The sequence below is a fragment of the Nicotiana tabacum genome, chromosome 14 (assembly GCF_000715075.1).
Source record: "Nicotiana tabacum cultivar K326 chromosome 14, ASM71507v2, whole genome shotgun sequence".
Taxonomy (NCBI): Eukaryota; Viridiplantae; Streptophyta; class Magnoliopsida; order Solanales; family Solanaceae; genus Nicotiana; species Nicotiana tabacum.
This window is the reverse complement of record NC_134093.1, coordinates 69,593,489-69,665,577: the sequence shown is the minus strand read 5'-3', so window position 1 is coordinate 69,665,577 and position 72,089 is coordinate 69,593,489. Positions and strand designations below refer to the sequence as shown.

At 38.4% G+C, this 72,089-nt stretch overlaps 1 protein-coding gene across 1 annotated transcript; it reads left to right on the top strand.

Annotated features, from left to right (window-relative positions):
* Window positions 1-16,542: 16,542 nt before the first annotated feature.
* On the top strand, window positions 16,543-44,167 carry LOC107805101 (ACD11 homolog protein-like). The gene is made up of 5 exons (XM_016629087.2): window positions 16,543-16,726; window positions 16,874-17,129; window positions 20,114-20,286; window positions 43,134-43,279; window positions 43,671-44,167. The coding sequence occupies exons 1-5, from the start codon at window positions 16,665-16,667 to the stop codon at window positions 43,775-43,777; spliced, it is 744 nt and encodes a 247-aa protein (XP_016484573.1). The 5' UTR covers window positions 16,543-16,664; the 3' UTR covers window positions 43,778-44,167.
* Window positions 44,168-72,089: the final 27,922 nt, after the last annotated feature.

Here is a 72,089-nt window from a genome sequence, read left to right as displayed (position 1 = left end):
CATGTCACGCGTACGTATACACAATTAATAACACTTTATTATTTTTAAGATTATTTTGTAAAAGTTGCGTGAACGCATACTTTGCCTTTAGTTTGGCAAATCATAACTATGTTACTCGGACGTGTACATAATCACAATAATTGATTGGTTAACACACGTCTAAAGCATACTAGCATAATCAGAGTATTCCATTTATCTTTTCTCATCCAAGATCTCTATTTATATGCATTTTCTTTTACTTATTGCTATGAGTCCTGAGTTAATTCGTAATTCATCTAGCTTTCTCATAATCTTTTAGCACTTGAATTATAGGATATTAAAAGAGTTTGAGTTAGTTAGCTAATTAATTGCTTTGGAATGCAAGTCTTGATTATTAAGTCAAAGTTATTTTATAAGACCAATTCTTGGCATACTTAATTTCTCATCGATTTAAGCTCAGCCTTTCATTCTTTATTAATTCAAACCTAAACTTGCTAAAAATATTTAAGAGCAACTAAATTTTAATCATCTTTTGTGATTTATAAAATTATCACTACGATTGAACTATTTAATATGTTACTGTTACTATTACTTTCAAAAGATTTAAAAGTAAAAATTAAGCAAAGAAGTAAAATTAACTAGCTAAATCATCTTAAAACTAACACAAACAGAATATTTAATATGTTATACTAGAAGGACATTCACATCACATATATACTAATTAGAGTACTTCAACCTATACTAAAGTCTGCAATTTGCAAAAAAGAAAGTCCTTAGGCGAAATTTATATGGATTTCTATATTGAAGGTAAATCAGTTTTATTATCATTATTTTTTACGATGCAAAATTGACAACTTTTTAAAGACTAATGGAAACCTCTGAATTTATATATATATTTTCTTACCCATGTTAAGAAAATATAAAGAAATGAGCAAACTGTGAATCTTCTTCTTCAAAAATACTTTATCCATTTAGCTAAATGACCATCTCAACTTCTGAACGAAAATTAAATCAAACAGTAGGTATGAGATACCTTAGAAATACATTAGCCAAACTTTAAGAATTATATTCATATTTTTTATTTAACAATCTTTACGAAAATAAGTGTAAATCATTATATACTAGAATATAAAATAATAAATACTCAGTATTGTATAATAAAATACTTCCTATAATTAATTTTTAACTTTAGCAGCAAATGAGTATTCAACTAACTTTAAGTTATTTAGCACTATCTAGGGAATCAGAATCACGTTAAAAAAGAAACTAAGGAGATAACTAAACAATAAAACTAATATTAAATAAGATAAACATCATATTAAACATTACAGACACACAAAATACATACAAATTAAAAGGTTGAAGAAACAAAGATAGAGGATATGAACCTTTGCAGAAACTTTCAAGAATATAAAAGAACACCCAGTAATTACAAGAAAACGGATGAAGACAGCAAACGTAACCTGGATCCGAAACTCGAAATCGAAACTTCGTCTCTTTCAAAGAAAAAACTTTTTCTCTTGGTCCTTCTTACTTAGTTCTCTGTGGAATATAATCAATGGCTTCCTTTCCGTATATGTGAAAAATTCCCCCTTAATATAAAGTGTAGTCCAACTATACATAGAATGTGTGTGCTTAAAAAGTGATGAGTGAAGGAGCAGGCAATAAGATGTGAGGAAGAGGGGGCTGATCGTGTGTGTGTGCGCACAACGTGTGTGTGTGAAGGGAAATGGGGATATGGGGTTGGTATGTGAGGAGTGCTTTGTGTAGGTAGTGAGAAGTTAGATTGGAAATTTGCTAATCTTTTGGTTTTATTTTCATTTTTGTTTATTTTCCTTTTTGTTTTTCTTTAAAAGATAAAATATAAAGATAAGATAATTAACTAACTAATTTTTAGACTAAAATAATATAGGCAAACTAAGTTATTACACTATAATTTAAACGACATCCAAAATATACTAAAGCTATGCTAACTTATTTACTATAATTCTAATTAAAAGAAACCATATATTTTGTTAATTTTCTTTTTCTCTTTATAAATATAAATAAAATTTATACTATAAGCATGTGAATATTTTTTTTAATTTTAGCTTTTCTCAAATAAAATTTAAAAAATAATATAAAAGTTTAAAATATCAAGATTAGACCTAGAAAAAATATTTACACTAAAATAGTATAGAATTCGGGTGTATTTAAAAATTAGTTGTTCACAGCATGCCCCTCTTTGCTTGGAAACATAAAGAGTTTTCAGGCAAAGAAAATGAACAAGGTGACTGATTTTTGACATCACTATTATTTAAAAAGGAAAAGAAGAGAAAAGAAGAATTTGTGACCCAGTCTTGGCTTAGGCAGCCTATATATCCCGGGTTATAAGGGAATCAGGTCACGTGTAGTTAAAGTGAAAGAAGAGTGATGGAGTATGCTTAGAGGGAGAGTCGAGTGAAGTTCTGTCGAAGTTCCGATCCGCGGTTCCTACTATTACATCGAAATAAAAATAAAATTACATATCTTCAAATCAAAGAGTTACAAAATTCCTATCTAAATGCCATCTGGAGTCTTGTCTTGATTCTTGAGTTTCTTCCACGGATTGACTTTAGGCTGAAACTTGATGCTCTCGATATAACCGACACGAAATATTCTCACATATTTATTTCTTGATCAGATGATGAGAAGATGGATCCTGAGATCATATATCTCTGCATGCATTATGTCAAAGCTGGTTCAATTGGTATTGAGATCAAACGTTCCACTTTCTCTGGCGAGAGCTGTAATATTATTTTTTTACATATCCAATTCGTGCTTTGCAGAAAAACCTACAAACCATAAAAAAAAAACGAACAAAAATGTTCTGCCCCAGTTTGCACTAGAAAAGTTTTGTGAGTTATTAAAAACACAAAATATTATCTTTGCTATTGCAGAATAAAGAATTGAAAAAAATGGGTATCTTCTTCTTCTTCTCTCTTTTTTTTTAATAATAGAGATGTCGTACCCTATGTTAACAACAAGGAAGACAACCATAGGATGTCGTACCCAGTGTTGACAGTAAGACGTGGCTCTTGGCACTCTAGGATACTACTAGAGAATGTCGTATCCTATGTTTGCAATAAGAAATACAACCAGAGGATGTAGTACCCTGTGTTGGCAATAAGATGAGGCTCTTGGCCCTCTGAGATGCTACTAGGGAATGTCGTACCCTATGTTTGCAATAAGAAATGCAACCAGGGGATGTAGTACCCTGTGTTGGCAATAAGATGAGGCTCTTGGCCACTCTGGGATGCTACTAGGGAATGTCGTACCCTATGTTTGCAATAAGAAATGCAACCAGGGGATGTAGTACCCTGTGTTGGCAATAAGATGAGGCTCTTGGCCCTCTGGGATGCTACTAGGGAATGTCGTACCCTATGTTGGCAATAAAATGAGGTTTGTGGCGCTTTGAGATGCTACTAGGGAATGTCGTACCCTATGTTAGCAATAAAAAATGCTGCCAGGGGATGTAGTACCCTGTGTTGGCAATAAGATGAGGCTCGTGGCACTCTAAGATGCTACTAGGGAATGTCGTACCCTATGTTGGAACTAAAATGTAACCAGGAGATGTAGTACCCTGTGTTTGGCAGTAAGATGAGGCTCATAGCGTTCTGAGATGCTACTAGAGAATGTCGTACCCTATGTTGGAAATACTAGGGAATGTCGTACCCTATGTTGGCAATAAAAATGAGGCTCGTGGCACTCTGGGATGCTACTAGGGAATGTCGTACCCTATGTTGGCAAAACGATGAGGCATGTGGCTCTCTGAGATGCTACTAGGGAATGTCGTACCCTATGTTAGCAATAAGAAATGCAACTAGGGGATGTAGTACCCTGAGGTGAAGATAGGGTATTGATTCCCTATAATAAAACTAAAAATAACATGATTACATGTATATTGGAAGGAAATCAAGTATTTGAGAACTTCTCTTAGCGATGTTCGTCTTTTCACGAACTGTTTCCTAAAATTGTTATGTTCCTGTTCTGAACAAAGAAAGATTCGTTAGTTTTAAAATGGTGGTCAGTTTGTGGCCTTGATTTCTTGGGTGACTTGACCTCGAGTCCATTACACTTGTTAGAAAAGTCGACTTTGTCGATGGTCGTACGAATCGCCGGGAGATTCTGTCTTTACTTTCTAGAGATCTTCTTTCTCAACATCAAAACCTGACTATTTTGCGCCTATCACCACTTGTGTTTATGATGCAAACAATCTTGCTCCCAAAACAACTTTTAGCTGAGTAACTTTTGTTGAACCTTGAAATATTGTTAAGTACTTCAAGCCTTTTGCTCGCCAGGAAAAATCACAGATGGCTTTATGTTTTGCCCATACAGTTTATGCCCAGCAATCTTTTCTTTATATAACGGAGAAACTATAACCAATTTTGCGGCCTTTTCTTTGCTTTGCTTTGACAAAATTAGACTGAAAGGGACTCAAGAAAGTAATGCGAAAGAAAACAAGAAAGTGAACTAACAAGTATTACAACTTAATCAAGAAGTGTCCCTTTCAGGGGAAAAGAAAAAAAAATAAGAAAGGACTTATCTGGAGGAATATGCTGACTTCAATGAACATGACATGCACTTTGGACTGGATGCCCGATCCGTTTGAACCGTCTAATTCTCGAAATCTATTATAAACTTCACTTTGAAACTGAGTTCTTTGTCTTAACCATGCTTGTGCCAGGATATATGAAGACCTAAATCGATCAATGATGCCCTTTGTGGGTTTTAACCAACTGGCCTCTTTCATCTGCCTTTCACTCAACTCACCATTGCCTTATAGTGCCCGTGAGGGTTTTAACCAATAAAACTCTCTCATTTATTTTTCTTTCTTTACAATGGCTGAGGCATCACCCGTAGTATACTGACTTAGTATTCTCGAAAGTTGATCAGAAGGTCTTCGCAGGGAAAGGTAAAAAGAACTATTCAACTGAATTACAACTTTTTGAACCATTTTGATGAACCAACCATCGAAAATAAAATAAAACCATGCTCCAGTTTCTTTGAATACTAGGAAAATGTGGATTTTTGTTTTGGTGTGACCGAACCCTAGAGTGAGGCTGCCTACGTATCCTTTCGGAATCAGGTCAGACGTAGTTCAATTAACATGAACATGTTTTGATGATTTTTTTTAATTTTTTTTTAGTTTTCTTTCCTTTTTTTTAAGTACATTGGTTCCAAAAGAGGGGAAAACAAAGAAATATAAACAAGGCTTCAAAGGGCTAACTAGGGTTGACCAGTGTTTGGGTAGCGAGAATGATAGCCTTCCTTCATCCCAACCTGAGAATGCTAAATATAAAAATGCCCCAACAGAGCCATGTCAGACATAGCATCTTTTGACCGCATCTGCGTTGACGGATATATCAACCACCTTTCCTTCTATATCTGCCAAGTGTAGAGCTCCTTTTGACAATACTTTCTTAACGAGGTAAGGACCTTGCCAATTCGGGACGAACTTTCCTTTTGCTTCTTCCTGGTACGGAAAGATACGTTTCAAAACAAGTTGTCCTACCTTGAATTGTCTTGGGTGCACTTTAATTATAAGAGCGTTCCATTCTTTGTTGGTATAACTGACTAAAATAAACTGCCGCCAAACGCTTTTCATCATCCGCCAAAACTACCAAAAACCCATACCAAATTTCGATCGCAGACCAACCAGACAGTATACCCCAATTGCTGAACACATAGACCAACTGTACGAGAGACTGAAGGCTGCCGATTATATCACTCCCATTCCCGTTGTTGCTATGGAAAACCCTTCCCAGTGGATTAACCTAAATAAGGCATGTGCCTATCACTCAGGCATGAAGGGTCATACTATTGATGAGTGTCGTACTTTGAAGGATAAGATTCAGACATTAATTGACACCAAAGTCATACAAGCAAAGGAGGCTGCACCCAATGTCCGTAACAATCCTCTCCCGGATCACAGCGGTGGAGGGGTAAACGTGATAGAGACCGATGAAGAATGTGACCCAGAGGGGATACGTCGGCAGCCCTGTGGGTTCGGTCACATCTTAATAAAATCTTCATTTTTTCCATGATCAGAAAACTGGGGCAGAATTTTGAGGAGGACCTCAAAATTCTAAAGCAAGTTCAACCAACACCGTCATACACAGAACAGTCAAAGAATTGCATTTAAGCTGGGGCAGAATTTTGAGGAGGACCCTCAAAATTCTAAAGCAAGGAGGTCGCAATTTCTCTAAAATATGCCACAGTCATTGGTTCATCTAACTTAGTCGATATTGCATACTACTATATCTCAAATAACTACATTCATCAAATGCACGCATTTCTTTCGAAAAACATTATTTCTATAAACAGCCAGATGCTACCCAAGGTGACTCAAACAGGATCTCAAGAAAGGAGCACATGCAAAGCAAAAGACAAAAGCACGAACCAACCTTCCCCTGCAAAACTCACAATATTTCTTTGGATGCAGGCACAGTAAGACAATAATATGTGCAGACACGTCAGGTCATTACCTTCAAGATAGCAGATTATCCATCCCAAGCATCTCCGGCTAAGAAACACTCTACTATCACTCATTGTTTTCCTTACATCGAGACTAAGCATTGTCTCCTATCTTTGCATGAGGCTAAGCATTGCCTCCCTAATTGCATAAGGCTAAGCAATGCCTTTCCTTGCATCGAGACTAAGCATTGTCTTCTATTTTGCATGAGGCTAAGCATTGCCTCCATAAATTGTATGAGGCTAAGCATTGCCTCCATAAATTGCATAAGGCTAAGCATTGCCTCTATAAATTGCATAAGGCTAAGCTCGGCCTTTCTTTGCATGAGACTAAGCACTGTCTCCTCTCCTTGCATAAGGCTAAGCATCTCCTTTGCCTTTCTTTGCATGAGACTAAGCATTGTCTCCTCTTTCTCATTAGGCTAAGCATTGCCTCCCTAATCGCATAAGGCTAAGCTCTGCCTGTCCTTGCATGAGACTAAGCACTGTCTCCTCTTTCTCATCAGGCTAAGCATTGCCTCCCTAATCGCATAAGGCTAAGCTCTGCCTTTCCTTACATGAGACTAAGCACTATCTCCTTTTCTTTGCATGAGACTAAGCATTGTCTCCTTTCTTTGCATAAGACTCAGTATTGTCTCCTTTCTTTGCATGAGACTAAGCATTGTCTCCTATTTGCATGAGGCTAAGCATCACCTCCTATTTGCACAAGGCTTAGCATTGCCTCCTTAACTACACGAGGCTAAGCACTTCCTTCTTTGCATGAGACTAAGCATTGTCTCCTATTTTGAATGAAGCTAAGCACCGCTTCCCTTACTCGCATGAGACTAAGAGCTATCTCCTATTTTGCATAAGGCTAAGCCCTGCCCCTCTCTTGCATACGGCTAAGCATTGCCTTTTCCTCAAGAATAAATACTATCCCCACTACGCCACCTAAGACCTAGCACTATCCTATGTTCACCTAGGGCTAAGCACTGCCCTCATCATACACAAGACTAAGCCTTGTCTTGTCTCATCTTCGCATGTGACCAAGCGTCACATCCTTGCACTTCATAGGCTGAAATATCGCCATTTTGTCCAAAGGTGTCATAGTCCGGAGGCATCATCCTCATAGCCGGAAGAAACCATTCCATGGCCTGAGGATCTCTCGAAACTGCACATCATTATACCAAGGCGTCATAGTCCAGAGGCACCATCCTCATGGCCCGAGGACTTCATTTCATGGCCTGCGAATCCCTTATCACATGATTCATAGCCCAGGACGTCATGGTCTAAGAACATCATCCCCACCATCCAAAGACAACTTTCATGGTCCAAAGGGAATTTGCATCATGTTTAAATTCTCGCAATAATCCATATATACTTGCATGTATTGTGTTTTAATTTTTGCAGGTAATCCAGGAAGTAACCGTTCTCCCAACGAGAGCAATCTTCGCTCTGGTTTCCATCCAGCAATTGTTTTAAACATAACCGACCACCATCAGTTACCGGCCTTTTACTCTATGACCATTCAGATATTTGCATCCATAACATTTCAGACTCACATTCACGATTTCGTATAAACTCATCTGATACTGTCCTACCCCAAAAGAACCCTTTCCGAAGCATACAACTCCATCGGTTCAGTTCACCGTTGGATCCAGAACTACACACGGCCTGATTCCCGTAACACCAGGGATATGTAGGCAACTCAGGAACCGGGGTTTGGCCTCCATTTTTTAAATCACCTCATTCGGTCAAAATCGATCATCATTTTCTTTACCCGACAACTCTTTCATCATTCCCGGGTAAAGAGGGGCAGTTGTTGATACATAATTTTTGCCCTCATATTTTCCAAAATACATATACACTTTCAAAATAGCATATTTGCATCAATATTTAGTTTACAAACCTATACAAGCATTTTCTATGATTTTCCACAATATTTTAGAGCTTTAAATTAATTTTCCTGCATTTAAATTATATGAATATTTAGTAATTGTCCCTTTAAATTATTTTGTGATGACTTAGTTACCTAAAATTATTATTTTACACATATAATATATGATTCAAATATTTTATTTCATTTCTTATAATTATATTAGCATTTTTGAGCTATTTATCTAATTATGCAATAATGGCATGTATTCATACATAAAGGCTCTTTATTCTATATTATTTATGTCAAAATAGCAATTTATATTTTTTATAATAAAAAGTTATTATTTTAAGCATTTCAGTGCACAAATAATATTTGCATTCATTTATTAAGTAGTTTCCATAAATTACTTTGATAAAATTCGGGGTATTTAATTAATAGCCCAATTTCTTACCTATTTTTTGGACCCAATACTACCCAGACCTTAGCCCAATTAACCCAATACCCTAACCCAATAAGCCCCAACCCAAAGCCAACAACCCTGTCGCAACCCATTTACCTAACCTGACCCAACCCCTCTTTAAAATCCTGGTTGTTGATCTCTAAGATCAACGGCCCACAATCAATTCCCCCCTTTTAATTACCCAACCCCAAACCCTAATCCCATTCTCTCTCCTCTCTTAACCCTCCGCCCCTAAATCCTCTCTACTCTCTCTTCTTCTCTGAGAAACCCTAGCCGCTATATCACTCAACTTCTCCAAATCCGATTCTAAAATGGAATCAATCACTGACTCACTTACCTTATTGGTCTCCTCTCGATACTGGTCATCTGTTTGTGGTGTTACATAGGTGCTTGCCTAAACATGGCAAGCAGTACCTTCAGAAATCGAACCAAAGTGGTTCGAATCTTTGATTTTGAGCATTATTTCGTCTACATACGCTCAACATTGTACTATGTTAGTCCGATTTCATTTGAATTTTTGTGATTTACACTTTCCCTAAAAACTAGGGTTTACCGGATTCCTCTCTTAAATCGATTTCAAATTGATTTGCATGTTGTCTTTCCTTATTTTTTGCTTAATTAACTCCATTTCCTTATGTCTTTGTTCAATGTTTTCTGCTATATAAACCCCTCCCCATTCCCCTTTGAGATGGACTTTTGAGTCACACAAATCTCACTAAAAATCGAGGCTTGTTCTATTAATTCCTTCATTATCCTGTTTTGTGCTTTGTGTTGGCCGGCTGAAAGCCAAGGCCACTAAGAGTCTACTGTTCAAATTTTCTATTGGTGCAAGCATTGCCCGGGGTTCTTTTGAAGTTCTTGGGAACTTTGACGCATCGATATTTCTGGGTTCTTGTGGATCTTTTGTTCTTTATTGTTGTCCGTTTAACTGGTAAGCTACTTGACTTTGCAATTTCATCCCTATGTTTCTTTGATTCACATGTGTTCTCACCTCTGAAATGCATAGCTTAATATATTTTCTAGATTATTTTGTGCGCGATTCTGTTAAGTCTACTGTATTCTAAGTCTCTTTAGCATCTGACTTCCTCCTAATGCTGCTAGTTTTGAGATTACTTAAGTCTAATTTGGATAATCTGATTCTCTTAAGTTTGTTTAACTAGTGTATTGGTGCCTGAACATTTCCTAAAACTTGCTTACTTGCCTTGTCCTTAATCTCTATAATGAATGCCTCACACTTCTGTTAGAACTTCCTGTGTTAATTAAAACATGTTCCCCTTCTATTGTGTCACTCAACATGAGCCCCATACCCATTAGTGATTGACTGAGATCTTAACAGTTACCTCAACTTGTCTTCCATGCCCTACTTGAATCATTTTGTTTTATGGCATAACTTAGACCTTCTTTAGTTAATTAATTTATTGTGTCAATCCTGGAATATCTGCATGTGTTGTTTGGTATGAGCTTGCTATCTTGTAGTGCTCTGAATCCTTTCAAGGTTTGTCCTGTATGTACAATATATTTCAATTTGTATTAAGACCATTTTCTATCGAGTATGACCTTGTTTCTATGCTAGTATGTCTCCCCAGCATGTCTATGGTTCATCTGATATCCTGTTCTTTCAGTGATTATTTTCTTGTCACAATGTGCATCCCCATCATGTCTAAATACTGATTAACATGACACTAGGATGTGTGTTTAGCATCATCTCTTAGGTTTTAACTTGTTTGTATTGTGCATCTGTGACTGCAAACTTGTTTCTCCCCTGACCCTTCCCACATGTGGTTTTGTCATAAGTTGTGCTCCCTATCATGTCTCAATGCAGCCCTATTTCTTGATGAGAGTTAATATGTCTATCTTATTGATGCTAAGATGTATACTTAACCTAAATTAGACTTCTTAGGTCTCAACCTATTTGTGTTAACTTTTGTCAAAATTTTACAAACCTATTCCTCCCTCTAATATGTGGCTATTATGTGCTACTTTGCTAAATATTGAAGTTCTACTGAACAAAGTCTTGTGATCTGCTTGATTAGTTATTTCGTATGCTCAGCTTGACTATGTCTGTTTTAAGTATAAGTGTATCACCTAACTTCTGTCCCTCCATCACTATCCTCCTTGCTTATTTGCTACTTATGCTATTCTGAATCCTTCATTCTTATCCGGCCGAAAGCCAAGGCTACCTAGATTCAATTGTCAGCCTCCCTAGTGTGAGCACTGCTCGGGGTCCAATTGAGACCCTTGTGAACTTTGACACACTAGGGATTGGTCCTTAGTCACTCCTTCAACCTCCAAAACTGTTCCTACTATTCCATTTCCCCTGTCATGTACTGTGTATCTGAATTTGGTTGTTTCAAGTGGCACAACACTTGGTGATGTGGTTAAGTAAATTGGTTTGGATTCTTCTATGGACCCTTGAGTCATGTATTGAACGCGACTCTCTGTTGAAGGCCTGGGTATGTTGTAGGAGATGTTGAAGGCCCAGGCAATGCTGGGTATTTATTTGAGCCTACTATGGGCATGTTCACTGTTATGTAACATTGTTACTTTACTCATTATTGGGCCTGTAATAATCTTTGTATAAATAATTGGGGTTGTTAGTAAAATGGAATGGGGTAGATTTTAATATTCATATGCGATGGGTAGATAACATGCCTATAGGACTTAATGATGTATTTGTTATATGCGTCCTTCACTTTCTATGTACACTATTAGAAATCATGCCATTAGGGAAATCACACACTCACACAACTTGTATGCTATCAAAGCATAAGTGCTTTATTTATTTCCATGTCTACTGCTATGTGTCGCTAGACAGCATGCCTATAGGAAATAAATACCAATAATTGTCCTTCGATTTGCATAAATGCACCATGTTCATTAGATATCATGCCTATAGGATTTTAATAATTTAATTCGCTATTGAACCTAGAAAACATGCCTATATGATCTAAATATAAAAAATTGGTTCCAATCGCCAATCTTTAGAAATCCTGCCTATAGGGTATTACTACTCGCTCTAAAGTGATGATATGGACTCTTCAAACACTATTTATTGCTTAGCCACGCCACTATTAGAAAGCATGAGTAATTCAGAGCATTTCCAATAATTTTTAGTGTCCCTTACTGTGTAAACCACTTAGAGATCATGCCAATAGGTTTTATTAACTTATAATCTGTAATCTCAATAAACAACTTAGCAGTATCAGATACTCTCAAACTGATAATTTAGAAATCATAGGTCTAAAATGGCGCCCTACATCTGAAACTGCTTGCATATTTGGATCAGATCATATTGAAATCATGCCTATAGAGCTTAATGACTTCAATCTTCCTCAATATTGAAACTGTCTAATGCCTAACGTATAAATCTGTTTGCGTGCATTTGTTGTCTAATTACGGAGGTTAACTTGAGCCTTTAACTGTCCTTAAGTGCAGTCCTATTTATTTTGAATTGTTGCCTAGTTTTGACATTTTCTGAGCAGCCTAAGCAAAGTCTAAAACTACCCAAAATAGAGGTCAAATGCCTCATGGATCATAGGTATGGGACGGGTAGTGCACGCATAAGGTACGACTTATAATTGAACTAGTGCGCTTTAGGTAATAACTTAAAGATAGTAATCAGGTAGCAGGAGATGATAGTTTGTGCCCGCTGAATAATACGAGTAACACCCCATCTTGAGGGAGTTACGAAGTATTATTTATGTTGCACGGGGTGATCCTTTAGGATAAAAAACTTAGGACCCCCATCTTATTCCCCTTTTATATTAGAATCAAGTGTTTGTATTTCCTCAAAGCCTTTTAATAATAAAATTTCTCAAACTTATTGCTTTCTCTATCTTTATTTATCCGACTAATTCATATAATTCAAGTTCAGTCGGGACCCACAGTTGTGGACCTCGAAGAGTGCCTAACACCTTCTCTTGGAGGTAATTTCGAGTCCTTACCCGATCTCTGGTGATGCAAACTAGTCGAACCCGAGTCATATGCAAATAGGTGCCATACGCACCTTAAACCGTTAGGTGGCGACTCTCCTCTTTTAATGCCTCCTTAAAATAGTTGTCATATGTCGAAACCTGATTTCGCGCGAGAAAATGGGGGGCGACAGTTGTTGTGTACTCATACTACGCTTTTGCACATCTTTTTGTGCATACCCAGGTATGTCTATTCGTGCCGTACGTTAGTGATCGGCTGTTAGCTTCTTTATGGAGACTTTAAGGTGTACTTGCTCGGTATCCGCAGGCCTCGGAGTCACCTTCCTTTATCTTTACTTCCTGTTGTATTTTTATTTAGACAGCGATGTAGTAGACATTTTAGTTTACTCTGTAGAGATTATAACTCAGTTCCACCGGTTTTGGGAATTGTGTTGTTGAGATTCTATTTCGGAAGACTATATGAGTTTATCGGACTTGCTTTAGTATTTTTGTCAATTATTTTTGTCAAGTTATTATTAAATGTTACGCTTACCTAGTCTTAGAGACTAGGTGCCCTCACGACATCCTAAGGAGGGAAATTGGGGTCGTGACAATACGCCCAAGTCCAAAATCACCATCCGGACCTAACGGAACCATCAAAACTCCGATCCAAGATCAAATACACAAAAGTCAAACTTGGTTCATTCCTCCAATTTAAAGCTTCTAACATGACCTTCATTCTTCCAAATCAATCTTTTATCACCTGAAAATCAAAACCGACGATTCGCACATATCATAATACATCATACGAAACCACTCAAGACTTCAAACAGCTGAATGGAATGCAAATACTCAAAACGACCGGTTGGGTTGTTACAATAATGTATAACTGAAATAATTTAATAGCTAATACAAATTTTAATTTTTTATTTCGTCCAAAATATATGTTATTTTATTATTTTGTATAAAATGTATCAATATTTGTAATATTTCTACATTATATGGAATAAGCAATTAGACCTTTCTTCTATTTTATTTTCAATATAAAGTTTTGATTTTTATATTTTTACGATGTTGATTGTTTAATATTATTTGATTTTGATTTTATTAAGATTTTAACTACATGGTATTATCTATTGTACTTTTTTCATCATAATTAAAAAATAACTTTCTCATCTCAAAATTAAATAAGTCTTATCATTCTATATTTTTTTACTTTTCCTCAAGGCGCCACTTAGCTTCATATCAAGCTTGACTACTATAATTTTGATAAACTTTCGACAACTTGTAATATATTATCTTCATATCAAGCTTGACTGCCACTTGGCTTCACTTGCAAGTTGCTTAATTCTTCAATTGTCTAAATTTACCAATAATATATTGAGTATTATTTACTTACTTTTTTTATTTATTAGTATTTTATCTATAATCTATAACTGAAATAATTTCATAGTTAATGCTAATTTTAATTTTTTATTTCATCCAAAATATATGTTCTTTTATTATTTTGTATAAAATGTATCAATTTTTTTAATATTTTTTTTTGCATTATATGGAATTAGCAATTAGACCTTTCTTCTATTTTATTTTTAAGATAAAGTTTTGATTTTTTATATTTTTACGATGTTGATTGTTTAATATTATTTGATTTTATTAAGATTTTAACTACGTGGTATTATCTATTGTACTTTTTTCGTCATAATTAAAAAATCACTTTCTCATATCAAAATTAAATAAGTCTTATCATTCTATATTTTTTTACTTTTTCTCAATGTGCCACTTGTCTTCATATCAAAGCTTTACTACCATCATTTTAATATAATTTCGACAACTTTTAATATATTATCTTCATATCAGGCTTGACTGCCATTTGGCTTCACTTGCAAGTTGCTTAATTCTTCAATTGTCTAAATTTACTAATAATATATTGAGTATTATTTACTTACTTTCTTTTATTTCGTAAATTTAGTATTTTATCTATAATTTATAACTGAAATAATTTCATAGTTAGTACTAATTTTAATTTTTTTTATTTTGTCCAAAATATACGTTCTTTTATTATTTTGTATAATATGTATCCATATTTTTAATATTATTTTCTACATTAAATTGAATAAGCAATTAGACCTTTCTTATATTTTATTTTCAATATAAAAAATTTATTTTTATATTTTTACGATGTTGCTCGTAATTATTTTATTATTATATATTTTTTATTTTGTGTGAATTAATAATGACCCCCGAGACCAATATAAATAGGGGAAGAGAGAAGAATTTTATTTTATCTTTTAATTAATTCAAATATTTTTGTCTCTCGATTCAAATTTATAAGTCTTATCCCAATTCAAATATATAAAAAAAAATGTCGAAATGATATAATCTAATAAGAATATTAAAGATTGTGCATTTTAGCTTTCAATTTCAAATACACCTTTAGCATTACAAATTGTCTATATAAATCTATAATGTAGATACATTGGATCAGTGATCGATTTCTAGGTTTCGTCATAAACCTAATTGGTTATTTCCAATTACGTAAATCACTAGTTCAAACCGTAGTCAAAGATAGGGCATTTCCCATTTTTATAGAAACTTTTGTACCAGAAACAATGGTATCTCCAATTATAGCCCTCTGGGTGTAAAATATATCTCTTCTCACCATTCCCATAGTATATGAGACAAATGTATGCATTTCGATTAGGGTCGCATTCTATGGTTACGATTCTACCATATTCATTTAGTCGAAAATCGATTTTACGGTATAGACGCTTATGGCCTCCCCCTCTATGCCTTGCGGTAATGATTCCTCTAGCATTACGACCTTTACCACAATGATGTTATCCATAGATCAAATTATTTCGTGGATTGGATTTCACTTGACTGTCTACGGTTCCATTGCGTATGCTCGGGGTAGAAGTTTTGTATAAATGTATCTGCGAGGAAGGAAGCTACAGAGCAGCAGATAAGGAAGAGATTTAGGCAACTTAATTGACTTACCAGACTCTAAAGAAAGGGTACCACTTATTTGGAAACTAGAAACTTGCTGATTTCCAAGAGAAACTCGATGCTACTTTAACACAAGGGCCGGTGTCCATCATTAAAAGTGGCATCTCTGTTTGCGCACATTGGAGAAAGTGCTCTAAAATTTTTAGCATCTTTTAAATCGTAAATAAAATATACCGAAACTTTTTAGCTTTCAGAATGCTCTTATGTGTAGGATTCAATTCCAGTAGAAAGAGCTTCTTCAATAATTTCAATTCCTGTAAAGCCTAGAAGTACTCTTTCTCTGGTGGACCCACACTCTTCCTTATTAGGCTTCAGAGTTCATCCCAGATCCATGCCTATCTACACTGATAATTCATGAATCAATCCCAATCTCTGAGTTAACAAGGACCTTTAAAGTATGAAATAACATTTTCTCTATATGACACTTGGCTTGACCTCATGTTTCACTATCATTCTTTTAATATAATTATGAAGTTATATTATGTGTTGGCAACTTTTCAATTAAAAATAGAATAAGTTTCAAATAAATAATTTTTAATATATAAAAATTATTGTTTTCGTAAAAAAAAAAAAGTTAAATATGTTTTAATTCAAATTTAAAAAGACTAACTAATTATTAACAATAAATAATGCATAATTTAATTTTGAAAAAAATTTAAACTCAAAAAGATTATTTATTAGTTAATTTAACTAACTTTGTCCTAAATGCTTATTGTGAGACTGCCACTTGGGTTAATGTTGAGGCTTTCTCCTCTCCTTTTAATAATAATGTAGACATAGATGATTGATTCCATCAATCGTAGAATAGGCAAACCTTCGCTACCTTCCAGGATCTGTGATTTCTTTAGATTTAATCTATATATTATAAGTATTGAGTGCATATACAAGATAGATAGGAGTAATAAAATAGTGAGTGTTGTTTAGAGGACTAACCGCAATCTTCGCAGAGCCAAGAAAAATGGCCCTCCAATTCTACTCCCTTTTCAAAAGAAGAGACAAGAGGCAACATTGCAGAGAAAAGTACGCATGCTTCCGTTTTATCAGTGGATACACCGAAAACAAAATCTTGAATATCTGATTCGTTCTTTCTTTCTATCTTTTTTTTTTACTTCCCATTAAGATAAATGTTTATTTTTGGAAAATGAAACCATGTTCTTAATTGTGAAGGGAGACAAAGAAAGCAGGCAGCACAAGGATTACAAGAATTCCGATGGATGAGGATGATGGTTTTGAGGATGCAGGGACAGGGACACCTTTATCTGCAATAGCTGAGGCATTTGAGGAGCTTTCATCATGCTTAAAGTCAAACGGCTACGATGATCTTAGGCTGAAGCCTTTTTGTGATGCTTGTTCCCTTGTTTCTGTCCTGTTTGGATGCCTTGGGATCGCTTTTAAATTTGCAGAGCTTGAATATGTCTCCAAAGTTAGTTCTTCTCACTTTCCTTCTTCTAAATTTTCACCCATTGTTTGTCACATTTCGAAAAGAAAAAAGAGGATGAGTTAGTATGGAACCTAGGTCGTTTCGAGAATCCCAAATAGGTTGTGGAGATGTATTATTGAGACATGCTAGAATATTGGGGCTATTATTTAGATACAAATATGACATAAAATTTGTTGGATTACAATATAGCGAAACTAGGAATAAACTGTTAAGAAATCAATTTAAAGGAATTTGCATATCTTCTATTTCCGAGGATGTTTATTTCATTTTCCCCTTAAAACATCATAAAGAAAATAAGAGGAGTCTTTTAGCAGATTGAAAACTAAATGGTATCCCTTGGACTGGCTCCACGATAGTTATCCAGTGGTAATGTTTATATGCTCATGTTTTATTCAACACCATAAATGCTTAAGACCTAGATTTTACATCACACTGTAATGAGAATTGGCATTCTACCTGAGCGGTCTGACTATAATAATTTTTAAATCAAATGTGGAATATGCCATAACTTCCCTGAGAGATTGCAAAAGAAAAGCCAAATATATTATGATATATTGCTCTGTTGCATTTATGTTTATTTTTCTGGGTCTCTTTCAGAACATAAATATTGTTAAGAACCCTACGGCATGAAAGCAAAAATGTTTGTGATGGTGAACCCGATAAATAAGAGAAAACTAGGAATACCTCCTCTCTTGTTAGCCTTTTAGAATAATTGATAACAATGTTGTCGCAGCCAGCTCATGCGCACCTTAACTGATCCGTTGTGTATATGCTTCTTCCTAGTAGCACATATATTGGGTAATTATGTTCACATACTTAGACAGATGGAAGAATTCATCTGGTGTCACCTATTTTTGGACATAAACCTTGGTTTTCAGGGTTATTACTCCACCTTTTAGACTAGAAAGAAAATTGTATGAAGCTGCTCTAAGAAAATTAGTGGTCACGAGCTACAAATAAAACCAGTAGTTTGGATTTGTTGATTTTTGTAACAACACTGGAATTTATTCGGTATGAAGAACATAGTTATTTTTGTGAGAGATTAAACATTAGAGAGGAACAGTATAGAATATCAACTTATTCTTGTGCTAGTCATAGTAATGGCCCCATGTCATGGCTATTCTGAAAGGGATATCTTTGACTGTTACGTAGTTCGAACTTTATTCTACACTGCTCGTGTCTCGAGTCTAACAGGTCAACTTAATTCTCTTCAGTTTTCAGGAAGCAATTATTGGATGATTAGTTATATTTCTAAGATGTTAACTTAAATAAAATAAAATGTTCTTTTTCCGATAAAAATATTCCAGGAAAATTGTGGAGGCATTGTGCAAAACATCTTGATGTAAGTGTACATACCGTGATATCTAATTCATATGAAAATTTTACTCTCATTTGAGATATAAAGACAAATGCGCAACTACTCCACAAGTAGGATCTATCTGCGCCTGTAGTTCTTAATGAATTTGGCAAAGATTACATTAATTTGTCAGCTGATTGGAAGTTGAGAATGGTGATTGGTTGGTAGAAACTCACAGGAGAGAAGTATGATAACGTACCCCTCAAGTGTATATCGCATTGTGACCATAGTCATCTTAATACTATTCAGAATGTACTAACAAAACAAAGTCATAACAAGCTGATCTTGCTCTTTTGATATTTTACTCCATGTAGCAGATCTAATGACATAAATTTATAGGCATTGCTACAAGTAGGGGTGGCAAACGAACGGGTTGGATATGGGTCGGGTCGAAAACGATTAATGCAAAAACGGATAAATTATCTGACCTGACTCATATTTAATACGGATAAAAAATTGGTTAACCGAAGGATAATATGGATATCAATATTATCCATGACTTCTTGAATATGATCATTTTTGGGAGAATTCTTAGTCTCCCAAACTTGAGGAACTCCAATTTGAGGCTTTATAAATACAAAAGTTAAACTCATTATTTATTTAGTTGTTATCTATTTTCTAAATGGATAATATGATTCTTATCCATATTTGACCCGTTTTCAAAAAGTTCATTATCCAACCCATTTTTAGTGGATAATACAGGTGAATAACTGTTTTCTTTTAATATTTTGCCACCACTAGCTACAAGTCTGTTGTCTTTAAAGCATTCAACTAACTTTGCTCTACGCTTCTACCCTTGACTATGCGGACTTACTTTTGCTTGTAGCTATCATCAAAAGATTCAAAATGGTTCTGCTCTGTTTTCTGGTGTTGATGCCTTTTTGCTGAAAGTATTTTCTTTTCTATCTTACTTAACAATTATTTCCCTCACTGCTCAAAGATGAATTGATTTTCAAATCCCTTCCTAGCTCCCCCTTTTCACCCAAGACCTTTGGTTTTGGCCTGATCTCGGATTACGTTCTTCTTAAGCATATTGTTTGACAGTTAACTTGTTCGCTGCCTAGTGCATGAACATTATTTTCAAAGGCTTAAAGCCATGAGTTCATAAATCAGTTGCATCCTTTTTGGTCTTTTACACAATAAGTTTATTCAAGCTTTATGCCATTGAAGAGCCATGACTAAGCTATTACTACTCTTTTCGGGTCTTCTCGTTGTAGAGGTTCAATAATATGTTAAAATGCTTCTTGTTAAAGGATATATGTGACGTTAAGAGAACCTCTAGTTTTAGAGAGCCCTAAATTACCTTAAAAGAAAACAAAATTGTTTAGTCTTGGAATAAATGGACCTGAATATAGCATAATAGATGGAGTAGAAAGGATTTATATAGTCGGACCTCAACTAATTAGGAAATGAGTCGTAGTAAATTGATTAATTTGTTGTTGGGACAGTTTCTCACCACCATTAGGCGATTACATTCCTTTTATGCAGTATGAGATTTTGTTTTCTTCTGGTAGTTTTCCTTAATTCATTCTATGTAACTTTTTCGTTCTGGTATATACCAGTATCGATCCACCATACCTTTTTGTTTAAGCATGAATGTCACTTTCAGGTACGTGATCTTGCAGAAGCATCAGAAGTATTTGGAAGTTTGAACAGTATCCTTGATTCTGATGTTAGAAGCGATACAGTTAGAACACCAGGAAGCCTTTCCCGCAATTTGCGCAGAGTTCGCCAGGGTCTAGACCTGATCAGAGCCTTGTTTCAGAATTTTCTTTCAACCTAGTACGTATTTTACCTTCTTTTTATAGAAATGATATTCCTCTTGCTTTTGCATAAATTTTGGCATAATCCAGTTGTGTGTTGTCTTTTCTTTTCCTTTCAGTTTGTTCTTATTTTATGGAATATGTCCAATTATTGTTTTTATTTACTTTTACACTAGTTTATGCACTCAATTCTTACTAGAAAAGAAGAAGAAGAAGATGGATTTACCATTGTTTCAAATTCAACAGCATACTTATGCATAACAGTAGAGCTGGATTCAGACAGATGCGGATCTAGAATTTTTACTAATCATGTCCACACCTCACATATTCCAAAGTACATGGATGACACCTCTAAACATTGTATCTTCCAATTTACATCAATGTATTCATACTCTAATACATATACTAACTTAATATTCTAGTTCATGAACTAATGTAGACAAATGTAAACAAATGTGAACAAATGAAAAACAAGTTTATTATTTTCACATTTCAACATCGCCCTTTAAACTTGTTTCATCACTCCAAGAGCCTTCCTTAGCTTTTGAAAAAGCTCAATCTTCAACGGCTTGGTGAAAATATCTGCACTTTGGTCTTGTGACTTCACGTGCTCAAGCTCCATAACTTTATTAGATATGCAATCTCTAATAAAGTGATACCTAGTATCAATATGTGTCACGATCCCAAATTTTCCACCGTAGGATGTCGTGATGCCACCTAGTCTCTAAGACTAGGTAAGCCTAACAAACATGCGAAACTGAATGAAAACAATAATCTAAAATCTCAACAACATATATATAAAGGAAAATCTCTACAGCTCAAAGTATATACAATAGCCCAAAACCCGGCGTAATACAAGTCACAAGCTCTATGACAATGCCAAATCATTCATATACAACTGTGTCTAATAAGGAAAATATAAAAAAGGGATAGAAGGGGACTCCGAGTCTTACGGACGCGGGCAGGTGTACCTTGAAGTCTCCAAATGCAAGCTCAGCGCACTAGTGTCGGAACTGATAAGATGTACCTAGATTTGCACAAAAAGATGTACAAAAGCGTAGTATGAGTATACCACAACGGTACCCAATAAGTGCAAGCCTAACCTCGGTAGAGTAGTGACGATGTCAGGTCAAGGCCCTACTGGAGATAATAAAAAATGAGACGAAAGATATAATGATATACTGATAATGAGAATGGAAATGAAACAGTAAGGAAATTTACCAGAAATTAACAACACAGAATCAAGGCAGTAATACAACACGTAAGGAAACAAGGATTTACACCTTAAGGAAACAAAATAACCAAAACAAATACAGCAAATAGAGAAATATCAACAAGGGCCACTACCGAGGTACCGCCTCGTAGTCCCAAATCATAAAAGTAACTCACAGTCTTTTCTTATATCACCGCGGGAGCCTTTACATTTAGTTTTAAAAATTATTTTTCCCGAAATAGCATACGTTTTAGCCCATCTTATCACACTGCATGGCTTCTAGTAGTTCTCCTACTAGCCACGCGTATCGAGCCCACCTTATCTCACCGCATGCGTTTCAACACCCAGACCTTATACCACCGCATGCGTATCAATATCACAACGTATCACAATTCGCACCTCAAGTGCCCAATATCACAACTTTCCAGAAAAGCCAAATAATAATAGAATTTTATAATAAGGAGCCCACGGCTCAACCATAATGTACATAAAGTCTCAACAATAACAACCGGAGAGTAACTCAATAAAATGATATTTCACAACTTACACTTTGCTTTAATAGGAACCACGGCCTTTGCAACTCAATACCAAATTCAACATCAAGCTATTCCAAGAATACAATTTCAAGTAAAGAATTCAACAGTTAAATAATGAATACGGAATAAAAAAACAAGTATTTCAACTAAACATGTAGGACAATTTGCAAATAAGGGATAAGACAAGTAGACATGTGAAATTAGACTAAATATGATGTCCATAACATGTTAAGTAACTCAATTAAAGCATGAAAGGAAACTACATAGCTAACAACCGGAAATTTCTTTAGCCCGTGTACGCACTAGTCACCTTACATACACAGCTTTCACATATCACAATTATCACAATAATACTAAATTCTAAGGAGAATTTCCCTCACACAAGGTTAGACAACTCACTTACCTCAAACCACGCTAAATCAGTCAAATAGAAGGTCATTCCCTCGATTTTTCAACTCCGAACGGCTCGAATCTAGCCAAAATAATTTCATACTATAAATATAACTATAAGAAACTAATGTAAACAATGAAATTACGATCTTTGCAATGCATTGAAAAATCGTCCCAAACGGTCAATCCGGACCCGCGTATCGAAACCCAAACAAAATTAAAAAATCTAAATACCTATTCGATATTGAGTCTAACCATACATGAATTATTCAAATTCGACCTCAATTCGCCTTTCAAAACTCAAAAAATTAGCCTAAGAAGTTTCTACCAATTTTTCCTAATTTCCAACTCAAAAGCAATAATTAAATGATGAAATTATCAATATATTCGTGTGAATTAATCAAAAACGAGTTAGAATTCCTTACCCCATAGTTCTCTCTGAAAATCCCTCCAAATTTCACCTCAAACTGAGCTCTCTAAGTCCCAAAATGAATTATGAATCAAACCCTCGAATTTTTCCCTTTTCTGCCCAGTTAAGACGCATTTGCGACCTTACTGCCGCATCTGTAGAATTTCCATCGCATGTGCGGCCATGACTTACTCCTCACTCTCCTCTTTTGTGAGCAAAGGACCGCACCTGCGTGTGCGCGCCTGCGACGAAAAGTGTCGCACATGCGACCACTGTCACCCCTGCGTTTTTCACCATCGCAGAAGCGAAGCCGGTTCTGCGGAACATTTTTCGCTCCAGCGCCCCCAACTGGGCATGCCCAGCTCCGCATCTGCAACCAAGTGCTCGCTTTTGCGAGCCCACACCTGCGTCCAATCTCTCCGCAGGTGCGAAGATAGCAGAAGCTGCCAACCTTCAGCAAAATTCAGCAAGTCCAAATTGTTCCAAATTCGATCTGAATCACACCCGGAACCTCCGGGACCCCATCTGAATATACCAACTAGTTCCAAAATACATAACGGACCTACTCGAGGCCAAAAATCACATCAAATAACATAAATCCTAGGAATCACATTCCAAATTCAAGCTTAAGAAATTATGAACTTTCGAATTCTGAAATCGGTGCCGAATCATACCAAAACTACTCCGATTGAACTCAAATTTTGCATACAAGTCATAAATGACATTACGGACCTATTCCAACTACCGTAATCAGATTCTGATCCCAATATCAATAAAGTCAACTCCCGGTCAAACTTTTCAAAATCCTCCAACTTTTGCCAAAAATTGCCGAAACGACCTACGGACCTCCAAATCAACATACGGACACGCTCCTAAGCCTAAAATTACCATACAGAGCTATCAAAACCATCAAAACTCTATTCCAGAGTCATCTTCACACAAGTCAAATTACGGTCAACTCCTACGACTTAACCTTCCAACTTAGGGACTATGTGTCCCATTTCACTCCGAACCTCAACTGAAACCAAAACCAACCACCCCAGCAAGTTACATAATCACAATATAGCATAGAGGAAGCATAATTTAGGGGAAAACTAGAATACTCAAAATGACCGGCTGGATCGTTACATGGTCCACCTCCTAAAACAAACGTTCGTACTCGAACGAGTATAGAGACATACCTGAAGTGGTGAAAAGATGAGGATAACGGCTACGCATATCATGCTCGATCTCCCAAGTCGCCTCCTCGACTGGCTGACCCCTCTACTGAACCTTCACTAAAGAAATGTTTTTCGACCTCAACTTTCAAATCTGCATGTCCAAATGGCCACCGGCTCCTTAACATAAGACAAATCCTTGTCCAACTGGACTGAGCTGAAATCTAACACATGAGACGGATTGCCGTGATACTTCCGGAGCATAGAAACATAGAATACTAGATGAGCTGCAGCTAGACTGAGTGGTAGTGCAAGTATCTAAGCCCACCTCTCCAATCCTCTCAAGAATCTCTAAGGGTCCGATATACCTAGGGCTCAGCTTGACCTTCTTCCCGAACCTCATAACACCCTTCATGGGCGAAACCCGGAGCAAGACCCGCTCCCCAACCATGAATGCAATGTCGCGAACCTTCTGATCCACATAATTATTCTATTTGGATTGGGCTGTACGAAGTCGATCTTGAATCAACTTAACCTTTTCCAAAGCATCCTCAACCAAGTCTGTACCCAATAGCCTAGCCTCACCCGGCTCGAACCAACCCACCGGAGACCGGAACCGCCTACCATACAAAGCCTCATACGGAGCCATCTGAATGCTCGACTGGTAACTGTTGTTGTAGGCAAACTCCGCAAGAGGCAAGAACTGATCCCAAGAATCTCCGAACTCCATCACACACGCACGAAGCATATCCTCCAATATTTGAATAGTGCACTCAGACTGTCCATCCGTCTGAGGGTGAAACGTTGTACTCAACTCCACCCGCATGCCTAACTCATGTTGTACGGCCCTCCAGAACCGCGCTGTAAACTGCATACCCCGGATAGAGATGATGGATATCTGCATGCTATAAAGCCTGACAATCTCATAAATGTAGACCAGAGCCAGCTGCTCTGAAGAATAAGTAGTCACCACTGGAATAAAATGAGCTGACTTGGTCAATCTATCCACAATCACCCATACAGCATCGAACTTCCTCCGAGTCCATGGGAGCCCAACAACAAAATCCATAGTGATCTGCTCTCATTTCCACTCAGGAATCTCTAGCCTCTAAAGCAATCCACCTGGCTGCTGATGCTCATACTTCACCTGCTGACAGTTTAGGCACCGAGCTACATATTCCACTATGTCCTTCTTCATCTGCCTCCACCAATAGTGCTGCCTCAAGTCCTGATACATCTTGGCAGCACCCGGATGAATGGAGTATCACAAACTGTGAGCCTCCTAGAGAATCAACTCACGCTAGCCATCTACATTGGGCACACATATCCTGCCCCGCATCCGTAATACACCGTCATCCCCAAGGATGACCTCCTTGGCATCGCCGTGCTAAACTATGTCCTTGAGGGCAAGCAGATGGGGGTCATCATACTGACGCTCTCTGATATGATCATAAAAAGAAGACCGGGAAACAACACAAGTTTGAACTCGACTCGTCTCAGAAATATCCAATCTAACAAACTGGTTGGCCAAGGTCTAAACAACCAAGGCTAATGGCCTCTCTGCTACAGGTAGATGTGCTAAGCTACACAAGCTCTCCGCCTTGCGACTCAAGGCATCGGCCACCATATTGGCCTTCCTGGTACGGTACAGAATGGTGATGTCAAAGTCCTTAAGCAACCCTAACCACCTCCGCTGCCGCAGATTAAGATTCTTCTATTTGAACAGATATTGTAGACTCCGGTGATCTGTATAGATATCACAAGGGACATCGTACAAATAGTGTTGCCAAATCTTTAAGGCATGAACAATAGCTCCTAATTCAAGGTCATGGACAGGATAGTTCTTCTCGTGCACCTTCAGCTGTCTAGACGCATAGATAATCACCCTACTATCCTGCATCAACACCGCGTCGAGACCGATAAGCGACGCATCACAGTACACAGTATAAGAACCCGAACCTGAAGGCAACACCAACACTAAGCTATAGTCAAAGTTGTCTTGAGCTTTTGAAAGCTCTCCTCACACTCCTCAGTCCACCTGAACGGAGCACCCTTCTGGGTCAATCTGGTCATAGGTGCAGCAATAGAAGAGAAACCCTCTACGAATCAACTGTAATACCCTGCCAACTCAAGAAAACTCTGGATCTCAGTAGTTGAAGACGGTCTGGTCCAACTATGCACTACTTTAATCTTCTTCGGATCTACCTTGATCCCCTCACTCGACACTACATGACCCAAAAATGCCATCGAATCAAGCCAGAATTCACACTTTAGAAATTTTGCATACAACTCCCTTTCTCTCAAGGTCTGGAGCATGGTCCTCAGGTGCTGCTCATGATCCTCTCGGCTATGGGAGTATACCAAAATGTCGTCAATAAACATAATGAGGAATGAGTTAAAAGACATCACAAGGAACTCGTAATGACCATATCGAGTTCTGAAGGCAGTCTTCGGGATATCTGGCTCCTAAATCTTCAACTGATGATAGCCTGAATGCAAGTCAATCTTTGAGAAAACTCTGACACCCTATAGCTGATCAAATAGGTCATCAATACATGGCAATGGATACATGTTCTTCACTGTAACCTTGTTCAACTGGCGATAATCAATGTACATGCGCATAGAACCATCCTTCTTCTTTACAAACAAGACCGGAGCACCCCAAGGTGATACACTGGGCCGAATGAAACCCTTATCAAGCAACTTTTGCAACAGCTCCTTTAACTCTTTCAACTCTGGTGGGGCCATACGATATGGAGGAATAGAAATAGGCTAAGTGCCCGGTAACAAATCAATACCAAAATTGATATCCCTTCGGGCAGCATACCTGGAAGATTCACGGGGAATACATCTAGATAATCCCTCACTATCGGAACTAACTCAATGGCAGGAGTATCAACACTGACATCTCTCACATATGCTAGATACGCATCACATCCCTTCTCAACCATCCGCTGAGCCTTTAGAAACGATATAACCCTGATAGGAACATAATCTAGAGTACCTCTCCACTCTAGCCGTGGTAAACCTGGCATAGCCAACGTCACCATCTTGGTCTTACTTATCAAATAGCATGATAGGACGACAACCTGTCCATGCCCAAAATAACATCAAAATCTACCATACTGAGCAATAATAGATTGGCTCTTGTCTCAAAACCACTAAGAACAACTAAACACGACTGATACACACGGTCAACAATAAGGGAATCTCCCACAGGTGTGGACAGATAGACAGGTGAACTCAAAGAATCACGGGATACACTCAAGTATGGAGCAAAGTAAGATGACACATAGGAATAAGTGAAGCGTGGATCAAATAAGACTGATGCAACTCTATGATAGACCAGAACAACACCTGTGATGTCTGAGTAGGATGCAACTGCCTTCTTCCTAGCAGGAAGAGCATAATATCTGGCATGTCCTCCCCCTCTAGGGTGACCTCTACCTGCCCGACCCCCACCTCTAGATGGCTGCGCAGGTGGAGTGGCAATAGGTGCGGTAACCACAGCCTGAGAAGCCTGAGGACCCGGTGGAATACGCGGAGCCTAAGTAGTCTTTGGAGGTGCACCCATCCTGAGTCTAAGGCAAATACCTCACCATGTGACGAGTGTCACCACACTCAAAACAAGCTCTCAGAAGACGCGACTGATGTGACTGACTCGGGCCTGATCGGCTGGACTGACCACTTAAAGCACCCCGTGCAGGAGGTGCACTAGACAATGGCGGTGCATAATAGGGAGCATATGGCCTAGGAGTGGATAGAATACCTCTGGAAGCTGTAAGTGCTGAATGAACAGGGCGACTCACAAAGCCCCTACCATGACGAGTTGCAACTGGGGCACGAGCACCACTGTATGTGCCAGAATCTTGACGCCTCTTGGCCTTACTCTCCTCTCTCTCCCGGGTTCATATACCCTCCAAACTCCTAGCGATCACTACTACCAGATAGTATGCAATGTCCATCTCCAACTCTTGAGCCATGCTAAATCTGATACCAGGGTTGAGCCCCTTGATAAATCGACGGACTCGCTCTCTACCAGTAGTAACCAAGGTTGGTGCATGTCTGGATAAATCACTAAACCGGACCGCATATTCCGATACGGTCATTGAACCCTGGCGTAACTTCTCAAAATCTACGCGCCATGCATCTATGAGACTCTAGGGAACAAACTCCCTCAAGAACATATCTGAGAACTGAGTCGAAGTGAGTGAAGCTGCCTCCGCCGGACTACCCAACTCATATGCTCGCCACCACTGATAAGCCGCTCCCTTAAGCTGGAACGTAGTGAAAGCAACCACTAGACTCTGCAATATCCATAGTACGGAGGATACAATGGCTCTCCTCAGGAAAACCCTGGGCATCTTGTGATGCCAAGCCACTGAAAGTAGGAGGGTGGTACTTCTTTTACCTCTCGAGACTGAGTTGCTCCCCCTCAGAAGCTGCTGCCCTAACCTGGTGTCACTCCCCTACCTCGGGGAGCGCGACCGACACTTAACCGAGATACCTCGGTTAAGCAAGCCTACTAGATGCCGTGTACCCAACCTTGCCATTAACAATATAAGAATCAGTGCAAGTGATAGACATGAGAAGAGTCAAGTGTTCCACAATCTTTTTCCATTACTAAAGGATATTCATTTATGATTTCCAAAATATTACAAGTTTATAAATATGATGAAAAACATGTTTGCCAAATACCAACACTTACTAGTTTAATTCCCAACATCAAACACCACCCGCAACCTGTCTACGGAGCCTCTAAGTACAATAGAAGAGAAGAATGGAAGTGTCGGCGACAAGGCCCCGGCTATACCTCAAAACATAAAGTATAACATCAAATGACATGAAACCTGGAACAGAGTAGGGCTCACCAAAATCTGTTGAATAGAGAGTAACTGCTAACGAGGATCAAAACTTCCCGCTGACGAACCACTTGCATCCATTGAAGATGCAGCGCCTCCCGGCAAAAGGGACGTTAGTACATATGGAATAGTACTAGTATGTAAAGCTATATATCCACTTTCAAAATAGAATTCCAATATAAGAAAGGGAAAACCATAGAAACAGCAAGTCACAATTAACAATATCCAAATGCCCAGTTAAAACATAACAACTTTCAAAATATGAAAATAATATATATATATATATATATATATATATATATATATATATGTGTGTGTGTGTGTGTGTGTGTGTGTGTGTGTGTGTGTGTGTGTGTGTGTGTGTGTGTGTGTGTGTGTGTGTGTGTGTGTATACCACCGTATTTTTAGCACGAAGTCTGATCACGCCCGATCGGCTAGGCCATCTCCCCACGAACAATGTGGTTTGACATGTGATACGAAACAAGGTGTTACCAAGAGTAGTACCACCATGTGCACAACATGGCATCCGATCAACACCTGACCGACTAGGTCGTCTCCCCACATATGCCGTGTGAGTCAACATTAAATCCATGGCTATGAATAATATCATCCCAATTAAGGGGAATAATCACAATCACATCAATATTTCAATCTCATCCCAAATAAGGGGAATAATCACAATCCACTCCTACACCGCCACGTATAGTTTCGGGTGTGGGCCTTACGACCCACCCTTCCTCGATTGGCTAATGATACTCCCAAAAATATTTTTGTTTTGCACACAAGGGAAACAAAAGTACAAACATATGCTATATTCACCTCATTATCTTTCAGAGCATAAATACCTTCATTAGTACTTTCAACCATTCACAACATCATTATTTCCTTGGCTCTCTTGGCCATACTTATGATTTTTCATTCATGGCACGGTGGCCGTATCTCATATTCCACACTATCGTTTCTTTACTTACAAGGATTATTATCACAAACATCAACATATTAAATATTCCGGAATTCATAACATCAAGTTCATTAGTGATGGAAACTTTAGACACAATAGGTTTCTTCCAAAAGAATGGGAAAAACTAACCAGCAGCAGAAACACACGTTAAAATCATAAATGAGCGGTACACCATTTATTTTTGAAATACTTTTTTCCAAAAGGGAAATACTCAATTTCAGCTTGTGAGTAGGTAAGAACTCGGGTCACATTGGAATTGCTTATAAAGGAGAGCATGGTAATTTACGATTGAAACACGAATTTGATTCAAGTGCTCTAGTTACAACAACCATGGCCACATTTTATACCTCACTCTTAATTCTTCCACTTCCGAACATAGTCATAGTTTATCAACAATAAGGATACTTGGAATATATATATATATATATATATATATATATATATATATATATATATATATATAGTTTATCAACAATAAGGATACTTGAAAATCGAGATTTGATATGTATATGAACAATAAGAGTCTTAGCACATTGAGTTTTCTTCCACAACTTGGCATAATAACTTGCAATAAAACATGATTGAAATCATAATATTCCGACACATTGGTCACATTTGAATACATTCCCGAAGGAGAGCACAATACGATATGAGCATTCGATACACATTTCTAGTACACATCTTTCAACACAAGCTTACTCGAAATAGTAAAATCTATAAGGAATAACTCGGAACATGGGGAACTAGGAACTTAGTCCAACCACACTTTAAACTTATGGGGACATTATGGAATCCGATTCTAAAAGAGAAGTTTAGCCAACATACCTTGTTTGAGCTTTTCTTAAGTTACTACAACGCCCCACACTTTTAGCAATAACAATCTATAAGAAGATAGCGAAAATCGGTTAATAATTAGAAGGATTCCCATGGTGTAACTCCCCTAATAATTTTGTCAACCACCTAGCATGCAAGATAGACTATGCAACCCTAGAATGGTAATCCCTTCCTCCCTCAACCAATTTCAACAAGAACTACCGAAAATGGTTTATTAACCCCACATACTACAATCTATTGGCATATGCATGGCCTAATTCCAATCCCACAATATACTTAGACCCTAAAATAACTTGCATGGGTGGTATATGACAGGAACTTACCTGGATTGATGATAATCTAGTGATTGACTTCGTTGATTCTTGAAGATTGGTGCAAGAATATGTGATTAGAATGTTAGGTTTCCTCCTTCTCTCTCTAAAATGCTCTTACCTTTCTCTAAAATCATCAGATAATTGCCCCAAAATAAGTCCCGAAGGCTATTTATTAAAATAGGGTCGGGTTATAAAACAGGGAAAATGGACCCTCCGAACTCAGGTCTGCAGACGCAGAATTGACCACAGAACAGATATGCGGTCTGCAAAATGGACCGCGAAAGTGATGCCCCAAGATTGGATGGTCTGGACAGGTCTGCGGTTCGCAGATCACTTATGCGGCCGCAGAACGGACCGCATAATCACCAACAACATTCTTCATACAAAATCTGCGATGGATGTGCGGACCGCAGAATGGACCGTAAAACGACCTTCAAAATTTAACCATTCTTCTGCCCAACTCTGCAACGGGTATGTGGCCCCCATAATGGATCTGCGGTCGCTAATCTGACCGCATAACTGGCCCTTCAGCAAAAGAATTTCCACCAGCACCTCGATGCATTCTTCAACCCTAAAAGTCCGTACCGCGGAGAGAACTACTACATCCGTACTCATTACCCAACCTCGCCACCACAAAACTAGAATCCCTTGGAAAAGGTTTACGGGGCCTTACACCTCGGGCTGAACTGGAGCGACCAGCTATACTGGTATAAACTCTAGAACCTGGTCAACCTGGACCTGCTGCTCTGGGGTACGGGCGGGAGGCGTTTGTGCTCCTCCCCAAGCCTGAGATGTGGCAGGAGCAAGTAGGATCAACCTTGCCTGAGCTAAAGTTCCGAACATGCTCATAAACTGGGCAAAAGTCTCCTGGAGTGCTGGGGCAGTAACAGGCATCTCAGGTTCCTGCTCTCCAACTGGGTCTACTGGTGGCTCCTCTGTAGCAGCATGTACAGGTGCTCTAGCAGCACCACATGGACGTCCTCTGCCTCTACCCCGACCCCGTCCTCTCGCAGTTCTAGTAGAGGGTACGGGTGTCTGGTCATCTGATCCGGCTGTACGTGTCCTCACCATATGTAAGAGAATAGAAAGACAGAGATTTAGAATACCGAGTCAACAATTTCGCACGATAAGGAATCAAAGAAAGTGAAGCTTTTTCCTAACAGTTCCATAGCCTCCCAAAGATAAGTACAGACATCTCCGTACCGATCCGCGAGACTCTACTAAACGTGCTTGTGACTCATAACACCTATGAACCTAGAGCTCTGATACCAACTTGTCACGATCCCAAATTTCTCGCCATATGATGTCGTGACGGCACCTAGTCTCTAAGACTAGGTAAGCCTATGCCTAAAAAACATCCGGAAGTGAATGAAAACAATAATAAAAAATATCAAAACTCAACAACATATATATAAAGGGAAATTTCTACAGCTCAAAGTGTATACAATAGCCCAAAACCCGACGTAATACATGTCACAAGCTCTATGACAATGCCAAATCATTCCTATACAATTTTGTCTAATAAGGAAAATATAAAAAGGGATAGAAGGGACTCTGAGGCCTACGGACGAAGGAAGGTGTACCTTGAAGTCTCCAAATGCAAACTGAGTGCACTAGTGCCGGGACTGATAAGATGTACCTGGATCTGCACAAAAAGATATGCAGAAGCATAATATGAGTACACCACAACGGTACCTAGTAAGTGCCAAGCCTAACCTCGGTAGAGTAGTGACGAGGTCAGGTCAAGGCCCTACTGGAGATAATAAGAAACGAGATGAAAGATATAATAATATACTAATAATAACAATGGAAATGAAACAATAAGGAAAGTTACCAGAATTTAATAACACAGAATCAAGGCAGTAATGCAACACGGAAGAAAACAAGGATTTACACATTAAGGAAACAAAACAACCAAAACAAATACAACAAATAGAGAAAGATCAACAAGGGCCACTACCGACGTACCGCCTCGTAGTACCAAATCATAAAAGTAACTCACAGTCTTTTCTTATATCACCGCGGGAGCCTTTACATTTTGTTTTGAAAATTATTTTTTCCGAAATAGCATCTCGCGTTTTAGCCTACCTTATCACACCGCATGGCTTTTAGTAGTTTCCCTACTAGCCACACGTATCAAGCCCACCTTATATCACCGCATGCATTTCAACACCCAGACCTTATACCACCGAATGCGTATCAATATCACAACGTATCACAATTCGCACTTCAAGTGCCCAATATCACAACTTCCCAAAAAAGCCAAACAATAACAGGATTTCACAATAAGGAGCCCACGTCTCAACCAAAATGTACACAAAGTGTCAACAATAACAACCGGAGAATAACTCAATAAAATGATATTTCACAACTTACACTTTGCCTCAATAGGAACCACGATCTTAGCAACTCAATACCAAATTCATCAGCAAGATATTCCAAGAATAGCAATTTCAAGTAAATAATTCAACAGTTAAATAATGAATACGAAATGAAGGAAACAAGTATTTCAACTAAACATGTAGGACAATTTACAAATAAGAGATAAGACAAGTAGATATGTGAAATTAGACTAAATATGATGGTTATAACATGTTAAGTAACTCAATTAAAGCATGAAAGGAAACTACATAGCTAACAACAGGAAATTTCATCATTTAGCCCACAACAACACCAAATCCTTAGGGGAATTTTCCTCACACAAGGCTAGACAAGTCACTTACCTCAAACCACGCTAAATCAATTAACTAGAAGGCCTTTTCCTCGATTTTCAAACTCTGAACAGCTCGAATCTAGCCAAATAATTTCATACAATAAATATAACTATATGAAACTAATTTAAACAATGAAATTACGATCTTTGCAAAGAATTGAAAAATCGCCCCAAAAAGTCAACCCGGGCCCGTATCTTGGAATCTGACCAAAATTATAAAATCAGAACACTCATTCGATATTGAGTCCAACTATACAAGAATTATTCAAATCCGACCTCAATTCGCCCTTCAAAACTCAAAATTTAGCCTAAGGAGTTTCTACCAATTTTTCATAATTTTCAACTCCAAAGCACTAATTAAATGATGAAATTATCAATAGATTCATATGAATTAATCAAAAAGAAGTTAGAATTCCATACCCCAAAGGTCTCTTTGAAAATCCCTCAAAATGTTGCCTCAAACTGATCTATCTAAGTCCCAAAATGAATTATGAATCAAACCCTCAAATTTTCCCCTTTTCTGCCTAGTTAAGTCGCACCTTCGACCGTACTGCCGCATCTGCGACTCCGCACCTACGGAATTTCAATCGTAGGTGAGGCCATGACTTACTCCTCACTCTTCGCTTAAAAAAGCAAAGGGACGCACCTGTGCGTGCGCACCTGCGATGAAAAGTGTGGCACCTGTGACCACTGTCGCCCCTGCATTTCTTACCATCGCAGAAGCGAAGCCGCTTCTGCGAAACATTTTTTGCTCCTGCGCCCCCAACTGGGCATACCCAGCTCTACATCAGTGACCAAGTGCTCGTGTTTTCTAGCCCGCACCTGCGGCCAATCCCTCCGCAGGCGCGAAGACACCAGAAGCTGCCAACCCTCAGAAAAATTCAGCAAGTCCAAATTGTTTCGGATTCGATCCGAATCACACCCCGGGCTGACGGGACCCTATCTGAATATACCAACTAGGTTCAAAACATATAACGGACCAACTCGAGGATAACATAAATCCTACGAATCGCAACCCAAATTCAAGCCTAAGAAATTATGAACTTCCGAATTTCGAAACTGATGCTGAATCATACCAAAACAACTCCGATTGACCTCAAATTTTGCACACAAGTATAAATGATATTATGGACCTATTCCAACTTCCAAAATTAGATTCCGACCCCGATATCAATAAAGTCAACTCCTGGTCAAACTTTTCAAAAACCTCCAACTTTTCAACTTTTGCTAAAACACGCCGAAACAACCTATGGACCTCTAAATCAATATCTGGACACACTCTTAAGACTAAAATCACTATATGGAGCTATCAGAACAATCAAAACTCTATTCCGGAGTCATCTTCATACAAGTCAAACTACGGTCAACTCCTACGACTTAACCTTCCAACTTAGGGACTATGTTTTCCATTTCACTCCGAACCTCACCCGAAACCAAAACCAACCACCCCAGAAAGTTACATAACCACAATATAGCATAAAGGAAGTATAATTTAGGGAATCGGGACTAAAATATTCAAAACGACCGGTCGGTCATTACAATATGCTTGCTCCTTTCATGAAATGCCGAATTCTTGGCTAGTTCAATAGCTTATTTGTTGTCAACAAAAATATTTGTTGCACCTTTCTGAGATAGGTGAAGTTCCTCCAACAATCTCCTTAACCAAATTTCATGACAAACACAAGAACAACCTGCTACATACTCTGCTTCACAAGTTGACAAAGTCATAATTGGTTGTTTCTTAGAATTCTATGTAAATGTGAAATTTCCAAGAAAGAAAACAAAACCAGTTTGCTCTTTCGATTATCAATATCACCAGCCCAATCATTGTCACAATATCCAACAAACTTGGAGTCTTTGGAAGATGAATAAAATATTCCATAATCAAGTGTACCTTTGATGTACCGAAGTATTCTTTTGGCTACCTTCAAATAGGAGGTAGTAGGCTCTTCCATAAAGCGACTCACAAGTCCAACACCAAAAAAATATCTGATCTTGTACATGTCAGGTATCTTAAGCTCCCAACAAGACTCTTGAAAAGTTTGGGATTCATATTTTCTCCATCTCCATGCTTGGACACTTTAACTTCACATTCAATGGGGTGCTCACGGGATTACAATTCTCCATCTCAAAATTTTTGAGAATTTCCTTTGCATATTCTTCGTGAGAAATAAAAATGACATCCTTCCTTTGTTGCACTTTGATTCCAAGATAGTAGGATATTAAGCCAATGTCCGTTATCTCAAACTCTCTTGCCATAGCTTCCTTGAATTCTTCAAACATCTTTGGATTATTTCCTGTAAAGATCAAATCATCTACATACAAGCAAATAAGTAAGATGTCACCATTTTTAGCAATCTTGGCATAAAGTGCATGTTCATGTGGACACTTTGAAAAATTATTTGCTTGAAAATATTTATCAATTCTACTATTCCAAGCCTATGGTGCTTGCTTCAAGCCATAAAGAGCTTTCTTCAATTTCAACACTTTATTTTTGTGTCCTTCAACCTTGTAGCCCAAAGGTTGATCAATGTAAACCTCTTCCTCCAAAAGACTGTTGAAGAAAGCCGAGTTCACATCCATTTGATGTATTTTTCATTGATTTTGAGCTGCCAAAAAAATAATAAAATAAATTATTTCCAAACGAGCAACCGGTGCAAATACTTCATCATAGTCGATACCGGCCTTTTGCTTCTATCCTTTGGCAACCAATCTTATTTTGTCCCTTTCCACCTTTCCTTTGAAATTTTTCTTCAACTTGTACACCCGTTTGACACCAATGGTACTTTTGCCTTTTGGAAGTGTGGCTAATTCCCAAGTATCATTCTTCTTGATTGCCTTGATTTCTTCATCCATTTGGCATTTTGGGCAGCATCTTCATAAGTTAAAGGCTGACTATCTACCAATAAATAAAAGTGAGTCAAATCATATAAATATTTTCTCACCACTTCCGTATTTTCATTCAACTCACGAAAACTTTTAGTTTTCTAAGGCACTTCACTTGAAGAGTTTGAACTTGACTAATCTTCTTCTTGAACTTATACTGGAGGTGTTGAAGGTAGTGTGATAGGCTTCCCCGCAACTTCATCATCATCATCTTCATCAAATAAAGGACTAAAAGAGTAATCTTGCTCTTTAGTTTTTTATTCCCAAGCATTACCTTCATCAAACTCAACATCTCTTCTTATGGTGATCTTGCCATTTATTGGGTTATATAATTTATAACCTTTAGAACTTTGATCATATCCAATGAAAACATACCTCTCACTTTTATCATCAAGCTTGGACCTCTTCTCAACCGGCACATGTGCATAGGCAATGATCCCAAAAACTTACAAATGAGCAACGTTTGGCTTGAAACCACTCCAAGCCTCTTGAGGTGTTTTGTCACGAATACTCTTGGTGTGACACCAATTTGACAAATACACTACACAAGAAACTGCTTCATCCCAAAACTCCTTTGGCATATTTTTGCTTTTTAACATAATCCGTGCCATGTTGAGAATAGTCCGGTTCTTTCTTTCCACGATGCTCTTTTATTGTGGGGATCTTGGAACAGTCAAAAAGTGATGAATTCTGCTATTTTTACGAATTACCTTGAATTCATTTGAAGTGAATTCTCCGTCATTATCGGACGGCAATGGCTTAACTTGATAGCCACTTTGTTTCTCTACCATGCTCTTAAATTCTTTTGAAAGTATCAAACACCTCCGATTTCACTTTCAAAAAATACACCCAAGTTTTTCTAGAAAACTAATCAATGAAAAGTAGAAAATAATTACTTTTACCAAGTGAAGATGCTTCATTGGTCCGCACACATCCATGTGAATCAACTCCAATGGGCATCGGGCTCTAGTCAAAGGCTCTTTAGGAAAGCTTTTTCTTGCTTGCTTTCCAAAGAGACATCCTTCTCAAAATTAGCGCGGATGATCAATAGTTGGCAATCCATTAACCATGCTTTCTTTTTCATCAGCCTTAGACTAACAAATTCACATGACCAAATCTCATATGCCAAACCCAAGATGAATCTTTGTCACATGAAAGCAAATACCTTGGAACATCACATTGAAGGTTCAAAATAAATATTTTATTATTAGTCGTAGGAACTTTGGCTAACAATCTCTCATTTTTATCTCTCATGAATAACTTTTTATCTTTCAAATTAATATCATAATTTTTCTCCAAAAAATTGTTCCAAACACAAAATATTACTTTTCATCTCCAGTACATATAAAACATTAAATATTAATTGGTGACTACCGTATTTCAAGCGAATTAAAATCGTATCTTTTCCTTTGATTTTAACCCGCGAAGAGTCTCCAAAAGTGATATTTTTACCATTCAATTCTTCAAGCTCCACAAATAAATTTTTCTTCCACAAATATGGCTACTTGCACCAGAGTCAAGGTACCATTAATTTCTCTCTACACTTTCTTCTCCTTTGCAAGCGAGAAGTAAAGTGCCATCTCCATCTTCATTTTTGCTCTCCACAAAATTAATTTTTTCCTCTACATTAGTTTTACATTCCCAGAAAAAATAACCAAATTTATGACAAGTATAACATTCAATAAGACTTATCACACCTTCCTTGATTTTGCCTCCATCCTCTACCTCTTCCACGGCTTCTTCTTTGATTAGAGTCTTGGCTCTTATTTTCTTTATTTGGTAGTTGGCTACTACCTTTTTTTTTTCCACCACGATCTTTTCCACGTCCACGACCTCTTTGTTGCGACCCACGCCTTTCATCTTTCTCCTTGAAAGAAAGTTTTGCTTGCAACGGTTGTTCAACCGATTTTTCTTTCGGTTTCTTCAACTTTTCTTCATTTGCTTGTAAAGAAACCGTGAGTCCTTCAATGGTAATGATTTACAATTCTTTGGACTCTTCAATAGCCACAATAATATAATTAAATTTTGAATCAAGGGATCGTAGTATTTTTGCAGCGACCCTACCATTACTCAAGTCTTCACCATATCTCTTCATTTGATTGACAACAGTCAAAACTCTTGAGATATAATCCGAAATGGATTCGGATTTCTTCATATGCAATGATTCAAACTCTCATCTTAAATTTTGGAGAAGAACTCTTTTCACTTTATCCAAACCTTTAAAGGAAGTTTGAAGAATCTCCCATGCTTGCTTTTAGGTGGTTGTATTTGCAACCTTCTCAAACATCTTATCATCCAAACATTGATGGATGAGAGTGAACGCCTTTTGATATTTCTTTTTAAAATCAGCATCATCTTCCGCTCCATCACCTCCGACATCCACCGGCTCCCAAACATCACAGGAACCAAGCAAGGCCTTCATCCGTATACACCAATTTTCATAGTTCTCTATTGTGAGAATAGGAACTTGAAACGTAGTTCCATTACTATTTATCATTTTCTCTCCAAGTTTGATTGTCTCTCAAATACACCGGCTCTCATACCACAATTTTAGAAAATTTGGGAGAGCAAGACAACACAAAAGAATATTCAAAACTCACAAAAAAGAAAGTAGAGGAAATGATGATTTCTATTCAACTTGACTTGATCCAAATGGCTAGGAATACATGACTATTTATAGAAAAAGTCCTTCATGTAACTATCCTAGAGTACATGTAAGCACACTAATCATGTCCACACCTTACATATTTCAAAGTACCTGGATAATACCTCTAGATATTGTTTCTTCCAATGTACATCAATGTGTTCATACTCCAATACATGTACTAACTTAATATTCTAATTCATGACCTAATGTAGACAAATGTAAATAAATGTGAACAAATAAAATACAAGTTTATTATTTTCACATTTCAACACTAAATGCCACGCAATATTTTAACACTTTTCTTCTAGATTTGTTTTAATTTGTGAATGAGATGAGATTAAGAAGAAATTAGAGAAAGTAGAAAGAGAAATTCCAACAATTGAGTTACTCCTAATTTTATTGTATCTTGGGGTTTTCACTTTATGTGTGAATTAACTTTGGCTTTCAAGAAGTACAACAGAGGTCTGACGAAATACTGTCACTTGTGGATTAAGTAGATGACGATCCTCGCATCGTTATGAAGATTTTTTTTATATTGTCCAAAAAGTAAATAGATATTTGCCAAGTGAGAAGTAAATAATGGCCTTGTACAAATTTGTTTATTAGAGATGTGCATAGATATTGAGAATGTTGAGTCTGATCTTTTCAGGTAGACGATGTGATTTAAATTTCTCTCTAGAGATTACATTCATTTCTCTCTAAATGTTTATGTGATTTTAATTTCTCTCTAGAGACTACATTCATTTCTCTCTAAATGTTTGTTTCATCCTGAAGCTTATCGGTCACCTTTAATCCATTTTCCTTTATATTATTCTAAGGGAATTAAAAGGCATAAGATCCCTCTCAAACTATCACCATATTTCCAATTACACATTTATTCTTCAATGGGGTCTTAATACCTCCTTGAACTATTTTAAAGTGAAATATGTACCACTTTGAAAAACTACACCCAAATTTATATTAGGTGGTGATTTGCACGCACTGTGCCACGTAATATTATTGTTTTTAATTTCTTATGTTTTTCCCTTTTTTCTTTTCCTTTTTGTCCTTTTTCCTTTTCTTCTTTTAACTTCCTTTTGCAGCAAATGGTACTTGCCGTCTCTGTCCATATATAATCAGAAATCCATACCGGTTCTTCTTTGCTTAGCACTATCTTTTTTTTTCTCTATTCTGTTCTACTTACTTTCTTTTTCTCTTTTTTTCCCTTTATTTAATTGATTTTTTTTCAAACGTTAATGGAGTACTTTCTTTTTTACATCATTGGATTTGGGGTTTAGTGAAACTCTTCGATAGCTGGAAAATAGTAAGATTTTTGTGACAAGGGAAGAGTTAGAAAATGGTATGATTTTCATGAAAAGAGAATATCTAATGACAAAAAGGAGTTAGAGAGATGGTGGCAGAATGGGTGGTCTTTCGACGATGACGATGGATAAAATTCCTGATTGAAATCTGATTATGTTTCGGCGAAAAAAATAAATGTGAGGATGGAAAACTAGAGTTTATGACTGAAAGATGGTATTATGCCTTTGTGGAGAGAAGGTGGTGGCAATTCGGAGTTTACATCAGCAAACTGAGTCAAAGAAGTCCGATTAAGTGGTGGAAGATGGGTGGAAACTTCTGATAGTGTTGGAGGAGGCGAGATGTTGAAATAGAAGAGAAAACAAGAAAAAGAAAAAGAAAAAGAAAAGAAAAAAAATAAAAAATTTAAAAATTAGGAAAATTAATATTTTAACAATTCTTTTTGCTTCTCACTCTCTTTAAGAGAGTGAAATACACTCTCTTGGCCATCTCAACACTTAACGGGGTATATATTCCAATCTATATATATATCTATAAAGGAGGGCCAAGAGGTGCTGACATGGCACATCTATTAAGCTAGAATTACCATTTACCTTTTTTCTTAGATTTTTGACTTTTCTCCTTATTTTCCTTATTCTTTTATTAAGCCACTATATCTTTTCTGGCATTTCAAAAGAACTGATCGAACAAATGTATTCTTTTGGTTATAACTTTTCAAACGCCTCGCTTTCTTTTTCCACCATTTCTAATCGGTCACAACTTTTCCGGGATTTAAATAATTACACTTTGAATGTCTTTTGTAACATATTTCACATGAACTTTTATCTTCTAAACTTCACTTCCCACCATCATTTACCCATCTTTTTTCTGTCTCCTTTTACTTCACCGTCCCAGGAATTGCCTCTTTAGATTCCTCAAGTGAAATTAATTGGTCAATGGGTTCTGTTACAAGATCACCTTTCAAGTATTTTCCCCTTTTCTTCATCTAACTAAATTCTTCTTGTGGAGCATATATCCATATGATATGATTAATGGTAACTAGCAAGATCTTCTGGAACTTTTTTTGTATTCCAAGTATGAGGGATATTTATATATTATATGATCATATGTCAGAGTAGAATTACATTGAAGAATTTATTTTTTTTATTCTCTACTGATTTTCGTTTATGAATAATTGTGTACGTTGTTACATAGTCATCTATTTTATTTTCTTAATGTTCTACAATGGTGATTCATCTCATGTTCTGACAATCTTTTTATAATAATAAATCTCAAGCGATGCAATATGTCGGTAATTCATCCAGAATAGCTTGCCAGCGAGGAGCTATCTTTAAATTTCATAATATAATGAGCAAAGCGACCATTTACGGTTACATCCTATGATAAGTGTTTACACATTTAAGAATGTATACATGTTTGAGATAAGTATTATCTATATGTCACGTCTAACTTTTACAACTCTTTATATGTTCGGTTCAAGGAGGGGAAGGCATGAGAAGTTATACTCATTGGCTAACAGAGGATTGTATCCTTTTTTCATTGATATATTTGTTTGCTAATATAAGTGTAGTAACAATCTATGAGCTTCTAAAATAGTAGTATAATATTTTAAGCATCAAGTTTACTCCTTGCTATTACCTCTTTTTGTCGCGACTAAGAAAAATGTACGCTAATAAATGACTGTTAACTGGCCATATTCTTTGAGCTTCTGTTTATTAGAGCCGCATATATGACCTTTCCATTCTTATCTTTTCACCTTTTCACGCATTTTAATACAGTTACTCATTTATGTCTTTATTTCTTCCGATATAATTATTTGTTCATTTCGTGAATAATTTGTTGTTTTGCCCTAAATCCCAATATTTGCTGAGAGAAACACTAAATTATTGAGATTTGATATGTTTTTAGTTTAGAGTTATACCTAACAATCAAATTGAGCTAACAAAACCACACACACAAATGCACTCTTAACATAATTGTGACAGAGTTGGGAATTTTGGATTGGCGCCTGCGAAGATTAGAACAGTGAGAAAATAGGCCGGAGATATACAAAAGAATGGAAAGAATAGAAAATGAAAATGCCTTAGAGAACAAAATTTATTTGATTGATCTTTTTCTTTTTCTCCTTTACCCATTAATATTTCCTTTCCTTTTTACAATTTTTTTTAGAGAAATGAAAATTACATATCAATCTTATGAAACATAAGTGTCAACAATTCATACTAAGAAGATTAACAAACGGGAGGGAGGCATCTCAAGTGTACATCCCTGTTGACCTATTCTTTACATTATATTTTTCTCTCCTTAATTTTTTTTAAAATTTTTTATTTCTTTTACTCAATTTTACATATTCTGCTGATAAATTTCACATATGGTGGTAGAAACACATGAAAAAGTTTACTTAGTACAGATTGATTTTTTAAATAAAAATTATGATATTACATGAAACTATATTTTACTTTTTTCATATACCGCGCGAAGCGCGAGCATGTATACTAGTTTAGAATAATTCAAGGGGTATTAGGAGTTAGGACCCCTTTGAAGAATAAGTGTGTAGTTGGAAATATGGTGATAGTTTGAGGGGGGATTTTATGCCTTTTCCCTTGTATTAAATAAGCTCTCTAAACCTTATGTTTTCTCTTTAGTGACGATTCCCTGAAAGAAGCTGCTTCAATGGCGTATGCAAAAGTTTGTGCACCCTATCATACATGGGCTGTCAGAACTGCTGTCTCTGCTGGTATGTGTGCTCTTCCAACAAGGGACCAACTTCTGATGAAGCTAAATGAGACCGGTAACTTTACTTTCTGCTCTCCCTCTGCCATTAGACAAGTTGTTGATTTAGCTGTGGAAATAAAGATTTGGGATCTGACATTAGGATTTGGTATACTAGTTTGTCAACAGTTAAAAGAGTGCAAGGGTAGGAAATGGTACTTTGATGACCAACATAATTGTTGTGTTGCCAAGCATGAGATGACTGAGCAATCAGAGAAATATGTAACTAATCAATAGGGAGCTCTTGTGGATTCAACTGTAACTGCTTTCTCAACTTGGACTGAATTAAGGCCATTCTCTGTTGAACTGGAAAGATTTATGGTTATGTGTTGTCAATAATTAAGGCTTTATACTAGCCAATAATGTTTCAAGTTTCCCTCATCAATTACTTGTTGTTGCTAATGTCTCAGATGATTCAGCAGAGAGAGAAATGAGAAGATACATTGATGCTTCGCTTCCAATCATCGAATACATTGACAAACTTTATATTTCAAGAAGTATAAGCTTGGATTGGTGATCTGATACTTTTACTTGGGAATAAGCAACAACAAATGTCCATCATGTCTTTCACAACAAGAAGAAAAATTATCAGTCCAAACCTTACATCTCATAGAGAAGCAACATATACTCCATATTTCTGCGATGCGAGAGTCAGCCTACATTTTCAAGCATGATAGGAGTCTCTGCAAATGAATTTATGCTTTAGTACCAAAAAATTAATCTAGTTTTAGGTTGGCAATTTGTACCAAAAGTAGTTTTAGAAAGTACATTTGGGATTAGTTTAATTGAACTTGCAGTACCAGAGAGAATTACTAGTATTCTTGTGGAACTGGAACCCCTGTGGGAGTAGGACCTTGCACCTCTTGTGTACGAGGTCAGCTGCGTTACCACTAAATTTGGTTATTCATACTTGTATTTTGGCATTTTTTTTTTGTTTGCAAAATAGGATGCATCAACTGATCTGAGAACTTCCATCATAAAAAATTCACGAGTTTCTACTGCTAGGCCACATGTTTAAACTGAATGAAATGGAAATGAAGAGTCATGCCTTTTCAAACAACAGTTCAATTATTAATTTGTCGCCTTACCATCCCATTTAACATCATATCCTAAGCATATTTCCTCAAGATGAAATGCAAATAACCCTCCAGATGTCCTACGATTTTGACCTTTTAAATGCTTCAACGACTACTGCAGTCAAGTCCAAATGGATAACGTGCTCACAAATGGGAAAGTTTCATAACTGTCCAGTATTTAATAAAATATTATAAAATCTTAGTAGCATTAATGAATTAACAAAAGTAGCAGCAAAAAATTTACATTCTAATCCATAAACGGAATCGTAGACCATGAATCACATTTGCATCAGTCCTTTCCTATTTTATAGCTAATAAAAAATATTCTCCTATTTTAAACCCAACTGCTCGAATGATTTATTTCTAATTTGTTGCAATGATTCCTTCGATACATGGAAAGATCTTTTCTACCATTAAGCCGAGCAATAATTATATTTTGCGGTACAAAATCTATAATTTTGTCTATATTATATAACTTATTTATTTATTTGTTTGTTTACCTTATACATCCTGTATATTATGAAAATTTATATATCGCACGAAATATAAGAAAATATATGTGTTATATGTATATTATAAACCATGCTTACTTATTTCCTTACATATGGTATAATTTACCATAAACCACGTATGGTACAATAAAAATCTTAGGGATATCACAATGTATAATTAACATTAACGTGTAATCTTAGAATAAATTAGGTATGTTATTTGTAATATTCTATTTATTCACTTATTCTGTGCTTCATGTATATTTATCAATATAGGTAAGTTATTTGTAATACTCTATATATTCACTTATTTCGTGCTTTGTGTATATTTATCATATATGTAGGATAAATATACCACTTATGTATTTATATGTATATTATATGTGTGTGTGGTATATAAAGAAAAACTCATTTATACATGTGGTATATCATCTCCAGTAATCACGGTGGCCGAGTAAATCATCTTCTTTGTACCAAATCCTTCAATGCACCATTTTATAAAATGGGTACAACTACACCAAGCTTCTTTCTTTGAAAGCAACAAAAGCATTCATGGTTTTAGAGGTTAAAAATGGGACTATGGTGCCAGTCGTATGCAATATAATTTACCCAACTATGAGTCGATGTAACGACATGACTGATCGTTTTGAGAATTAGCGCCCCGTTCGGTGGCTTAATGTATTATGACTAGCTTGTGTGGTCGAGTTCGGATTTCTGATGATTCGGGATCAATTTGGAAAAAGGATTCTTGTTTTAAAAATTGACCGGAGTTTGACTTTTGTGTAGACGACTCAGAAATGGCATTTTGATGATTCAATAGCTTCGTATGGTGAATTTGGACTTAGGCGTGCTTCCGGATTTGGATTTGGAGGGCCGTAAGATAATTTGAAGCATTTTGACGAAAATTGGAAAGTTAAAATTTTGGAAGGTTAAGAGGTTTGACCGGGAGTTGACTTTATCGATATGGGGCTCGAATTGCGATTCCGGTAATTAGATTAGCTCCATTATATCATTTGAGACTTGCATGCAAAATTTGACGTCATTCCGTATCGATTTGATATGTTTCGGCGCGAGTTGTAGAAGTTTAATGTTCATAAGTTCATTAAGTTCGATCTGAGGTGCGATTCGTAGTTTTGATGTGATTAGAGGCCTCAAGCAGGTCCGCATTATGTTTTGGGACTTATTTGTATGTTCGAACGGGGTCCCAAGGGGCTCGGGTGAGTTTCGGATAGGTTTGGATTATGTTGCGCTCGTTTCTGATGTTTTTACATCGTTTCTTCAAGCATAAATGGTACCACATTAAGAAAATGACCTCTAATTTCTGTTTTGATTGAAGTATTAGATCCGTATCGTAATTACGGAGCCATAACAAAAAGAATCGTCGAATTTGGACATCGTATGAGGGAGTTATGCTCATTTTTGTGTCGGAGAAGAGGGCTGGTGCTGGTGCTTCGCAGATGCGAAGTTGGCTCCGCATCTGCGACCCCGCAGGTGCGAAAAAATGGTCGGCAAATGCGGAAAATATAGCTGGAAGACTGCAGGTGCTGAGTTTTGGGCACGGAAGCGAAATTCCTTGTATATTAAAAAAAATCAGACTGCGTTTATTTAGTATTTTGAACATATCATGAGTTCTAGAGCTCCAATTGAGGTGATTTTTGTGGCGTTCTTCTTGTGTTTTCATAGGGGTCAGTATCTAATTATAATATTTTAATATAATTACAGAAGTTATTTTTGAATTAATCCATGTTTTGATTGGAGAATTGGGGATTTGTATCAAAAACTTTTCTAAAGAGAATAATTGGATTTTGAACATTGATTCGGAGTTGGAATTGGATGAAATTAGTATGGTTGGACTCGTAATCGAATAGATATTCGAATTTTATGAATTTTGTCGGGTTCCGAGGTACGGGCCCGAGATTGACTTTTGGGTTGACCTTTTTAGTTTTTGTTAAAGATTGAAACTTTATTATCGAGAATCGTTTCCTATGAGTTTTATTTATGATTTAAAGTTATTTTGGCTAGATTTGAGCCGTCCGGAGGTTGTTTCACTCGAGAAGGTCATTTTAGAGTAACTGTCTAGCTTCTTTGAGATAAGTATCTTGCCTAACCTTGTGTGGGGGAACTACCCCTTAGGATTTGAGTCGTTTGTGCTAATTATGTCATGTGAAGGCTGTGTACGTGAGGTGACAAGTACGTGCTCGGGCTTATTTGTAAAAATTTGACCGTTTAGGGCCTTAGGTTCTTATGTTCATTAGATATGAAGTTGTTTTATCATGCTAAATCCTCCACTTACTAAATTTACCCTTACATGTCATATTTGGAATTTATTTGATTCATGTTTTACCCTTGTTGCCAATTTAACCCTTTTGTGCCTTAATTAAATTTGTTGTTATCTCTTCCGTAATTGCTTAACCTTAATTGACGTTATTACTATCTCTTCCGTAATTGCTTAACCTTAATTGAAATTACTATTATCCCTTCCGTAATTGCTTAGCCTTAATTGAAGTTTGTTATTCCTTCCATTGTTGATGTATTATTATTTAGAATCATTGATTCATGTTATCTCTCTTATCGTCGAATTATACTTTTGTGGAATCATTGCTACACATTATCTCTTCCTTGTTGAGTTATCCTTGTTGAGACTATTATTCCTTGTTGTGTCCTTCTTTGTGAGCTCATTCTTCCGTCTCTTGGTGTTTTGAAGTTCCTGAGTTGATTAACTTGTCGTATTCTCATATTATTGTCGATATTGCTGTTGTATTCAGTGTTGTTGAACCGAGGGCTATGTGTAGTTGTGATATTGAAACTGTTTTGAGGAAACGTTGTGACATGTGGGCACATATTGTGAAAATCTTTTATTTTAGTTGTTATGTTTTGGCACACGTGTTGTTGTTGAGAGAATTATTATTGAGTTTGCACGAGGTTTCTACCGTGCGGTTGATAGTATGGCACAAGGTTTCTGTCGTGTGGTTGTTATTGTGGCACGAAGTTTCTGCCGTGCGTTTGTTATTGTGGCACGAGGTTTTTGTCGTGCGGTTGTTATTGTTGCACGAGGTTTCTGTCGTGCGGTTGTTATAGTTGCACGAGGTATCTGCCGTGCGGTTGTTATTGTTGTACGAGGTTTTTGCGTGCGGTTGTTATTGTTCGCACGAGGTTTCTACCGTGTCGTTGTGATTTATTTTATGATTTGAGACTACGAGGCGGTACCTCTGTCACGCCCCAACCTCGGAAAGCGCGATCGGCGCTCAACCGAGTGAACCCGGCCGAGCAAACCTATTAGATACTATCTACCCAATTAACCCATGATAAAAAAAAATGACGCGATTTCATTAATTAGACAGAAGGAAATTCATATATACAACATTAATTCGTTTCAGTAGCTATTTCGCCTTTAAGTCTTAAAATACATTGATTCTTATAGTCTGAGTGGAACAAGTGATCAAACACAATATATACTTGTTTAACATTCCCAACACCCATGTACAACCCACATAGTGTCTACAGAGCCTTTAAAGATACAAAAGAGAGTAAAGATGGTGCCGGCAACAAGGCCCCGGCTATACCTCAAAAGTGACCACAATATAAACAAAAGGTACAATACAAGACCCCGGAATGAAATGGGGCTCACCGAGTCCGCTGAGAAGAGGATGCAGCACTATCTGTGATCAACACTGTCGGCTATGTAACCACCTGCATCCATTTAAAGATGCAGCGCCCCCGGCAAAAGGGACGTTAGTACCGTCGAATAGCACTAGTATGTAAAGCTAAACACCAACTTAATAGAATGAATAATAATATAAGAGGAACAGTCAAGAATTCAATAAGGGCTTCAAATAATAGTAAAACAACAAGTTAAGGATTATATACGTTTTCAAGACAATTTCCATATTATTAGGTTGGGTGACCTTGTGGTCCGTGAATACCTCCACAATTTCCATATTATTAGGTTGGATTATATATGTTTTCAAGACAGTTCAAGACTCTTGTGGTCCGTGAATACCTCCACATGGACCCCATACAAATAGTAATGCCAAAGTTTCAATGCAAAAACCACCGCCACAAGTTCTAAGTCATGTGTTGGATAATTATTTTCATGATTTTTGAGTTGCCTAGAAGCATATGCTATAACCTTGCCGTGTTGCATTAATACACATCCAAGCCCAATTCTTGAAGCATCGCAATATACCACAAACCCTTCTGTACCCTCTGTCAGGGTCAACACCGGTGTCGTAGTCAATTTCGATTTCAACTCTTGGAAGCTCCTTTCACAAGTATCGGACCATTGGAACTTAACTGCCTTCTGAGTCAATTTAGTCAACAGAGAGGCAAGAGTAGAGAAGGCCTCCACAAACTTCCTGTAATACCCTGCTAAGCCCAAGAAACTGCGAATCTCGGTTGGCTTTGTAGGTCTGGGCCAATTCTTTATTGCTGAAATCTTTTTAGGATCAACCTTGATTCCTTCTCTAGAGACAACATGACCCAAGAATGTGACAGATTTGAGCCAAAATTCTCACTTTGAAAACTTCGCATACAATTGGTGCTGATGAAGAGTCTGCAAAACTACCCTGAGATGATCGGCATGGTCCTCCCAACCTCGTGAATACAAAAGAATATCATCAATGAACACTATCACAAAGGAGTCGAGGAAAGGGTTGAAAACCCAATTAATAAGATCCATAAAAGCTGTCGGGGCATTTGTTAGCCCAAAAGACATTATGAGAAATTCAAAGTGCCCATACCGGGTTCTAAAAGTTATTTTCGGAATAACCTACTCCCTGATCTTCAATTGGTGGTACTCGGATCGTAAATCAATTTTGGAGAAGTATCTTGCACCCTGTAACTGATCGAACAAATCACTTATTCTTGGTAGTGGGTATTTGTTTTTGATTGTGACTTTGTTGAGCAGCCGGTAGTCAATACACACCCTCAGTGATCCATCTTTCTTCCTCAAAAAGAGAATCGGTGTGCCCCATGGCGACATACTCGGTAGGATGAAACCCTTCTCTAACAAATCCTTCAATTGTTCCTTTAGTTCCTTCAATTCTGTTGGTGCCATCCTATAGGGTGGAATGGATATAGGATGCGTGTCTGGCATCACATCAATCCCAAAATCAATCTCCCTGTCTGGAAGAATACTAGGGAGCTCATCAGGAAAGACCTTCAGAAATTCATTCATAACTGGCACAGATTCGAATGTAGGTGCCTCAGCAGTGGTGTGCGTAACCCAAACCAAATGATAGATACACCCCTTGTTAATCATTTTTGTAGCCTTAAGGTAAGAAATAAACCTACCTTTTGGTATCACATTAACCCCCTTCCACTCAACAACTGGCTCATTAAGAAATTCAAACCTCACAGTTCTAGTTCGGCAGTCGAGCTTAGCAAAACATGAATAAAGCCAATCCATTCCTATAATTACATCAAAATCAACCATCCCCAATTCAATGAGATCGGTCACGGTGTCCCGACCACGCGCCATGACAACACAACCCCTATAAACTCATGCGTCCACAATAGACTCCCCAACCGGAGTAGATACAGAGAACGGCTCAGGAAGTTATTCCGATTCTATCCCAAATTCCATAGCAACATAAGGGGTAACATAGGACAAGGTGGAACCGAGATCAATAAGAGCATATATATCATGAGTTTGGATGGTCAATATACCTGTGACAACATCTGGAGAAGCCTCTGCATTCTGGCACCCTGGCGGGATGAACGACACTCCCTCTGAATATGACCCCTCAATCCGCACCTGTAACATAGTCCATGTAGCAGATCCCCAAGTGCATCCTCCCACACCCGGGGCATGGGGGCCTCCGCTGCTGCGGGAATCTCCCTCCTGATCGGCTATGATGGTAGGGTCCCCTGCTACCCTGATTGGGCCTGCCTGAAGCGACTCCCCTGCTGCTGACTGTGCCCCACTAGCGGTGCACTGGCTGAAGACTGAGCATGAGACTGGGTTGGCCCTGATGACCCTCCCCTGAAAGCTGATCTTCCCCCACCAAATGACTCCCCAGAGTTTCCCGCGGACCGGGCCTTGTTGGTACCCTCTCGCTCCCTTCTGTTCTTCAACTTACGATCATCTGTAGCTTGAGCAAATGCTAACTATCTTCCCATAATTTATGTCTGAATTCAAGGCAGTTGTAGCGGCCTCATTGATAACCAAGTGGCTAAGGCCCTGCACAAACCGGCGCACTCTAGCCTCCATAGTAGGCAATATGTGAATAGCATATTTTGGCAGGCGCGTGAACTCCATGTGATACTCCCACACACTCCTACTCCCTTTCTTAATATTCTCAAACTCTGCGGCACGGGCTGCCCTAGTCTCGGCAGGCAAGAAATGGTCTATAAAGGCATCAGCAAACTCACTCCATCTCGCTGGAGGGCTCCCCTCCTCCCGAGAGTCCTTCCCACACCTCAAACCAAGAATATGCCACCCCTTTCAGGCGGTAGGCGGCCAACTCCACTCCCTCCGTCTCAGTAGCGCGCATAACCCGGAGAGTCTTATGCATCTCATCAATGAAGTCCTGTGGGTCCTCCTCGGGATTAGCACTCGTGAACAGCAGAGAATCCAACTGCGGAAATCTGTTCACCCTAGAACTAGTAGAATCCCCTTGTAGGATAGAAGAAGTAGGTGCAACATTTGATCGCTGGGCTTGAGAAGCCACTATCTGTGTCAACATCTGAATAGCTCCCCTACGATCCCCATCAGAAATACCAGAATCGGAAGCTGGGGCTGGAGGTGGAATCGGAATATCAGGTGGACGAACCGTCGCACCTTCAGTAGGTGTAGGAACTGGTGTGGCCTGGGCCAGTGTAGTGGAATCAGGTAGTGTAGCAGTCGGGGGATTATCCTCACCCCTCAGGTGTATCATCAAATAAAGGGTCAATTGCCACTCCTAAGGCGGCGTTGGCTCCTTGGCCAGTTCTTGCTCTCTTCTTAGGTGCCATATACTGAAAGTTAAAGGAATGTACGAGTTAGAGGAGGAACAGTTGCACATTTAGTTTCATCGCACGATCCAGAATATCAAAGAAGGGTATTGTTCCTAAATGTCCAAGTATCCTCCAACTTATAGATATGGTCAACAACACACCGATAAGAAGGACTCTACCAGACATGGCTCAGAGACATCCTAGGACACTTTAAAACCTTAGGCTCTGATACCAATTTTGTCTCGCCCCAACCTCGGGAGGTGCGACCGGTGCTTAACCGATTGAACCCAGCCGAGCAAGCCGGTTATATACTATCTACCCAATTAACCCATAATCAAGAAAAGACGTTATTTCATTAATTAGACAAAAGAAAGTTCATACATACAACATTAATCCGTTCCAATAGTTATTTCGCCTTTAAGTCTCAAAATACATCGATTCTTATAGTCTTAGTGAAACAAGTGATCAAACACAACATATACTTATTTAACATTCCCAACACCCATATACAACCCACATAGTGTCTACGGAGCCTCTAAAGATATAAAAGAGAGTAAAGATGGTGCCGGCAACAAGGCCCCGACTATACCTCAAAAGTGACCACAATATAAACAAAAGGTACAATACAAGACCCCAGAATGAAATGGGGCTCACCGAGTCCGCTAGGAAGAGGATGCAGCACCATCTGTGATCAACACTGTCTGCTATGTAACCACCTGCATCCATTTAAAGATGCAGCGCCCCCGGCAAAAAGGACTTAGTACCGTCGAATAGCACTAGTATGTAAAGCTAAACACCAACTCAATAGAATGAATAATAATACAAGAGGAACAGTCAAGAATTCAATAAGGGCTTCAAATAATAGTAAAACAACAAGTTAAGGATCATATACATTTTCAAGACAATTTCCATATTATTAGGTTGGGTGACCTTTATTATCGATATTCCACAATTCACAATACCTCCGTATTCTTACACGGAGTCCGATCTCGACCCGATCGGCTAGATCATCTCATTTGATACATTACCATAATTTTGTTATAATTTCCAGCACAGTGCCACCATGTGTGTGGCATGGCGTCTGATCATGGCCCGATCGGCTAGGCCATCTCATTTGAGACATCAACCATTTTCACAATCTCATCCACAATACCACAATGTTCTTACTCGAAGTCCGATCTCGGCCCGATCGGCCAGGCCATCTCATTTGAGATATCACCCATATTCAATCGGTCATCTCAACTCATATTTCTTTTCCATACTTCCAATACAATGGCACGAGTGGCCCCACTTATGAAGTTATTCTTGGCGCTGGGCCGTATTTCATAATCCAAGTTCTTTTCCACATCCCAACATTATTATTATCAACAACAATAAGGCTTCACATTCAAGACGTTAAATTCACATATGAGCAATTTCTGGGAGTCTTAGGCACAGAGAGGCTTTTCATACAATTTGGCATAACAACCTTTATTTCAATCTTGACATGAAGTCTCAACATTTCTAACACATATTCCACATTTTTGAACACATCCTCAAATAACAAGATAACATGACAAAGCATTTAGAATAAATATTGAACTTACATCTTTCAACACAAACACATTAGGAATAGCCAATTCAATAATGATCAAGGACTTACTCCAATTACATGAACACCGTGGGATTTGATTCTAAGAAGAAGGGGGTTAAGCCAACATACCTCAATTGAGCTTCTCAAACTCTAAAATGATACAGAATTCTTAGAAACTTCAATCTATTTTAGAAATATAACAAGTTGGACCAAAATTAGGAAGATAGTCATGATTCTAGCTCATTTGAGCATATTATCAAACACTAGGTGTGCATCAATGTTTTAAGGCTCTTTTTGCGGAAGATTCTATCATTCCCCAACCCATTCTTTATCATTTTTAGTTCACAATCTTCCCACATACTAGAAGGATACATGCATGCAAGGTAAGCACTCTCATCCCCATGAATTACCTTACTAATGGCCCATTCTAGTTACATTTTGAAGTTAAGAGTTTGGGTGATAGAATCTTACCTCTTAGGAAGAAGACCTAGGTGCCTCTCTTGATAATCTTCAAGATTTTAAGTGAGAATTGAAGAGCAATGTGATGAATATCACTTCTCCCTCTAGGAACCTCTCTCTCACTCTAAAAATATTGGAAAAGATAATCAAAATGGTCCATAGGATGTGTTTTAACGAAATAGGGTCGGGTTTAAAAACCCCAAACTTGAAGCTCCAGAACAGGTTCTGCGGTCGCATATGTGACCGTATAGTGGTTATGCGGTTCACAAAATGACCGCAAAAATGGGGGGCCAAAACTAGAAGAAAACTGATATGGTCTGCGGTCACTATGCGGCCCACAGACTTGTTCTGCGATCGCATAATGCACCGCAAAACGTGTCTGTGATCGCATAGTGCACCGCAGAACCTCTCTCTGAAATATCCCAATGTGGGATATGCGACAAGAATGCGACCCGCAAAATGTTTATGCGGTCGCATAATGGCCATGAAATTGGACATCAACAATGCCCCAAAAATCTGCCCCACTCTGCGACCAGTCTACGGTTCGCAGAGTGGTTCTGCGGCCGCAGAATGGGCCGCAGAAATGCGTACTTCAGCCCAACATTTTCCTTTAACTCCCAGCGCACTGTTAAATCCAAAAATCTGAATCGCAGCGAGGAAGCTCGCCGGGAAGAATTTCTGCTATTATTAACATCTACGCCTACTTTGGCACCACGGAATCCGGATTTTAAGGAAACATTTTACGGGGCCTTACAACCTCGGGATGGCTCTGTTGTCATTTCCCATTTTTATGTGCACTTGTATTTGATTGTTGTTTTCCTTAGCATACTGCTAATTCTTTTCTCCGTTTTGCTCTATTTGCTTAGTTCTAGGTAGCTAATCTTGTTGTGCTTGTCGTTACGTCCACTTCATTGCTGTCTTGTTTACACTGCATATTTCGTGGTGATCGTTTATTATGTGACATTCCTTATCTATACTCTTAATTGTGGACTTGAATTATGGTTGAACACTTGCACAATCATACACGTAGATGAATCGCCCATATCGGTTTAAGTAGATGAGTCATGACGTTATTGATCATTACATGTACTCTTGTCCACTTGCCTTCTGTGTGAGAGTTATCCTCTTGGCATGTGAGTCGTCCATGCGGTTATGGATTAAAATGTGGGCACAAGGTTCCAAGTGATTAGGGTTCCAGAATTGAGACCCGTGAGTTGTGGTTATGAGGTTCGGTACCTCGTGGAAATGCTTGAACAAATCTGGTGTGAAAGCGGTTGTTATTATTGAGTTGTTGCTGGTTTTCTTTTATTTGGTTTCACTGACGTAGATTGTGTTCAGTTTACTCTACAACATTATTACCTGACTGTTTCCTGTTAAATATTGTTGTTATTAGTGTATCATTGCAAGTATTAGTTTGTGTTTCTTATCCTACTTAGCTTTATATTAATATTGTTTCCTCTGTTAGTTCACCTTCACACTTGTTCAGGTTGTTTAGTCCAGTAGGTGTCTTGGTTGTCCATCGTCACTACTTCACTGGGGTTAGTCTTGATACTTACTAGGTACCACTGTGGTGTACTCATACTACGCTTTCTGTACAATTTTGTGCAGATCCAGGTGCCTCCGTTGTTATTGATTATTAGTTAGTTGGTCGAGCATTGCTGTGGAGACTCAAGGTAAACTTGCCGCCGCGTTCGCAGGCCTCAAAGTCACTTTCTGATATTTTTCTTGTACTGTTTAATTCGATTCCGAACAATTGTATTTATTGATCTTTTAGCAAACTTAGTAGAGCCTATGACTTGTACTACCGGTTTTGGAAATTATAAGTTGTGTATAAAGATTTCTATTTCATATTCATCATTTGATGGTTGAATTCTTCTATTAATTTAGTAAGTGTTAGGCTTACCTAGTCTTAGAGACTAGATGCCGTCACAATATCCTACGGAGGAAAATTGGGGTCGTGACAGTCGGAGTCGAATCCCACAGAGAAAAGTATGTAGGCGATTAGGCGTGTAAGAGAATTATCACTTATTATGCTAAGCCAAACACTTAGAAAGGGTTTGAGAAAATATTTATCTCTAAATGCGAAAATATAAACTAAACTAGAAAGCAAGTAAAATGATTAATGGCTACAAGCATGGATGCAATAGAAATTACGCTCAATTAACGATCCAATGTATTTCACGATGTTACAAATATGAGTGAGTTTATGTTAGTTAGCCTCGGGTAATAATTCTATATTAGCTTCTTCTGAAGACTAACAAGACTTCCTAATTGAATTATCCCTAAAACAATTAAGAGATTAAGCATACCCAAATATCGCTACAAGTAGTTCAATCCTATCCCTAGGTAGAATATATAAAGTGAGGGTTAATGCCTTAAGTTTTTGTTAATTAATCTTTCCCAACCGCAAATTATCTTTTCCAAAATTAATTCAAAGTTAATGGGCGAGTCCTAGGGTTAGCTAATCCCTTTGGAGATATTAAAGAACAAGAATAATTAAAGAAACAATAACTCACTTCATAATAAATAAAAATCGTTCAATACATAATCACAACAAGATATTTAATCCACACTTTAAATATGAATATTCCCATAAACAATATTTAAGTATTGAAAAAAATACTACACACTTAGATATTAAATAGAAAGCAAGAAAATGAAGAAATGAACATAAATGGGTAAGAAATTCTCAACCAAAAGCTTCAAATCTTCAAGACCCAAGTGTGTGTGCAAGAACCCTAGCTTCCAAACTTGTCTTCTCTAGTCAAGAGACTCAAAAATAATTCCAAGATTGGCCAAAGATTTGCCAAAGATATGTTTCCAATAAGCTAGGTCGTGTATTTGTGGGTTCGGAATGGAGAAAATATGAATTGCCAAGTCTGTCAAGAGCTGGAACCCATTGACCGAACCTGCGGAAGGATCATCGCAGGTGAGGATCCGTAAATGCGGAATGCTGCACGCAGATGCGATGATGAAGATATTTGCATTTTCGCAGAATCGGGCCATGAAGCGCAGAAGCGCGTACACAGGAGTGGACTGCTTCTCACAGAAGCTCTTTCGCAGATGCAAATGAGCCACCGCAGATGCGATCCCAGTGAAGACTGGCTACTCCGCAGATGCGGCATGTTACTCACAGATGCGAGTCCGCAGATGCGGTAATTCTCCCGCATGTGCGAGACCACTGGGAGTGGTTTATCACTTGTATAGCCATTTTTGCTCAATTCCATTCCATTTAATCTCAACTCTCTTCAAGACTCATTGTACCTAAAAATCTAACAATACACACCATAATCAACCTTATATTATAATTAAAGGACACAAAAACTAAAGAAAATAGACTAAAATAAATGGTAAAATCACCACTCATCAACACCCCCAACTTAAAGCTTTTGTTTGTCCTCAAGCAAATCAAAACCAAAAGAATTCAATGAGGTTCTACCATTTAAAGTACAAGTAGCATCACTATCATTCACAAATCACATTCTCCAATTAAGCACCATACTTATGGTTTTGGTTGGTACTAATAATTAGCGTCAAGCATGTGAACTTCAAACAAGTAACTCCCTCATTTAAAAACAATCTCAAGAATGCAATGAAGTTTCAAAATAATCAAGTGACAATAACCAAGCCTCAAGAAGTGATTCAAAAGTACTATTTTACTACATATTCTCAATTTACTCAATTCAGAATATATCAATGTCACCAATCCATCATAATCCATGTGCCCTCACAGAAAAGAAAGTCCCAAAATTACCATATTTACAATAACAACACAAGGGACAAATGCACAAAGACACTCACTCTCAAAAAGAATTTCAAGTGTTATAAAATATCATGCCATAAGCATGCCCTTATTTTAATTTGCCGCCTATTTAAGAACATTCGGTTGGAGATCCCATAAGGATTTTTTAAGCTTGTAATTTAGGCTTAGGGAAGGGTAGGATAAGCATTTGGGATACAAGTGACTACACCCTCCTTGAACACTACTCACATTTGTCTTTTTTTTTGTACTTTGCTTATTTTTAAACCACATAGCCCTTATTGACATCTAGTTACCAACATAGAACCACCTTAAAGTACCTCTCTAATTTTTTCAAGACTCCATATACTTCTTTTTTTTATACAACTATTTTCTTTTGGAGCTTGAGTATCTTCATATAAACAACTTTGAGATATATGTTTCTATACACAATGTACATCTTCACCATTTCCCAATTAATACCAACACCCTCAACTTAAGCTTTTAGTCTCATTCTTAACATTCAAGGAGGGACGGGTTCAAAAGAAGGAATTATTTCATAAAAGGGTAAAGGTTTATAATGAGGTAGCCAGAAAATATTAAAGGCTCAAATGGGGTTAACTAGTGATAATATTTATGCAATGGTAGGCTCGAAAGGCTAAAAAGGCTTTTTCAAAGATCACAAAGAATGCCTAAGATCATCTTTCCAACCAAACGTAATTAACATTAGCATTGAAAGACCAATCGGGCAAGTTCTAAATAATAAAAGTAAACACAAGAATTATTTTTAACAAAAACTAACACACATGGCACATGAACTAATCAAGACGGATCAATTTCACTTCTTAATAAGAACAATTAGAGCAATATCATGCCAACTAGTGGGCAAAGAGTCATAAAATGAGCCAAAACGTTATTACAAAAAATATTCTTCCCCCATGCAACTTACTTTGTCAATTTATAACCAAAATTCGAAGGGGTAATCTTAATTCACACTTCACATACAAGAGACCAATTTTATTAGCACCAAACAGTCCAAAAATCTCCACATAACAAAACAAGACTAATTCCGTTAAGAAAGTTGTCACGCCATCCATCATAGGGAAAAGCCACCTGATTCAACACAAACATATTCCTCGGGAAAGAACCGTAGCATAAAAAAAATCAAGAAAATTTATTGAAAAGTATATTACTACTAAAGAGTTAAAAATAATATAAATTAGAAACTACAAAATAAAATAAAATTAACACTAAAAGGAATAAAAAATAAAATAACTAAAAACTACTAAAGAAAATAAAATAACAAAAGCAACTAATACTGAAGTAATAAAAATAACATAAGCTAAAAACTACTAAGAAAATAAATAAATAAATAAATAAATAAAGAAAAATAAAATAGAATAACAAAAGTGACTAAACCGCAATTATATCACCACTCACAAACTACGCCCGGCAAAGGCACATGATAAACAATAGTAGAACAAGCCCGGCAAGGGCACACAATATCCGTACAAAACAATAAGCCCGGAAAGGGCACAAGTTAAGCATCAATGTACAAATAAAGTATATTCCCTAAAGTCACCTCCAACTAAAAACACTACAGTGTCTTCACTGCACAATATCAAGATAAAATAAGAGTAGTTTGAGGGTCTCCATGAGGTCTGCATCAAACTAGCAGACTGCGGAAAAAGTCTAATCACTGCCGTGTAGAACTCTCGGGCACAACATCATCGGTATCATCAGAATCAGCATCAGCAGCATTTGATAATAATGAATACTCTTCACTATCGTCTTTGTCCTCGACCGGTATCTTCCTGTTCGACTGCCCCCATTTGAAGATGGCATTGATGCCTCTCCACATCTTTATCATGAACTTTCCTTTCTTCTTATTTCTCTCTTTCTCCTTGTTGAAGTCTTCCTGAAGATCTATATGTGCCTTGGCCATATTGCCATTGGCTGCCTCGAGCCTTCTAATAGAAGCTGCCAACTTCTCATGCGAATCTGCTTGCTTTTTCTGGTTCTTCAGGTAGGTCTTCATTTCTTCCCTGGTAATATACTCGGGCATAGGCTGAGAGTGTGAGAAACCACTAGGGAGCTGTGACACTAAGTCAAAAATGGAGGCAAGCTAGGAATTTTGCATCCCAAATGGTCCCTCGGCCTGAGTAGCTTGTGAGGAGGACCCCTCACCTACAGTAATCAACATCTTCCTCTTCTTGCTCTTTAGCACACTACCTTCTCCTATCACTCTCAATAGGTGAAAGGGTTTGTCCGCTAGTATCCAATGTTCTCCATCCCATACATCAACCTGTGCATCCCGGCATAACTCTGTAATCAATGATGGAAATATCAATTTTGAGCCACATTGAAGCACATACTCCTTCAGCTCCTGAACGATGTAATGACCAACATTCACTAGAATGCCATCAAGGATGCAAGCAATTATTAGGGCCCTAGTATATGGGACATCAGACACATTCCCACAAGGAGACACTCTGCTCGCAATGATATACAACCATATTTTTACTTCAGTTATGAAATTACCACATTTGATGCCTTTTTCCTTTTAGCCCAAGTCACTGTTTGGCCTGTAAGACAAAGCTTTGAGACTAGCCAATCACCATTGTCGCATGTATCTCTTTCTCGCATTGGCTTGAGCGGATGATTTTGAAGCCCATAGATATCATTCATCTCTTCAACACCAAATTTCACAATCTTGCCCCTTATTGTAAGTTCATGGTTTTGGAAATGTGTACGCTTTAAATTGGCATAAAATTCCTGCACCCATTCCTCATTGACCTTGTATGGAGTGGGGATGAAGCAGGTCCAGCCGCTTGAAACTAGTCGGTCATGAAAATCTGGAAGGAGCTTGGCCACTTTGTCATCGGCAATTCCTTTCTCAAGTTTGAGCTTCTTCGTGAGGAGATCATCATAATACCTGTTTTGACAATCGGATGACATGAATCTGATGGTATCACAGTTCAAATCCTAAGCTACTTCTTCAATTTCATGATCAAGCGCCGCATTTTCGTTCATGTTTGGGTCCATTTTAAACTCAAAGTACTTTAAAAAATCAAAACAAAGTTAGTCAGGCACTATATTTATCTTAATCAATTAAAAGTACATAAACTAGGCCAAAGAACCGAGCCAAACTGGCTCCGAAATTTCAAGTTGCAAAGCTACTAGAATTTTAAATTTCTGCCAGTCATCGCACCTGCGAAAGGTTTGTCGTAGGTGCGGGTGCGCGTCTGTGAAAGGTCTTTCGCTTCTGCAAACTTCTACTTCTGAAAAGGCGCTCACATGCGGAATAGGCATCGCAGGTGCGAGGCCGCGTATGCTGCCCTTTTTGTGCATCTGCGATGTTAATCAGAGGGTTCAAAAGCCCAGCAATTGTCGATTTCATTTCAATTTAAATGACATTTTGGGCGCAAAATTTATACTCAAGACTTCTAAATTTGTGCTCTACAAGTTTGCATGACTTGATTAAAGATGATTTTAAGGTACTTAGCAACAAAATTGCTTACGGATATTTTGTCGAACACATTACAGGCATAGATAATGTTATGCCTTTTTGAACAAATTAGGTACTCAGATTTCCCCATATGTTTTTCAACAACAGCAGCACACACGACTACACTCAATCAATTTCCTCACCCCTAATATTAACACTAATCAGAAAGAAATGGGGATGTGGGAATTCTTCCATGGAGAAGAGATGAAGAAGAAGAAAATAAAAGAAGAAGAGAGGAGTAGAAGAGAGAACTGAAAAATGATACATATTTGTCTTGTGTGAGGGCAGTAGAATGCACGAGCAGTGGAGATAAATGTGAGAGATGAGAGGGAGTTTTGAGTTTTAGGGAAAAATTAGAGTCTTACCTGATGAAGGGCTATAAAATTTACCTGAAGGATCGCTTTTGTGGAAGATATAGCACTTCTGCGTGAGTGCTCCTGCGAAGAAAAGATTGCTTCATACTTTTGCATATGCGATGTCTTGAGCACTTTTGCGTAGCCGCATCTACGCAAATGTTGTCGCAGGTGCGGTTGAACCAGAGTTCTGCTGGGCAGAACTGGGTAGCCAATGTTTTTGCTTGTTCCAACACCTCAAACTCCTCAATTCACCTCCAAAATATCTGAAACTCGGCAGATTAGTCAAAAATAATATACTAAGCTATTCTTAAAAAGAAAATTTCAAAAATGAAGTCAAAATTTAAAAAACGATGGGTTGCCTCTTACCAAGCGGCGCATTTAATGTCGTGGCATGACGCGAATCAACTTTACTACTTTTCTCGTCACTTGGAAGATATGAACTAGGCATCTAACATGGAATCAAGATTTTGACCACGAGCGGTGGGGGTTGGTAAGTAGATGATCAAGCCAAATTCCATTTGCTTCATTCTGCATTTCTTGGCTTTCATGTGAGAAATGTCATTTTGCCTTCTTGTACCTTCAAATTGTAATATATATGGCCCTTGCCTCTCCTCTTCGCAATCTTTCATTGACTCGTGTAATTCAATTCTCATATCACCACACAATTCCAATGTTGAGAAATGCTTGGAATGTGACATCAAGCCTCCAAATTGCAATTTTTCCCGGATTCAGACATCCTCTTGGTCCCCAGAACTAGAGTCAAATTTGACCATCTTTTCAACTACACCGGTTGACTCTAATTCTATTTTTTCTTGGCATCACCAACAAGTATGAATTCTGTTGGCGGATGTTCAATTCTTAATTTTTCAAAATAAAGCTCACTTTCTTCCTCGAAGTTGGACTTTTCTTGAGCTCTTTCCACACTCTCAAGTTGGTGGGCATAATGAGCCCCAACCAATATTTTTATTTGATCTTCCAAGGTGCGATATTCTCATCATTTTGAGTTAGTACTTGTTTCAAGTCCTCAGGTGCCAAGTTGTGATTCTCCTCATTTTCCAGAATGGTGTCCAACATGAGCACCATCCTCTCATTTTGAGCATTTGAGAGTTCTTGGTTTTGATCAAGTGCCAAAGAAGTATTTTCGGCTTCAACCTCTAAGGAAGTTTCTTGGCTATCATTCACTTCCGAGGCTTTTTGGACCTCCAAAGCTTCAATAATTTCTCCCATTAGTGAGTACAACCTTTCAAGTGCCGAATCATTTTGGAGACTATTTTTCAAAAGCTCCTCCAAGGTATTTTGCTCCTTGTTTCCTCCTTCTAGTAGGCATTCCACCATGAACTTGAACTTTTCATTATGACAATGCTCAACCTCTTCCACTTCCATATCCCTATACCTGTTATCACAAAAAGTAGAATCATCATAGCGGGGGTTCGGGGAAGGGAAGGACAAATAAGCACACCAGAATATGGCTACAAGTAGTTCAATCCTATCCCTAGGTAGAATCTATAAAGTGAGGGTTAACGCCTTGAGTTCTTGTTAATTAATCTTTCCCAACCCCAAATTATCTTTTCCAAAATTAATTCAAAGTTAATGGGCGAGTCCGAGGGTTAGCTAATCCCTTTGGAAACATTAAAGAACAAGAATAATTAAAGAAACAATAACTCACTTCATAATAAATAAAAATCGTTCAATACAAAAGCACAACAAGATATTTAATCCACACTAAATATGAATATTCCCATAAATAAGATTTTAAGTGTTGAAAAAAGTACTACACACTTAGATATTCAGTACAAAGCAAGGAAATAAAGAAATGAACATAAATGGGTAAGAAATTCTTAACCAAAAACTTCAAATCTTCAAGACCCAAGTGTGTGTGCAAGAACCCTAGCTTCCAAACTTGTCTTCCCTACAAGAGATTCAAAAATAATTCCAAGATCGGCCAAAGATTTGCCAAAGATATGTTTCCAATAAGCTAGGTCGTGTATTTGTGGGTTTGGAATGGAGAAAATATGAATTGCCAAGTTTGTCTAGAGCTGGAGCCCGTTGACCACACCTGTGGAAAGATCATCGCAGGTGCGGATCCGCAGATGCAGAATGTTGCACGCAGATGCGATGATGATAAGATATTTGCATTTTCGCAGAAGCTGGCCATGAAGCACAAAAGTGCGTACGCAGGAGTTGACTGCTTCTCACAAAAGTGCCTTCGCAGACACGGATGAGTCACCACAGATGCGATCTCAGTGAGGACTGGCTATTCCGCAAATGCGGCATGTTACTCGCAGATGCGAGTCCACAGAAGCGGTAATTCTCTCGCAGGTGCGAGACCACTAGGAGTAGTTTATCACTTGTACAACCATTTTTTCTCAATTCCATTCCATTTAATCTTAACTCTCTTCAAGACTCATTGTACCTGAAAATCTAGCAATACACACCATAATCAACCTCATATTATAATTAAAGGACACAAAAACTAAAGAAAAGAGACTAAAATAAATAGTAAAATCACCACTCATCAACAACTAACTGATTAGCTGGTAACGTCAGATGGGCCATGGCTCATGATTATGGATTTAACAAAATGGGTGCAACTTGTTACACCCTATATTTTCGTATGTAAAAATGCGTCGTAAGCAAACTAATGTAGGACCAAAAAAGAGATAATATTTAAAAGTATATAAAGTAAGTTAATCATGTTACCTCTGAGGTTATATATATTGAAGATCATGAACAACAAGTACAAAGAGGGTTGGACAGTTCAGAAGCTAAAGCAATTGAAGAAAATAATGTTTCGTCGAAAGTCGACAAGTTGGGAATGTTATAACATATACCTTTGGGGTGAGACTAGGGTGCTTAACATGATAAGGAGATTATGTTATGATTTATATTAGTCGTATGACATCCGTGTGTTATGTTTTGAAGTCAAGAGAGTTGTGGAACAAAAGTCGATGAAAGTCATCACAAGTTACATTCATAAGTTTTACTGAAACTTTGGGTCAAATGTAACTGCGATTTTCTCCCAATATACTTGGAGTTATGGGGTGTTCCACCCATCAAATTAAAGATCTATGAGTCTATTTTCCAATGCATTAAACTGTTTGTCAATATGACATTGGAGTAATGAGATATGGGCATTTTTGCGATATTGCGCAAGCTGCTAGGTGACAAGTAGGTGTGTCACCTACTTGCTTAAATGAAAGCCCAAAAATGGGCCATTTCGGGTCGTCCAAAGAGGCCTTTTAAGGGCCTATTTTATTCATATATTAGACTTAAAATAGAGCATAATAACCAGACATAAGCTCTGCAAAGAATCCTCCCAAAAATTTCCCACAAACCCTAATTGATTTTCTCTCCCTTTCAAGTTCTAATTGGAGGTAAAACCTAGAGTTTGAAGAACCAAGATAGGAGCTGAGTTATCCAACAAATAAGGTGAGTTTACTGCTCTCTTTCATCCAGTTTTTCTTCTGTAAATTCATGGTAAGTCATTCTATACTTGTAAGAACTCACGGGACGGTGATCGGAAGCCGTGAGTTCGAGTTATTCACTTGTAGCGGACTGTTTTGTGGACTGTTTTGTGTTGCTGTTGGGCTGCGTGTTTTACTACTATTTTGTGGAGTTTTGGACGAGGAAGGGGGTTTATAAACACCATATAAATGTAGGGTGGTTGGCTGGTCGTTCGTCATAATATTTTCGGGTCGTTTGACACTACTACGGTGGTCGTTTTGTGTACGAAGAGATTGGGGAGTGTTGGGCTGTTTTGTAGTATTTGATGGTGTATATAGGGCTGGAAAATGATGTATATATGTTGTTATTGTTCTGTTCTTGTATTGTTGGTGTTATCTTGAATTTGGAGGAAGTAAGGATTATAGGGGAGATGCTGTCCGTTTTAATACAAAATAGGTTTGTCGTTCGTTGTGCGATAGTTGTACCTTTCGTAACTTAACGATAGTATTATTATCATTCTTGTAGATTAAGGTGCGAAGAGGTGAGCTCAACTTGGTGATTCGAAAGATTGTGATAAGGTATGTTAAGGCTAAGCCTTCCTTCATTTTGGCATGATCTCGTAGCTACATGTGTTAGTAATGAGACAAAAAGAGAAGTTCATATTCATGAATTTATTCACACTATTCTAGTCTCATAAGTTACAATATTATTCCTTATCGAGACTCTATATTCAATTTTAGTATTGTCTTCTTCCAGTCAAGAGAGCAGCAAGCCTATATATACAGTATTACAGTATTTTCATTACCATCGAGCTATAATCGATGGGCAGGCCCCTATTGGGCAACCTCTGATCAGATGAAAAGTTATATACCGAGCCTACTGGGGCCGAGCGCCTATGAGCGAGCCCAGCATGGCCGAGATACATAGCCTAGTATGGCCGAGCGCCTATGAGCGAGCCTACTATGGCAGAGCAGTTATATATATACCGAGCCTTATAAGGCCGTACAATTATTTTACTTACTATATTGAAGGAGTTGAGTCAGTATCAGCAGGTAAGTATATCTCCAGATCATCTTTGACTCCCAGTTACTTCCAGTTATTATATTATCAGTTCAGTTTTGATTTTCAGTTATGTTATTGCCTTGCATACTCGGTACATTATTTCGTACTGACATCCCTTTTTCGGGGACGCTGCATTTCATGCATGCAGGTTCAGATAGACGGACGAGTAGATCTCCTCAGTAGGTGTTTCCCGAGTTCAGCCTGATCGGTAAGCTCCATGTCTTTCGGAGTTACCAGGTCTAGAGTGTTGTGTACATCTTATGTATATCTGTATATATGTTATGGGTAGGTCGGGGCCCTATTCCGATCATAGTACATCTATCAGTAGAGGCTTGTAGACATATCCTGTTGGTTAGTGCAGTATGTTGGGTTTGTAGGCCTGGTATGTATATTTGATGGTTTGTCAGCTGTAGTAGCTATGACGGCCTTGTCGGCCTAGCTTTATATTGATGTTTAGTTAGCGCTAGTTTTCATTCAGTTTTATATTTTGCTTTGCAAATTGTCTTGCAAGGTGGCCCCATGGCCAAAGTATGACATTATATGTTCAGAGTCCCTTAGTCGCAATTTGGTACGCCATGTTAGGTGAGGCACCGGGTGCTTGTCTCGCTCCTAGGTTCGGGGCGTGACAAGAATATCCTCGGTGATCGAGCAGATGTACCTCGAGACTCTACAAGCTGTGTCTAGTAGAGTCTTGTTTATAGATGTGTTGTGCACCACATTATATAAGCAGGGCACTACAGGGCATTTAGGAGTTAGTTACCCTTCTTTGAAATCTAAATCGTGCTATAGAACTGAGTTATAGGAAATTTGAATTAAACTTATGTGTTGGTGTTTGCATGCACAGATGACGGTGACTAGGAAGACTACGGCTAGCCAGAGGAGAGATACAGCAGCAGGTGAGGGGACCAGCAGGGTACCCCCAGTAGATGGGGCCCAGTCTGAGGCTCAAGGCGAGACCCCTACTCAGCCATTACCGGCTCCTCCACCAACTACGGAGATTCCTAGGGAAACCGCACATCCAGTTCCCCCTCCACTTCCATCAGATCAGGACTTGAGGAGTGCGGTGCATTTGTTGACACAGTTGGTAGCTACCCAGCAACAGGCTAGGGCATCAGCTAGTGCAGGAACTTCTGAGGGGTCTGGGAGTTCAAGGGTCCGAGAGTTTATTGCTTTGAGTCCCCCAGAGTTCACGGGGACAGATCAGAGGGAGGACCCGCAAGATTTCATAGATCAGCTTCACAGGATCTTTCGTGTTATGCATGCCACGGAGAAAGAGGCAGTTGAGCTAGCAGCTTTTCGACTCTGAGATATAGCCATCCTTTGGTACGAGGGATGGGAGAGGTCCAGGGGACGTGATGCACCTCCAGCTATTTGGGAGAATTTTTCAGATGCATTCCTTGACCAGTACTTACCACGGGATATCCGACAGGCTCGAGTCGATCAGTTTCTAGCCCTCAAGCAGGGTAATATGAGTGTTCGAGAGTATAGTCTCTGTTTTGACTCATTGGCCAGATATGCACCATCCATAGTTGCTACTATGCGGGACAGGATTCACAGGTTTATAGCAGGGTTAGCCCTAGAGTTAACCGAGGCATGTGCCACCGCTGCATTGCAGGATAGTATGGATATCTCCCGGATTCAGGCATTCGCCCAGAATATAGAAAGGGGTAGGCGTCGGCAGCAGGGTACAGAGAGGGCTGAGCAAGGGCAACGTAAGAGGATGAGATTTCCTAGGTCTCAGGAGCAATCTCAGGGTAGTTATAGGACCCAGTACTTCGGACGGCCACCTAGGCCTCCGCCACCTCGGTTACAGGGTTACAGGTATGACCGCTATACTCAGTCAGGACCAGGTGAGAGCTCACGGGCATCGGGTTTGCAGCGACAGCGAGGATCTGCGCAGACATGGTCATTTCCTCCACGGTGTGACATCTGTGGTAGAGGACACTTGGGCCAATGCCGAGCAGGTTCTGATGCTTGTTATACATGTGGGCGTCCAGGGCATATAATGCGGGATTGCCCAAATAGAGATTCGGGGGGAATGGCACAACCAGCGAGTTTAGCAACAGGATCATCTATGTCCGTGCATCCTTCAGGGCGCGAGTCTCAGTCTTCAGCTGGTAGAGGTCGGGGCAGAGGTAGAGGTTCCAGTTCAAGTGGTAATCAGAACCGTATCTATACTTTAGCAGGTCGACAAGACCAGGAGTCTTCACCAGACGTTGTGACAGGTATATTAACCATTTGCTCTCACGATGCTTATGCTTTGATAGACCCAGGATCTACTTTATCGTATATTACCCCATTTGTCGCGAGGAAGTTTGGTATAGTGCCTAAAATACTAAGTGATCCTTTTGCGGTATCTACACCGGTCGGAGAATCGATTATTGCTAGACGGTTTTACCGAGGTTGTACGGTGATAATTTGTAGTCGTCAGACCTCAGCTGACCTAGTTGAGCTAGAGATGATGGATTTTGATGCTATCATGGGCATGGACTGGTTAGTAGCTTGCTATGCCACAGTTGATTGCCGAGCAAAGGCAGCCAGATTTCATTTTTCGGGTGAGCCAGTCCTTGAATGGGTAGGTAATACACCAACACCTAGAGGTAGGTTTATTTCCTATCTGAAGGCGAGGAAAATGATCGCAAAAGGGTGCATTTATCATATTGTGCGAGTTAGAGATGCAGATGCTGAGATACCTACACTTCAGTCTATTCCCGTAGTCAAAGAGTATGCAGATGTGTTTCCAGATGAGCTTCCAGGTATTCCTCCAGAGCGAGAGATTGATTTTAGCATCGATTTGCTTCCAGGAACTCAACCAATATCCGTCCCTCCGTATAGAATGGCACCTGGTGAATTGAAGGAGTTGAAGGAGCAGTTAAAAGATTTGTTGGAGAAAGGTTACATCAGGCCCAGTACCTCACCTTGGGGTGCACCAGTACTATTTGTGCGGAAGAAAGACGGCTCGCTGAGGATGTGTATCGATTATAGGCAGCTGAACAAGGTAACTATTAAGAATAAGTATCCACTTCCAAGGATCGATGACTTGTTTGATCAGTTGCAAGGGGCTAGATGCTTTTCAAAGATAGATTTGAGGTTGGGGTACCACCAAGTCAGAGTTCGGGAAAAAGATATTCCGAAGACAGCCTTCAGGACCTGATATGGCCACTTCGAGTTCCTTGTCATGTCCTTCGGGTTGACTAATGCACCCGCTGTATTTATGGACTTGATGAATAGCCTATTCCGACCATTTTTAGATCTGTTCGTGATAGTATTTATTGATGATATTCTGGTTTATTCCCGTTCAGAGGATGAGCATGCGGACCACCTGCGAGCGGTACTCCAAACCCTCCGTGATCGTAAGTTGTATGCTAAGTTTTCTAAATGTGAGTTCTGGTTGAAGTCTGTAGCATTCTTGGGGCATATTGTATCAGATGAAGGTATAAAGGTGGACACTCAGAAGATTGAGGCTGTGAAATCTTGGCCTAGACCTACCACTCCGACAGAGGTTCGTAGCTTTCTAGGCTTAGCAGGATACTATCGGAGGTTCGTAGAGGGTTTTTCTTCCCTTTCGGCACCATTGACGAAGTTGACACAGAAAGAAACTAAGTTTCAATGGACAGAGGCTTGTGAGCGGAGTTTCCAAGAGCTTAAGAACAGGTTGACCTCAGCTCCAGTTCTAACACTTCCAGAGGGTCTAGAGGGTTATGCCGTGTATTGTGATGCATCAGATGTCGGGTTAGGATGTGTCCTGATGCAACATGGGAAGGTAATTGCGTATGCTTCAAGGCAGTTGAGGAAGCACGAGAGGAATTATCCGACCCACGACCTTGAGTTAGCTGCGGTTGTCCATGCACTTAAGATATGGCGGCATTATTTATATGGTGTTCATGTTGATGTATTTACTGATCATAAAAGCCTACAATATATCTTCAAGCAGAAAGAGTTGAATTTGCGACAGAGGCGATGGCTTGAGTTATTGAAAGATTACGATGTTAACATTTCTCTACCATCCAGGGAAAGCTAATGTTGTAGCAGATGCCTTAAGTCGCCGATCTATGGGTAGCTTAGCACATGTAGAGCCCAAGAAAAGACAATTAGCTAGAGAGATTCATCAATTATCTTCGTTGGGGGTTCGGTTAGTAGATTCTGAGGATGGTGGAGTTGTACTCCAAAACACTACAAAATCATCCCTCATAGCGGAAGTCAAGGAAAGGCAGTACGAGGACCCAGAGTTGGTCGAGCTGAGAGAGCGAGTTCCGTAGCAGAAGAAGCCACTGTTAGAGCTAAAGGGAGATGGATTTCTCAGATATAGGGGTCGCTTGTGTGTTCCAGATGTAGCAGGGCTACGAGACAGGATTATGTCAGAGGCACATTATTCATGGTATTCCATCCATCTTGGGTCGACGAAGATGTATCATGACATTAAGGATGTGTACTGGTGGAATGATATGAAGAAGAACATTGCTGAGTTTGTCGCCCAATGTACTAGTTGCCAGCAAGTGAAGATAGAGCACCAGAAGCCTGGAGGGCTAATGCAGACTATAGAGATCCCGACATGGAAATGGGAGGCGATAAACATGGACTTTATCACGGGTTTACCTCGTTCTAATCGTAAGTTCGATTCCATATGGGTGATAGTCGATAGGCTCACGAAATCAGCTCACTTCCTACCAGTCAGATCTACATATACAGCAGAAGATTATGCCAAGTTATATATTAAGGAGATAGTGCGGCTACATGGAGTACCAGTTTCTATTATATCTGACCGTGGGGCTCAGTTTACAGCACATTTTTGGAGGTCATTTCAGAGAGGTCTAGGGACTCAGGTGAACCTCAGCACAGCTTTTCATCCACAGACTGATGGACAAGCCGAACGCACAATTCAGACACTCGAGGATATGTTACGAGTATGTGTGTTGGATTTTAAAAGAAGTTGGGATGAACATCTACCTCTTGTCGAGTTTGCATATAATAACAGTTACCACTCCAGTATTCAGATGGCTCCGTATGAGGCTTTGTATGGGCGTAAGTGCAGATCTCCTATAGGGTGGTTTGATGTTGGGGAATCTGGGTTATATGGGCCAGACCTGGTTCAACAGGCCATAGAGAAAGTAAAGCTCATCCGGGAGCGACTGTTGACAGCTCAGAGTCGTCAGAAGTCATATTCTGACGTGCGGCGACGAGACTTAGAGTTCAGGATTAATGACTGGGTATTCTTAAAGGTATCACCTATGAAGGGCGTGATGAGGTTTGGCAAGAAAGGCAAGCTTAGCCCACGGTATATTGGGCCTTATAGGATCATTCGGAGAGTGGGCCAAGTAGCTTATGAGTTAGAGTTGCCCTCAGAATTGGAGTCTGTCCATCCGATTTTTCACGTATCTATGCTACGGAAGTGCATTGGCGATCCTACCCGAGTGGTGCCCATGGATGATGTACAGATTACAGAGGACTTGTCATATGAGGAAATTCCAGTTGCCATCCTAAACCGACAAATCCGCAATCTACGAAATAAGGAGGTAGCTTCCGTAAAGGTTTTATGGAAGAGCAAGAATGTAGAAGAGATGACATGGGAATCGGAGGAAGAAATGAAGTCTAAATACCCCACCTATTTCAAACTGAAGATATGGTTCGAGATGGGACGCTACAACATAGCTCTATGTAGGCTAGCAGGTCATCAGGTAAGCTTTTATTTTTCACTTTCAATATTTATGATTTACGGTCGGTGAGGCAAATTGCTGCTATTTATAAAGATTGGCCATATGTGGCATGCATAGTATGTTTCTGGCTACGTGCAGGTTGGTTTTAACCTAGTGTACGAAGGATACTTTGGCAAAATTTTCCAAAGTCTCTAAGAGTAAACATTCGAGGACGAATGTTCCCAACGAGGGTGCAACTTGTTACACCCTATATTTTCATACGTAAAAATGCGTCGTAAGCAAACTAATGTAGGACCAAAAAAGAGATAATATTTAAAAGTATATAAAGTAAGTTAATCATGTTACCTCTGAGGTTATATATATTGAAGATCATGAACAACAAGTACAAAGAGGGTTGGACAGTTCAGAAGCTAAAGCAATTGAAGAAAATAATGTTTCGTCGAAAGTCGACAAGTTGGGAATGTTATAACATATACCTTTGGGGTGAGACTAGGGTGCTTAACATGATAAGGAGATTATGTTATGATTTAT

Bases quoted from the DNA above. Each gene is read 5' to 3' on its own strand.
- LOC107805101 (XM_016629087.2), top strand. From the start codon at position 16,665: ATGGCCCTCCAATTCTACTCCCTTTTCAAAAGAAGAGACAAGAGGCAA. The intron at 16,727-16,873 runs GTACGCATGCTT...TTAATTGTGAAG, and splicing joins AGGCAACATTGCAGAGAAAA to GGAGACAAAGAAAGCAGGCA. The intron at 20,287-43,133 runs GTACGTATTTTA...TTTTCTCTTTAG, and splicing joins CAGAATTTTCTTTCAACCTA to TGACGATTCCCTGAAAGAAG.